This window comes from Acomys russatus, chromosome 7 (genome assembly GCF_903995435.1).
Source record: "Acomys russatus chromosome 7, mAcoRus1.1, whole genome shotgun sequence".
NCBI classification, from domain to species: Eukaryota; Metazoa; Chordata; class Mammalia; order Rodentia; family Muridae; genus Acomys; species Acomys russatus.
In genome coordinates, this window is record NC_067143.1 from 8,015,519 (window position 1) to 8,087,010 (window position 71,492).

Here is a 71,492-nt window from a genome sequence, read left to right on the forward strand (position 1 = left end):
TGACTCATCCGTGATATGTTGCTTTTTTACCACTGCATAGATTGGATCGTGTGGACACAGCATGGTCATGGTAAATGGCCGTTGGTCTTCTACAATGGTATTTAAGGAACTTGGAAGTTAACACGCCATCTTAACCACGTGCAAAAAGCTGGACGGCTTGAGTTAAACATCTCACTTTGCACCCACCAGGGAACTGAAATCATGGGAAAAGCTGGTGGGTAAATTAAAACAACATTACTATTTAGCAGAGCAAAAATCCCATGAGTAGAAATCCATGGAAATCAAAATAGAATTATTTTAACCAGAATACATCAAAGTTGGCTTGGAAAAAGCAAGGCACATAATATATTCATAGGCAAAGCAGACTTAAGAGAGACAAAGCAAGCAAGCATCAGACCCCAGCTGGAATGGAGTAGGTGTGTTGGAGAGATCAGACTAGGAATTTTAAATAATTGCAACTCACATGTGAGGGGAGCACAGCCAGCATGCAGGAGTGGGCAGGCAGTGTGATCAGTGGGATGGAAACTCTAAAAAGCCGAGAGGGAAACAGCCCTGGAAAAGAAACGAGGAGTGCCTTTGAGGGGAGCATTAGTACACAAGACACAGCAAGGAAAGAGTGAGCTTCAGCGTATGTTTACAGACTCTCCAAACTCAAAGCAAAGAAGAAAAACCTGGGAATCAGTGGGCTTAAACAATTAAACACTGTGGGCCTGGAGGGATGTTAACCCACAGCAGAGGGAAGAGGGCGGAATGAGAGAAATGTCTGGAGCGCTAGTGATTGAAAATCTCCCCAGATTAATGTCAGACACCACAGGGGCTGGAGAGATGGCTCAGAGGTTAAGAGCACTGACTGCTCCTCCAGAGGTCCTGAGTTCAATTCCCAGTAAGCACATGATGGCTCACAACCATCTATAATGAGATCTAATGCCCTCTTCTGGCTTGTAGGTATGCATGTAGGCAGAGCATTGTATATGAAATAATAAATAAATCTTTTAAAATATTCATAGTTAAGTTGGGTGCTTATTGATAATCTTCCCCGAGAACTGGCCAGCCTTTCCTTTCTTTTCCTTTCCTTTTTTGTTTCTCTGTTTCCTTCATATTGGCCAATTAATTTCCATGTATACCCTAGAACTTTGATTTTTATCCATGAAATCTAAGAACCCTGTTAAAATCTTCTAGCAGACACTGTCTTGCTTGTTGTTTGTTTTGACAGCAATCGGGCTGACAGGAATCGGTCTCACCTTCCAAGGGTGGAGGCTACAGTGTCCCAGGTGAGAGAGAACGAAGAGGGAGGGGCGTTGCCACGCCTCTGCATTTGCACTGAGCCTGTGATGGGCTTTCTCTGTCTTCACTAACACCAGAAGTCTTCAGTAACGACTTGGACACTGGAAGATTTTTCTAGACTATTAGTCTTCATAATGGAATTAGGTAGAAGCCTCTTAAGAGCATAGGTTGAAGAACGCTACCATATACCAGTCTTGGGAAATAGAACCCCCCCCCCAAATCTGTAGGTCACGTCTTACTGATGCCTTCTGGGTGTTTCTGATACAGACAGCCCAGCACTGGTTTGGGAACCCAATGTTAGGGTTGAAACAGGAAGCCCGTAAACTCTTCAAGGTAGATCTCCAGGTCCTTCAAGACTGTTTGTCTGCCCCAGGACGATTCACACAGCTCCTTCTTGTTATGGATCGATCGAGGTGCCCGGTCTCCGGCCCCGCCCCCCTCCAATCTCCATCTAGAGCTCTACGCCACAGGGTCACAGAGGTAGCAGGTGTTCTAAAGAGAGTGGAACAGTTCTAGGACCGAGAAATAAAGCGAAGACATAAAGCCAAGAGGAGAAGGAAAGGGATCTCAGCGTGTCAAGTTCCTTCCATGGAAACAGCCACTTCCTGCAACTGTAGCCACAGTCAGCTCTAAAACTGCTTTGTGTGGGAGTCTCAGGATTAGTGGTTTCCCTGGAGTCTCCTCTCCTCCCTAGGCCCAGCCCTTTCCCGTATGCATGACAATACTGGCTGGATGCCCTCGCTAAGTATGCACCCTGAGTTTGCATGAGTTTGCTTTTCATAAGGGACCTCAAAAACAACTCCTCAAGATAATTTTTTAAATTAATTTTTATTTTATTATTTATTTGTTTGTTTGTTTTGGGTTTTGTTGTTGTTGTTTTTTGTTTGTTTGTTTTGTTTTTGAGAGACAGGGTTTGTCTGTGTAGCCCTGCCTGTCCTAGACTCACTTTGTAGACCAGGCTGGCCTTGAAACTCACAGCAATCCACCTGCCTCTGCCTCCCGAATACTGGGATTAGGTAATGTTTTTTAATTCAATATAATTTCTTTTCATTTTCCAAAACTTTATAAGTAGATATCAATCAATCATGCATATTAGTGAGTTTCACTGTGATATTTTCATACATGTATATAATGTTTTTAAATTTATCCAACAGCCCAATTACACTCTCTTGTCCTCCTACTCCACTGATGCCCTTCCTAGTGACCCCTCTGCTTTCATGGTTTTGTGGAGGGCAGTGAGTTCCACTGAGGTTGCTTACAGAAGAGAAAAGCCGTAGAGGTTCAGTACCGTGTCTAGGTTACCTGGGCGACACTTGAAACCCAATCTCAGTTCCTAGACCGTGGCATTCTCTACTTCCGTGAGCTGAGTGTCCCGGGGCAAGGCAGCTCCAGGTGTTTGAACCAGCTGGGGCAGAGGCTGCTGGGAGGTGGCTGACCTCCATGTCACGCACTTGCAAAGGGCACTTTGACCTAAGAATGCTTCAGTTCTAGCGTCTGCGGCTTTGAAAGCACTGGCCACCAAAATGGCCCCCGGCTTGCCAAGTTGTCACTTGGTGCATCCTATTCTCTGGGCTGTGGGAAGCAGATGATGGCTGTCTCCCCACCCACCCCCCAACACAATCCCCCCCCCCAATTTCCTCTGTAAGTCCCACATGATACATTGGGGTTAGTAAGGAATGCAGAACTAGTGTGAGGTAGGAATAACTTCTTAAAAGAAGTAGACCTTAAAGGTGGGGGAGGGGAGAGAGAGAGGCCGGAGGTCTGAAGTGGCAGATTGCTTGATCAATGAAGTCAGACATAGATCAGCCAGTCTGGTTTCCTTCACAACCCCAGGAGCCTGTGAGGTGCAGCAAGCACTGCCCAGCACAAGAGACTATTGCAGGACATAATCAAAATCATAGCCCAGGACATAATCAAAATCCAAGCTCCAAAGCCCTGTTCCTGATGAACGCCTATTACTTTTGTACTATAGTGAAGGCTGCTAGTCATAATGCAAAGCATGAGCTGAGGACCACCTGCACTACCCAAGCGTGGGCATGGCTGGGCTGGAACACGGTGGTAGCATTTCCTACTTGCTTTTCTACATGTTGACGATCATGACAGGTCCTGATGAGACGGGTATTCTGAAGGCCTTGGCTGTGGTTTCTCCCTGTGATCTGCCGCACTTTGGCTTTTCCAGCCACAGTCATGACTGGCTGCTCTGAGCAACAGAGACTTACTGGACAGGTAACAAAGGCTCACGCGATCAGCTGATGGCTGCAGCTCAGATTCACACATAGATGGGAGGCTTTTCAGAGGCTGAGAAACTACAGCCAAAGTGTAGAAAACACTAAGGTATCAGAATAGTGGGGGTTGGGGTTGGGGATGGAGGGGGAGGGGAGGATGGGGCCAGAGCTGGTAGACAAACAATGCCCTACTCCAGGAGTTCAGCTAAGGCTGGACATCTGATCTACTCTTGGTTAAGCATGAGATAGCCTCCAGCTATAGCCCACTGGACTCCATCCCCATGGAAATAAAACTCCTTGAAAGGAAACAAACTGAGGATATAGTTTGCTTGGCAGAGTGCTGGTTTTGAATGCATAAGGCCCTGGGTTCAATTGCTAGCACTGCCTATGCCAGGAGTGTGACACAGGCAAGTAATCGCAGCACTTAGGAGCCAGAAGTAGGAAAATCAATAGTTCAATGTCATCTTCACCTACATAGTGAGTTTGAGGCCAACCTAGGCTGTACTATACATTATAACATATATATCCCATCTCATGAAAGGGGGGATGGGGAAGGAGATTCTGCCTAGCATCTTGACGCTTGTTCCCAGCTGAGGAAATGGAGTGTGGGGTGAAGCTGCTCACTGCATGGCAGCCATGATGAAGCAAGGATTGCCGAAGAGGCCAGGACCAGAGGTGCCTTTCAAGGACTGCATCTCCCCCAAAAGAACTACTTTCTCTAAGTAAGCCCCACCCCCTAAGGTTTCTACTACTTCCTCATATTTTATCAAATTATGAACTTGTCAATGGTTTAACATTCACGCTCCTGCCCACTTGCTAAAGGTTCCTGCCTCTGAACACCTTTGCCTTGGCGACCAGACCTTCCACACAGGGGCCTCTGGGGGGCACCCTTCATACCCTGCTTTCCACAGTAAGGTTTTGTTGGCAGAATTCCGTTCCTTGTGGCTATAGGCAGAACTACTTTCTTTCTGGTTGTGTTAGCTGTCGGCCACCTTTTGGTCCAAGAGGCTGCCCTTACTTCCTTGCAGTGTTGGTCTCTTGTAGCTAAGTCCTCAGAGCCAACATGTGGGGAAGATCCGAGTTAAGATGGGATCTAGCCTGATATGATCATATAACCACACGCAAGACTCTGCACATCCTTCTGCAAGACTCTGCACATCCTTCTGCAAGACTCTGCACATCCTTCTGCTTTACAGTGCCTCGCTGATTGGTAGAATGGCACAGGACCTACCCATACTCAAGGAGAAGGGTGTGAAGACCAGGTGGTCGTCAAGGGGGAAGCCTCAAGGCTCTGAATGACACAACTGAGAGACTCTGTTCCCAGAGTTGCCTAACAAACCTCTTTTCCTCCAGGCCATCTGATTTTTCCAGGGGGTGGTTCATCATATGGATTTTTTGACAATATCAGAACCAAACACTGGTTCCCAACTTGTCCGCATGGGCTGACAAGGAGAGTAATGTAGGGTGCTCCACCTCCTAAGGGTGTCTATCTGGGTTAGTGTCTGTGCTGTGCATGCAGTTAAGTCTAGTGGTCTTTTGTGTGACTATTTCCTCCAAATCTGCCAGTAGAAATTCTAGTGCACGGAAATGCTTTACAGATATCTCTTTCTCAAGTATGCTCAAATGCTTCCAAAGCAGGGGCCATTTTTGCTTGCTTTTTTTTTTTTTTTTTTTTAATTACAGGATCATTTGCAAGCTCTGCAGATATAAAAACTGAAGGTGAAGTTTTTTGGAGGAAATTCCTTACACTGGCTTTCTAGGTCAACAGGAAAAGCTGCCATCTTACCTGTGTTTGGCCATACAAACAGAAAACATATTTAAAGAGGGGCAACCTTACGGCTATTCGGATCAGCACAGAGCCTCCCACAGCTATTCTCTTTCACCGTGTGGTGAATGGGAAGGCTGAGTCCTAACCGTGACTGTGGACTTGTTGCCTTAAATTCTTTTTTTTTGGTTTTTTTTTTTTTTTTGGTTTTTTTTTTGGTTTTTTCGAGACAGGGTTTCTCTGTGTAGCCTTGGCCATCCTGGACTCACTTTGTAGACCAGGCTGGCCTCGAACTCACACCGATCCGCCCACCTCTGCCTCCCGAGTGCTAGGATTAAAGGCGTGTGCCACCACACCCGGCTTGCCTTAAATTCTTTGTCTCCTGGCACCTAACAGGCAACTCAAGTGTCCTGTAGTTCCCAACATCTACATGTAAGAAACAGATGTTTCTGAAAGACCCTGGCCAGAGCAGGCTCTTAAGATGCACACTGAACACACCATAGCTTATTCTCTCCTGGAGCTCACTGGGGCGAGTATGTGGTGGTTCCTGCCAAGAGGAAAGTAGAATCCTTCTTGCTGTTTCCTCCCTAGAGCTGGACCATAGAGAAGGTGCTGGACAGTGGCTGCCTCTCCTCTCTGCAGAGCGGGCCTGGGAGGGATGCTGGGCAGGCAGGACTACCTTAGCTCCTCCCACCTTTCATCTCCTCCCTCCGACTCTCATCTTGTTCACTATTCTAGCAATGCTCAGGGCCATGGCAGGACTGGGAGGGCCTGGGAGAATGTGGAAACTTACTAGGGACTCCAAGGACGCCCTTCCCAAGAACCTGCTTGTGAGGTTAATTAAGTTGTCAGTTTCTCCCAACAGTGGGTGCCCTACGCGGCCAAATGAAAATGGGAACTACGTTTTAGAAGAGTTTTAATTTCAACAACTTCTGATTAAAAATACATTTTATAAATAATTTTTCCATAGACTTGATTGAGGAGGGTTGTAAACTCTATAAAAAGATGGATTGCAACAGCAAAGGATTAAAGAAATCACACAAAAAAGATACAGCTATCGCCTCCCTATGTAAAAATACATTATACATCGCACAGCATTTCCTTTGTGCAAAAAGTTTGAACAGGTGCTGTGTCAGGTAAGCCAAACATTTACTGAAAGGGAAGTAAACTTTAATAAGGTTATTTTGCATAATAATGCAGGCACGGGTGAAAAAAAATGAGCACCCTCCCCCCGCCCTAGAAGTTAATGTACCTTAGTTCAATATTTTATTTTATAGTACTGAAGGCTCTGGCCTTGTACAAATATGTGTGTGTGTGTGTGTGTGTGTGTGTGTGTGTGTGTGTGTGTACACGCATGTGTAAGCATGACAAATATCTGCTGCGATATGGAGTAAAACCCCAAAATATTTACAGTATTTCCAAAGACGGTGTTCTCTCAATCTACGTGTGTACAACGTTTCATTCAATAGCTCTTTAGAAAATTAAATTAAACCACTGCCCGTCCATCAGTGGGCATCCTCAGTGGAGACTTCCAGTTTGCGCTGTGGGACAAAGAGTGTTGCAAAGGAGGCTTCGTTAGCACCATTGAGATCCGGGTAGGGTGAGCTGGTAGGCTTGGTTGGGGTTGGGCCGCCTGGAGTTCGGAAGAAACTTTCAGCCACCAGCTGGGAGCCTTTGGGTGTCACGGGAACAGGCTGAGTGGAGAGAAGGAAGGAAATAAGGTATCACATCCACGGTGATCCGCGCTCCCCAGCCCACGCGGGGCCAGCCGGGCTATTATCTGGGATGCTGGGGGACTAGCACATCCCGATGTCAGCAAGGTGAGCCTCAGTGGGTTCGGTTGAACTCTCAATTGTTGTTGCTAAGAGGCAAGACCTCATGACAACCCAGTCATATGGACTCTTTGGGCAATCTTCTCGGGTGCAGAGGGAAGGCTTTGCCTTCAGCCATTCACCCTGCCGTGCTTCCCTCTCCACAGCAGGCACACATGAGCCTCCTAAGATGCAGATAATCACATTAAATGGCAATCCCGGCTCTTGGGAGGCAGAAGCAGGAGGATCAAAAAGTTCAAAGCCATCTTCAAGTTTGAGACCTAACTTTAAACTACAGGCAAACACCCTTACCTGTTGTACCCCTGTCCCAGCAACTGATTGTCCGTTTAGCTGGCTCTGGCCAGGAACTGGTGAGTCATGGTTGGTGGCCCTCCCTTGCCGAGAGCTCAAGTTATCTGGTATGACGCTAGCAGCGTCTACTCGTGGGGACACAGGGACCGCGCCAGCTCCAGTCCCGGGGCTGGCACACATCTGCACACTGGGGGAGAGGAGTCCCATGTGCTGCAGGGTAAAGTTTACAACGGCTGAGCTCGGGTTCTGGGTGGGAACAGGGTGGCTTGAGTTGAGGGCCGGGTTGTTCCCAACAGGGACGGCTGCCATAGACGTTGGGGAGACCATAAGTTTCAAAGGTGTCACATGAAAGGGGGGGAAGTTCACAGCAGTGAGTTCAGGCGATGCCACCGGAATAACACCTGGAAGAGAAAAGGGGTGGGACGAGGTCTTAAGGGCAGGCATCTGCTCTGGGGAGATACCATGTCTGAGGTGAACTGCAGGCCAGCTCGTGTCTGGATGGTGTTCTGGCACCTACTCACCTGCAATTGGGGAGCTGTAGATCCTGTGGTTTGGGGACAGTGTTCCTGAGCTTTCTGTATTAGACAACACAGATTCTGCCCCCAGGGGTGAGCACTGGGTGAGAGGGATTAGGTATCCCGATGGGAACAGGGTCTACAAAATAAGGAGAGAGCATTTATTTCACACACTTACTCTAGACGAAAAACATGGGGTCGGCTACTCCATTTAGTGAACAGTGGCTGAACTATGGCCCACGGCCATGTACAACCTTCTTTTTCTTTTTCTTTGCAAAGACTTCATTGGGACGCAGCTGCACCCTCTGTATAGGGACTGTTTGTACACCAACAGGGACATAGTTTGAGTGGGTGCAACAGAGAGCCTATGTCCTAGGGAACCAGACACATTTGCTAGCTGGCCTTCCAGGTTTTCTGACTTCTGCTTCAGAACTAAGGAATTGCACAAGCAGACTGTTTCCTTGTACTTTTTGTTCTGACGCGAGCCAGCAGGCTCCTCATGTGCAAAACAAAACTGCACCGGAGGCCAAACTGACAAGCGGAAAAAGAGCAGCACTTGGTAACACACTGGACACCCAGGTGCCAATAGGCACAAGCTTCCGCAGCTGATGTACCTCCCACCCTGTCAGATCACAAAGGGTATGTGGGTGGCTGGAATGGCCCCAAAGTCTGCTTTCCCCCCACCTCGGGCTGGGACTGGGGACTCCAAAAGCAGTTCTTAGAAGCCGGGTCGCGCCTTTCATCCTCCTCCTTCAGATGTCTCCTTCCTTGGTTGTCAAAACAACAGCCCACACTTTGATCCCTAGCTCTTGAGTGGCTCTTTTCCTTGGGAACCAGTGAACTCAGAATCCACAGAGCTGAAAGATTTAAACTGTTTCTCAGGTGCCCGGGGACTGTTCAAAGGCATTGGGAGTTGGTGCCTTGCAAGCTGCATGGGCTAGGGAGCTATTAACGGCTGGGTCTGGGCGTTTTGCACAGGCCTGCCAATGTCACTGACACTCTTCCTGTGTGTTGGGACAAGTCACTGTGATTACTGGCTTGGCTTTATCCAATTCTTCCTCAGTAAAGCATGTATTGCCCCTTAAATAACCAAGCCCCAATTTCAATAAGTTACATGTACTACAATTCTCTTAACCTAGAGTAATTCCATTCGTTGACGTTTGCAAAATGAATGAATTTTGTTTTCTTTGTGAGTGTCACCTCTTCCAGCCTCCTGTGCCCCCAGCTCCTGATCATTTACCCCGTTTTTGTTTGTTTGTTTGTTTTCTCCGCCCTTATGACCTAATATCAGCTCATTTGCATGCCGCCTTCTCTCCGTCCCTACAGGTCTTGGGTCTCAGAACATGTTTACTGAGAATTTAGCACATGAATCATTTTCTTTTCCCATTCAGTCCAAACTAAAGAAGAATCTAGAGGCTGCAGAGATGGCTCAGAGGTTAAGGTCACTGGCTGCTCATGTAGAGGACCTGAGTTCAATACCCACCACCACGTGGCGGCTCACTACCATCTATAATGGGATCTGATGCCCTCTTCTGTCTGATGCTCTCTTCTGTAATTCAGTCACACATGCAAATAGAATGCCCCCACACACAAATACACAAAATAAATATTTTTTTTTTAAAGAAGAGTATAATAAACTCAACAGAGATGGGGAGTATAGGACATGTGAAACCTAAAACTTTTAATCTGGGGTAACCAGGGAACACTAGGAAATCGTTGCAAAATCACACACACTGGCACAGAAGGACTACGGCCCTTGTAGACACCGAGTCAAGCCAGGGCCGTGTGACTTCCTCCCAGCATGTACATTAGGTGCAACCGAGAGTACTGCACTAGATAGTGGACAATTTGAATGGTTTCTACAAGGCCATCCTCAGGGAGGGTTCCACAGACTCAAGCTGCCTTAACCAGCCCAACGGCAGATGATGCCATTCTGCCAATATCGTATCCTAAAGGGAATCACAAAGCACTCACGTAATAATTTCACTTAACCCCACAAAAACTGGGGTGAACACACAGAAGCAGCTGCCAGCAAAGGCAGGTGCTGGGTTAGACTTTGTCTGGGGCAATTTTTTTTCTAACCTAGTAGATGGCAGGGCAGGATGGGGGCAGGGGCCGGTTTAAGGGATACATTCATGACCGATAAAGAAAAACCAGATGAGGAGAAGTAAAATAGTTAACAGCAGGGGCAAAACAAACGACTAAGTTCTGTTTCCGTGTTTAGTTGTATCTGTTGGTGCTGCTGCCTTTCACGCGCTGTTGTCCTGAGACTCAAGTGAGAGTTCTGTGTAAGACTCTCAAGTCTGAGACACCCAAACTGTGGGTCGGTGTCCCATAAATATTCATTCTTTCCTGATCTAATATTACCTAAGGGGGAAAAAAAAATCACCCAGAGGGCCAACCTCTTTAGAAGCCAATGCAGCCAACTGTACCTTCAAGTTGACAAGATCAGGTTGGCTTTCCCACTTAGAGAAAAATGGGACTGTGGTAAATCTGAGGTAGAAAGTAAAAAGTGGGGGACGTGGTGGGCAAATTCTCTTCCAGCCGACGGGTGCCAGGAACATGACATCAAGCAAACGTTGAGGAATGACTCAGAAGGCATGAGTTAACGGGAGGCCTGCGTCTCTCTCCACTTGCGGTGACAACTGCTTATAAACTATTTATGACTCTCATGACAGCTGTTTTGTGTTCCAGTATGGGAACGTAAAAATGGACTTAGGGACGATGGCCACCTGTCCTGTGACGCTTTCAAAAGAGAGCATGTAAGCTTCTCCTCTGAAGATTTAAAAACGTCCCTGACGTCATCCCCGTGTGAGGATTAGCTGTCTAAGACCTCATTTGGATACAGGGTGTTAAAGGACAGTTCTCCGCCTTCGGAGAGACTGACCGCTCTTTGCTCTGGTAAACTTCACGAGCCAACAAATGCTTGTGGAGTCAGCCTCGGGAATTGCTACCATGAAAAGCAAGTGAGCTGTCAGGCCTGGCTTGAGCTTCTGAGACCTCAAAGCCTGGCCCCAGTGACACACTTCCTCCAACAAGGCCACACCTAACTTTAAAGCGCCATCTGAGGCTGTACTCACTGTGGGGACATTCTCAAGTGTTTTCAGGCCCTCTTTAGGTTTCTTTGCAGAACCACTGTCGTCCGAGGCACTCGTCCTCTTCGTGCCTCGTTCTCCAGGCATCTCCTTGCTCTGACTCTTAGCATCCTGTCTTTCTGGTACTGGCTGCAAGCTTCCTGCAAGCCTTGTGGCGTCTGTGGTGGTGGTGGTGGTGGTGTCAGTGGGGGCATCTGTAGGGTCTTTGGATCCAGTAGCACTAAAGGAATGGGCGGGGCAGGTCGCTGGGCTCTGGCCATGGGGTGGCGTCAGCATTTGGGCGTGGGCAGGTTGCAAGTAGATGGCATAGGGTGGGCCCGAAGGGGCCTGAGGTAGGATCACAGGCACTGCAGATGACAATGGGCTAGGGATCAGGGGGACCATTCCCAGGGGCTGGATAAGGGATGGTGCAAGCAGCTCCAGCTCCGTGTTCACTGCAGGGTCCAGAGGGGCCAGTGGTTTGTAGGGCCCGGATCTTGCTAGCTTTACTTTTACTTTCTTCCTGGGTTCACTAAAAGAGAGTTACGGAACATCATGGAACTTATACATTGCTCCTGAGCATTCTATCTGTAGGTGTGTGAACACGCATGAATGTGGAGGCCAGAGGCTGACATGAGATGCCTTCCTCCGTGACTTTCACCTTTTCAGAGCGCCTGGAATTCATCAATTTGCTGGCCAGCCAATGAGTTCCAGGGATCCCTTAGTAGTCATAACTCCACCATGGGATTAAAGATGGCTGCTGCCATACCTGGCCCTTTTAGGTGGGTTATCAGGTACCCAAACTTGGGCCATCATGTTTGATCAGCAGGAACATTCCCCGCAAACCATCTCCCAATCCCTGCATCCCCAAACCATCTCCCGATCCTGCATCCCAAAACCATCTCCCAATCCCTGCATCCCACCAGGTTTTACCCGTCCCAGGTTAACGCCGGCGCTTTTATGAAAATAGCAGCAGGGTTTTGTTTGTTTGTTTTTCCTGACTAAGGATTGATACCGTAAAGACTATCTCTCCAGTTCCCAAAGGCGATGCCTACCCTTGCATAAAGCGATCAGTGAGTTCTAAGACCCACTGAGACGGCACTGCATCCCGTGTCCAGTTCCAGTGCCCGCCTACCTTGACTGCTCTTCCAGTTGCATGTTGCAGATAGCAGCAAGCTGGGCCATCTTGTTTGGGAAGGGTGGAGAGTTTTGAGAACTCTCAGCTGGCAAAATAAAAGGAAGAAGGAGGACGGTCGAAACTAAGGATTGAGTAGTGACAAGGGAGAAAGCTCAGGTGTCAAGAGGAACAGAAAGCAGGCGCCTACCACCCAGCTGCACAGCCTTTAGGCATTAAACCCCACAAATGGCTTTTTATCCTTAATTCATATATATGTTAGATTTATGAGGGGTCAAGCAGGCTAAGAGAAAAAAGGTCAAAGGTAATTCTGAGCCAAACCCTGACTTTTCGGGGAAACATACCTTTGCCGCTCTTGACAGGACTGCTGGGCGCAGAGCTGACCTTTCTCCGGTCACTTTCTATACTCTTGACCAATTTGATAAGGGATGGGTGGCGAGTGAAGTTGGGTTTTCCCCGGGTGGAAAAGAGGTTTTTGGCACAGTTCTCTTTTGCAGACCGTCCCACCTCTAAGAAGGAGGCAGTAAGAGGAGTGACAGGGCTGGAGCCTGCAACGGGAAAGGTCAGTGTGTTGACGCCCAGTTGACCCTGCTTCCTTCTAACAGAGGAAATCAAAACGCCGCTCCAAAACCGAGCCAAGGGCAACACCAGGGTGCCCACTGTAGGCACCGGCTCTAAACGCTCTGCGGTCGACCCTTTATCAATGACTTTAGAGATAGTATTTTGTGCTGCATCTCTGACGCTACACTGCACAGTTAGTTGGTCCTCCATGTCTGATGCTAAGAGTGGCGGAAGCACAAGCCCTTGACATGTAGTGGCACAGAAGCTAAACACACCCTATGAGAAATCATCTCTTGGTTACTTGCGATACCTAATATAATGTCCATGGTTTACAGATCGTTGTCCCACGATATTGTTTAAGGCAACAGTGACCAGAAAAACATTTGTACAGGTTCGGTACAGACCAAAGAATACTTCCATTCCATGGCTAAACTCTTTGATATGAAACCAGTGGATATGGAAAGCAGACTACACCTCATAAGCAGAGAAATGCCAGTGTGCGGCCACTATTGCTTTTCCTCTCATGGTGATGTATAAAATCTTGTTTATTTTCTTATCAGAGGAATGTCGGAGCGGGTGGAAAGTGGTGACCTTCATTCCTGCTCCACTTGGGGGTGGGGTCTCTCTTACGAAATGCACTCCACGACAGATGTGAGAGCACGGCCACAGAAGACACTGGCCAAGGATCCGCTCTTTTGACAATACCATGGGCCTGGCTTATGCAGCTGTCACTATGGTTCCAGACCCTTCCTTTCTGCACCAAAGGACCTCTCCCTGAGAGTGTTTCCAAAAGTCACAGTAGCCACTTTTCCACACGAGCATTCATCTTGAGCTGCTTTTCCAATCCTCTACCCATGGTCTTCCCTTGTGTGGGGCTAAGAAGGGAGGAGGGAGAGAATCCCTCTGGATTAAAAAAAAAAAAAAAAAAAAAAGAATGAAAAAAAAAAAAAAGCATACACACCACTTTTATTCAGGCTGATTTCTGGGCCTGTCCACTTAAATGCTGGTTTCCGGCCTCTTTCTTCCGTAACATGGACTTTCTTGATGAGATCCAGGCTACTCAGAACGTTAGCAATGTCATACAACCTCCTGATTTTTGCTGGGGGGAGGGGTGGGGGAGGGTGGGGGGAAGGTGTGCACAGCATTAGATAGAACAATGAAAGGTCACAGGATTCTGCCTCCTAAAAAACTCAGGTACATTTAAGAGCTATCCTGCCAGCACCAGGCAGAAATTTCTGACTCCTTTCAAGTTATTCTAACAACATTGCTTGAGTTAAAGCAAACAAGCAAACAAACCAAAAAAAAAAAAAAAAAAAAAAAAAGAATTTTAAATATTTCAGGAGTGCCTGCTGGTCCTGAGTTTTGAAGCGGCACTGGCAGAGGTTTCAGGGAGAAGGGACTCAGTGAGATGATCCTGTTTACAGAATGCCATGTTTCTAGATGTCTAGATATCAACCCAGGGATGTCTGGACTTATTTCTACAGACTAATGCAGCTTTCCACAGTATGGTATATCAGGGCAAGGGACCAGGCCACCTACAAATGCTGCCTCTCGGGGCAGCTCTATTTTACTGAGTCCCTCAATAGATCACTTCTGCATCATCCCCCAGGGGTACAAACATGTTGAAGGCCGCTCCTGTCTGCTTGGCTCTTTCCTCCACACCTTTTCCTGTGGAGATTCCTTACAATGTGTGGCCTAACCATGGGAATGGAGTTGGTTAGGAACCAGCCAAATTCGCAGCGGCCGTCCGACTGGAACGCTTTCAAAGCGGCAAGCCATCTGTGCCATGGGGCCATCAGGGGACAATTTAGTGGGAATTACTTATGCTGTCATGTATCAGTATCAGCCGAGAGATGAGATAGGTCTGAGAGCTGGACCTACTTTACAGATGATTGCTCATTTAAGCCCTGGGAACTTCTAACTGTGTAAAATGGGACAGGGTTAGTGTCAGATGTCGCCAGAGTCAGACATGGAAGGAGGCTATACATCTTGCTGAATCCCACTGGCTAGCAGCAGCACCACGTGTGTGTGTGTGTGTGTGTGTGTGTGTGTGTGTGTGTGTGTGTGTGTGTGTGTCTGTGTGCGTGCATGTATGGACGCACATCCAGAGATCTACACCCAACCAAATGGTGAGTGAAGCTCTGCTGTCCATGAATGGTCCCCAAGCCTCCTGGGCAATCGTGCCACTTACTTTTAAACTTGCTTTTATCCAGATCTTCCACGTGGTCCTCCCCAATTAAGATCTTGGCAGCGATTTCCAGGCTTACTATCTGAGGCGTCGACACCAGGAACAGCATCACAAACTTCTGGCTCATCACTCGCAAGGACTTGTCTTTGCGGCTGTTTACGGATGCTTCGGAGAAGGGTGGGGAATTAGAGAATTAACATTCAAGAAGGGAAAGTAACAAGCCTTCAAAATAGCACCGCTGGACCGTACAGCAGCCACTGGCCATGGCGGTGCACGTCTAAACCCCAGCACTAGGGATGTGGAGCCGCAGGAGCTCAAGGCCAGGCTGCTGTCATTTTTGGCTGCCGGGGAGAAGAACCAAGCGGCATCACCTCTCACCTGCCCGGAATTCCACTCCAGGGAGTTCTACGAAACACATGTCTGAATGCCCATTCTGGCCAGGGTTCGACTTGATCACGTGGTCCTCTATGCCACAGCTCTTGATGAAGTCAAACTCTTGTTCGTATTCTTTCCTCTTGATCATCATGATCTGCTCAGCGTACTTGTTCTCTTCCCCGACGCTCTTCAGGGTCCCAAGGGTTCTGGTGAGATTGTGTCGGCCGTGCCAAGTGTACCTGTTTTTGGCAAGGCGGCTCACCATATGCAGGCTCTCTAATACATTCACGATGTCGTAAATCCGCCGACGTTCAACATCTGCAAAGAATGTGTGAACGCGTGTCACCGGGACCAGACTTTTCATTGTGTGCTCGTAATGGGATAAACTCTTTTCCTATTAGTCAGCAGGTGCATCTGAATAATACAGTAATATAATATACACACCGTGGAAGCAAGAAAAACATGGCTTTCTCACAGAAATTTAAAGTACAGTCACCATCTACCAAGGGGCTTAAACTGCATCATTCAGGAAGTGGAATTCTAATGTGTGTGGCGATCACGGTCACCTGCACTTTATCAATGAGGACATGGAAGCTCTGAGGTGCCTCAGTGACAAGACCAAGCCCCTAATAGTCTACCTGCCACGAATCTGAACCCAGTCCTTTATCACCCCCCTAGGACCTACACCTGCCTGCCATAATCGTATTACAGGCACAGCGTGCTGAGACTTGAGAGCTGGAGAGATGGTTCAATGGTTAAGAACACTTGCTTTTCTACCCGAGGACCAGAGTTCAATTCCCGGTACCGACATCGGGTGGCTCACAACCATCTGTAACTCCAGCTACAAGGGAGTCAACATTCTCCCAGATGAAACACTGAAACACACACAAACACGCACCTTAGAAAAGTCCTGAGGTTTCATAAAATTACAGAACCCACGTTGTCATTTCTTAAAAACCTACATTAAAAAGCAGGAAGATACATTTCTTTGGGGGTCTAATGTGCCCCATGTTCTGCCCACCAACAGTGATGGTGAGACTGGCAACTCTGTGCTCTTGTAGATGCAGAGGGTTTCAGTGTTCTGTACCGGGGTGGAGTGTGTGTGTGAATTCTTCTTTCAGAAAGTTACCTTCGCTGTTGGTTTCAGTTTCAACAGCGGACAGAATCTATGCTTTCTGAAAACGTGATTAATAGAGCACCCCCTAGTGGCCTCTTGCTGTTCTTGGTGACTGCGGGATAGGAACCTTGACAGTCCCACCCACCCCCACCCGGCACCTCCCCCCCACCCCCTCACTTCTCCCTGAAGTCCTCACAGGCTCCTCCTTCTCTTCTTTTAAGGCCTGAATTGGATAGCTTCCCAGCCAGGCCTAATCTGAGCCTTTCCTTTATGGCCAGAAAGTACGACTCCCACATACTTGGCCCTTTTGATATTCTAGATACCACCCCCCACCCCTTTTCTTCTGCAACATATATTACCTGACACACAAGGTCAGTTTCTACCACGTCCTTCGCTTGGTAACCATTGTCCACTGAGAAAGGAAATTGGGTATGTGGATCTAGACAGGTTCCTATTACTGAGTCAAGTGGCCCACACGCGCCACCTAGCCAAACAGTGTGTGTGTGTGTAAGAGCAGATGGATCCAACCAGCATAGTCTTAAATCAAGAATTAATGCTCCTGCTTAGAAAAGTAATCGTTTTCCTTATGGCATGATAGATTGCACATTGAAACGCTAAGGTGCACAGGCTTCTTCAAGTTCTAGACTAAGACACCCTCAGGCTGAGGAGACAGCTCCGCTGGGGAAGTTGCCAGCCTGAGTTTGATACCCAGCATCCTGTTAAAAAGCCAACCTCCCTTAATAGCTGTGCTCCAGGTCCCAGTGAGACCTCTGTTCTCAGAAACCAAGGTGGATGGCTCCTGAGCAAAGACACCCAAAACTGACCTCCGGACCCATGTGCACAGGAACACACATGTACACCTATACTTACACATACACACACACATACATGCACAAAAATATATTTTAGTGACTTCAAAGACACCCTATATCTGCCAGACTTCTTCTTGGCTCTAGAATCAGGTCTTCACTGTGGGAAAGAGGGGAGAACACCCGTAACCTCAATCAAAGGCAAAGTAACTCCCAAAACCATGCCGTCCTCAGTCTTGAATGGCCAAGAGTCGGAGTCACAGAAGCCACCCTTCTATGCGACTATGGGACACACCGGCTCCTCAGGAACAGGGTCAAGGTGAAAGTCAGAGTCACAGTTATTTGTGCAACAAGTCATAAAACACTATTTCCTTCCTGTACAGCTTGAGACAAACCTGAGCCCAGAGACACACCCCACCACTGTTTGTTTGCATCTAAGATTGAGTTATTCTTAAACTAACAGGACTTGTGAGACCTCTAATTTCCACGCGGCCTTATTTGAGTGAGCTCAGACCCAAAAGAGTTAAGTCCACAGGGTCGCTCTAATCATTAACCGCCCCAGCAACTGGGACACGTACTGAGCTCTTCGGCCACCTCGTCCAGGCAGATGTCGTTGTTCACAGCAGGGTTGGGGTACTTAGGGTACCGTGCTAAGAATTTGTGGCATAGCAACCCTAAGCTTTTCTCTTTTCGACTCGGCTGGGATTTCTCAAATTCGTCTCCAGATAAGTGTTCCTGCAAAGGAAAAGGTAAATAATGCCTCATTCTGATATAAAGTTTGACAGATTTACTGGGGGCGTCTGTGCTGGATGACTAACTCCTCCACCCCACCACCCCACCACCACCATCACCACACACAGCTTGGACAGCTGCAAAGTTAGCGAGGGCACAAGAATGGTCTTAAAAGGATGCCTGGGATGGAGACCACTCCCAGGGTCCAGAATTCCCAGGTTTGTGCTCCAAGAGTACAAATTCTTTGCATGTTCCTTCCAGTGGGGCTCCTGATTGCTTGACCTTCCATGTCCCCCTCTCACCCTCCCCCCCAAGTCCCGTCCCGCTCCCCCTCCCCCCAAGTCCCTGGGCTGCCACTTACATGCAAACAGTCTCTGGCTTCAGGTAATCCACTTCTGTTGTCGGACAGCCCCCTTTGCTGATCTCGACTTCGGATCTCTGGGCTCACCGCACTGAACAGCATCTTCAGGTTGGCTGTGGGTGTCCAGGGCTCTCCTTGGGAGGCTTCCTTGGGCTTGGTTGGCGTGGTTAAAGGGCCCAAGTCAGGCTGGATCTCAGCCAACACCATGTTGGCCTTCGAGGACTCTTGCAGGGGGCTTTTCATCAGTCCCCTTTTATGTGGCTCAGAAAAGAGGTTTTCCTGTTTAGAAGGAATTAACAATTGAGCTCAATATAAAATATCAGAAAGCTTTTTTGTTTCAAAATTGAGTTGAATTGGTTAAATTAATATTGTTAATTTACATTAATAATATAAATGTACATTAATACTTATATTACATCAATATAAGCAATATTAAGTGAGTATTCCAGTGACTGCTTAACAGTAATTTCCTTTTTTGTTTGCAACAAGGTCTCACTATACATTCCAACCAGTCTGGAACTTACTATATAGCAAAAAAAAATGACCTTGAGTTTATAATCCTCCTGCCTCAGCCTCCTGAGTGCTGAGATTACAGGCATGTATCACTGTACCTTGCTACTACTGCCCGTTCCCACATTGAACTTGGCAGAAACCATGGATCTAAATGTCTTCACCTTGTGAGCCAGGAATTTAAATAAACTAGTGACTTTAACTACTGCAGGCTTTGTTTTCAAATTCCGTTTTGAAACAGGAGAGTTGTAACAATAGCTTACAGCTTACTCCCTTTCCTTACTAAAAGCAGCCGCTTGTAAATTCCCAGAAGCAGCCTCCACTCTGGACACTTCAAGTAAAGGCCTTCAAGACCCAAACCTTTCTCCACCCAGCAGTGCAGCTGTACGCAGTGGATGCTCACTGACACACCACTGGCCAGGAACAGGTCCCAGCAGCCAAGGTGGGGGTGCCCTTATGGCGAGGGCCTCAGGCCTACCAGCAAGACTTGTGACCAGAAAAATCTGCTTTCGACAACATGGACTCCTGAGGCACAGATGCAGAAAAATGGGGCCAAGGAAAGTAAGAATAACCATCGAAGGCCTCAGGGCTAGTTCCTGCTACGGAGACACCCTGGTGAGCTCACAGCAGTTCATGAGGCTGGCGGAGCCTGGGCCCCTTTCATTTTTGGACACCAGGGACTGCGCCGTTCTTAGAGAAGCACTTGGAAGGCAACAACTCAGTGGACAGAGACACCTACTTTTCCTCAGTAACTTTGGAAACGTGAGTTAACAGTCCTGTTACGTGACTGTGAAACTAAGGGCTCTTCAAGAGCTTCTCCAGTGTGTGTTTCCTGCTGAGTCTGCTACTTAGCAAAAGAGGACTGCAGGCAGAGGGCGGTCACATGGGGCTGGCACCTGAATTTCCTCGGTTCAGTACAGTGAGCAGAGAACCAGAGGGGATGACCCAAGGATGGGGTCTCAGTGACAAATGGCAGGGACAGCATTCAACTGACATCTAAACGCTTCCAAAAGACTTGTCATGCACAGCATCCCAAAGGTCCGTAGGTTAAAAGGATGACAATCCAGAACTGTCATTGTACAAAGAAAGCCAATGCCAATTTATGTCCTTCCTGAATTCCATGGTCCATGTAAAGGTGGTGATACAACATATTTTTTTTAAGTATTAGAAACACCCCTCTCCTCCCCCCACCCCAGCATGTACATGAAATTTACACGAAACTTTTGAAACAGAAAGATTACTTTAACCCTGGGCAGTCCTATTCCTCTTCAAAAATTAAAATTTCCTTCTCGATTTCTGTAAAAGCTCAACCAAATTGATACAGCATGCATAACTATCAAACGAAAAACTTAAAGTGTTAACTCGGGATGATATTGCACTTGATACTACAGTGTAGACAGTACCTTTCCGCTCTCCATTTTGTCAATTCCCCATACATTTAGTGTGTCTTTAAAAAGGAAAAATCTTAAGTTCCTCCCCAGATTCCAGTAGTTCAAGTAATCCAATCGATCCTATTAAAGTTTTTAAATATCCTTAAAGGGAAAAAAGAAAGGAAAAAGAGAAATAAGATATGCTAAAAATGCATTCACAGACACCAGAGCCCCCGGAAACAAAGAAACGAAAAATGACAAACCAGGTTTATATTTGCCCCCCCCCCTCCCCAGGAGAGTCAGAGCCTCTAGGCAGACTGCGCCAACAGATAGCAGTAAATCCTCCATCAAACCCATCTCCTGTCACGAGACTCCAAGCAAACAGGCTCTGCAGTGACAGTCCTCTCCCAAATTCAGAGATGGCTGTAGCAAGCACCCACCTGTGCAGAGATCCGGGCTACGGACGCAGCGCACGAGCCCGGGTCTCGACTGAGCACACACCAATCCTGCATCGGGGGAGATGCTGAAGTTTCTCGCCTGACACACACGTGCACAGGCTCAGAAGGAAGGACTTGGGAGGCAGCCTGAGAGCAACCTTCCAATTCAGCCTCTGCGCTCTAAGCGCACGACGGGGCATTTACAGAGAGCTTTGGGATTTGGAACCCCTTTTAGGCTTCTGTCAATAAGCAATGTACTTTGGGAAGGGGGTTATCCCTAGGTGCCAAGATCATCGCGACGCCCGGTGCAAAGTAGGCTGCGCTCCCGGGCAGGTACAGTCCCCAAAAGTGGCCAGCTTCCCGCCGGGTGCACACACTGGCTCCTCCTCCCCGCCAACTGCACCGCCCTGGGGTGCCGCTAGACAGCATCTCATGGTTTCCAGGGCGACGGCTCCCAGCCAATCAGAAACCCCACTGCCGGCCTGCGATTGGCTAGAGGTCCCCGGGGTGGGGCCGGACCTTCCGCCTTCGATTTAAAAATTTGGCGCGGAAAGTTGGATCGTAGCTGGCACCGCCCCCGAGAGCGCGGGGCTGGAGCGCGGGCGAACCCCTCCCCCGCCCTCTGCGCGGGAGCTCGGCTCCTCCCCACGGGCCCCCGTGGGGCGGGAGGCGGGAAACGGCCGCCTCACCCTGTCCCGCCCGGTATCCCATAGCCCCGCCGCGCCAGTCTGCTCCCCACTCACCTGTCAATCCTCCCCGGAGTCTGGCGGTCCGGGGCGGCCCGGGCTCCTAGCTGCGCGTTTCTGGGAGACCGCGCGTGTCAGGGAGACTTGTTCAGCCCCGCCGCACAGAGGTGGGTGCGGGGGAACGGCGCCGGGACAGGGGCTGGGGGCGCCGGCGGGCGGGCCGCGGGAGCGTGGCCGTCCCGGAGCAGTCCAGCCCCCGATTTGAAATTAACCCGCTCCCGGCGCGAGCCTCTCCCGCGGGCGCGGAGCCTCCCCTCCCCCACGCCTGCTCTCCCGGCCCGGGGCCCCGCGCGCCAATCCGCGCCTCTGCACGGCTGTCGCGACGAATCAGGCTGTAGGCACCGCCCTGCGACCCCGCCTCCAGCTAAACTCGGGGAAAAGTCCTCAAAAACTTTTCCAACTCCCCCGCCCCTTTTTGCAAACACCCTTTATCCGAGATCGAAGTTGGGGGATGAAATTTGGCTTGTCCAGGGCTGGCTGGCTGGGGCGCGAGGGCTCCCTGCCATCCCCTGCTTGGGGCCACGTCTAGCGGTGCGCAGCCGCGGGTCTGCTCACCTGCCCTCTGGACCCCAGAGACAGCCTTCCCTCTGACACCCTCTGTGTGACTGTGCTCAGCTTCTGCTTCCAGAAACTAGTGAGGAGGAAGGAGCTTCGTTGTCCGAAGCCGACGGGCGCGGAGATCTCTGAACACGCAGGTGTGGGAAGAGGCGGAGAAACTCGGAAAACTCGCCCAGCCTGTCCCCAGTGTCCCGCGCCTTGTTTCCCTTCTCTTTGCTCTTCCTCGCTTTTCCCCCGCTTTTCTCTGTTTCCCTTGACGAGCCTCCGGTATCGACCTGGTATATCCACAGGTCTAGGGAACCTCAATTAGGAAATCCTCTCGTCCAAAACTCTCGTTATACAGAAGTGGAAACCTAAGCATGGCGCCCCGGCGCTGCCTTTTTGTGCCCTAGTTTTTTGTTTTGTTTTGTTTTGACCCGCCTTTGCCTTAGGTTTCTGATCACTCCCGGGTTGTCTGGACTGCACGTTGCCCAACCCGCTTCCATCTAAGATTGTGGGGTTTGGGCTCTTCCCGCTTTAAATTTTGTGTCTTCAGCCTCCAAAGGGGCCACACTGTCTAATTCCCATCATTGAGCTTGGCCACCAGTGAACTATCCATTGCTGACTCCACGCGACATACTATGAGGCGGGGGATGCTGTAATGCCACCGCGGGATCCAGGAATGCACACTCGGTCTAGGTGATGAGCCAGGGTTTTTCTTCCGGAGGAAGGTATACACAGAGTGTCCTCCAAGATGCGTTTAGGTCTTCATGCTTATGTTCAATCCTTGTAGCTGTCAGAAGTTTTGATGCTCTGGGTCACTCAAGTACCCCGCAAGACCAGGATTGGACCCGAATGCTCAGGTGCAATACTGAAAGGGCTGGCTGTGGCTTCGGATGGAAAATAAAACCCCATCATTGGGACAGGAAAGGATGCTCACAGGGCAGATAAATCTTACTGAGCCCATGTACACCTTTTCAGAACAGAGAAGTTTAAATATATCTCCCGGAAGTAGTGTATGGACTTCTGCCTAAACCTCTGCCTGCCAGGTTACCTCTCAAACCTCTCACCTGTCAGTGCTTAGAACTCCGAAGAATTAAGTGATGTCCGTTTATATCCTAGAACACTGCCTTAGAAAGGTCTCAGGACAGCGAAGTCAGTGACTTATAGGTCAGGTCACAGCTATTTCAAGCCTTCTCTCAACATGGAAGGAAAGGTGAAATAAGGTTAATTTTTGTTTAATGGTGGCTGTCTTGACCGTTGTAATCAGATTCATGGACCAGGATGAAATACGGTGCTGGGAAGAAAGGCTTGAAGTCTTGATGAACCTGTCAGCCATGAGACTTTGAAAAGGAAGAAAGAATCTGGGGATTTAGCTCATGGCAGAGTGATTACTTAACATGCGCAGCAGCACTAAAGTTCATCTGCATCATCATAAAAGTGTAGGGCACCAATTTGAAGTAAAGGGAAGGTGACTGCAGAAAACCTTCATGCTTACTGTGTAGACATAGAGGGAGGGTCAGAGGATAAGCTTGAAGTCATTTTTCTTACTTTTAGTTATTGATTATATAACCCAAGAAGATTTCCCTGCTTTTCTGTCTGGTCATCTGTGTTGCATAAAACAGCCCGTATCTCACTGAGTCGGACCAGTTTCTCCACTCTGCTGCCATCCTCCTAGGTTGCACAACTCAGAGGGTTGTGTAACATAGCCAACAACAAGTAAGGTATTATGAAAAAACGATATCAAAGGCAGGGGGATAAGGTGTCCTCTGAGGTATCCAGATTCAAAGGTAACCTTTCGGATTCCTGAATCATGTCCCTTCCTGTCATCATGAGTGTGAGGGGAGCAGTCGAGCCTTTGCCCCATGACCAGGATAAGATGAGGGACTAGGATATGGTTTTCTTTCTTTCTTTCTTTCTTTCTTTCTTTCTTTCTTTCTTTCTTTCTTGTTTGTTTGTTTTTTGTGTTTTTGTTTTGTTTTGAGACAGGATTTCTCTCTGTGTAACAGCCCTGGCTGTCCTGCACTCGCTTTGTAGACCAGGCTGGCCATGAACTCACAGCGATCCACCTGCCTCTGCCACCCTAGTGCTGGGATTAAAGGCATGTGCCATCAAGCCCCAACTAAAAATGGTTTTCTATGGTGGGTTCTAAGACCTCTGTGTCTCACAGCCCCTGCCTCCCAGGTGTACTTGCCTACTCAGCATGGAGATTGGAATTTAAGCTTTGCCATACAAGGTGGAGTATCCACCTGAGACTAGCTACCGGGAACATTTAATTACAAGAATCACCACAGCTGCTCACAGACCTCAGCCCTCTTCCCTTTCCATTGAACTAGGTGGTTACTTTGTGAGTAAATAGTATCAGACTCAAACAGGAATTGTTTCAAGAGACTGAGCAGGAACACCCTTGTTCCTAGGAGATGGGAGAGCTGTTACTGCCCTGGCCTTGCTGGCTGTGGAGCACCGCTTGGTCTGAGCTTATCCTGGCTAAGGCTGAAATTCTGCGTGTTATATGTGCTGTGACCAGCTCCTCTGCCTGGGCACGTATCTGCAGCTAGAGATTCAGTTGCAGCAGCTGCCATTGCTGCTGTTTACTGAGGAATTAATTACTGCCTCTACATTTTTTAAATGCCTTGAGGAAACAACATAAAATACTTAAGGCCCCTTTACAGAACTGGAGTCTCAATTCTGTCTGAAACTTACAGAACTGAGGTCATGTCTCCATGTGTTTATCAGTAGGTTGGAAGGACAGAGAGTTTCCCAACTCCAGGACACTGCAGAAATATGTGTGCAGGTTCTGGGGAGTAAGGGTGGGGATCGGACACACACACACACACACACAGTCCTGATCAGACCAGAATCCCTGTAACCTCCCTGATGAGCCATAGCTGCTATTGCTTAAAGCATGGAGGGAGGAGCAGCTGTGTGTGGATTCCCTGTGGCCAGATGTCTCACATCCTGTGGAGAGAGAATCCCTACCCCTACAGTTGCCCTTCTACTATGGACTCCTCCCTATGACCCCACTGTGTGCTCCCAGGCAGCAGGGAAAAGGACTTTGTCTTCACTTGGTCTCCCCAGCATCTAGCCAGGAACCGTGCGTGCCCTGAGAAAGGGGCTTCGTGAGCATTGGTTGGTTAAGGTTCTACCTTAGAACGTTATCCCACCAAGTAGAAATGGTACTTTCCCTCCATCTTATGACCTAAAATGTCAAGTCTGATTGTGAACACACACTGAGTGCTCTGCGACATGAGGAAAGTGAGTCTCACAATGACCTCCTGATTAAAAATGGTAGAGGGCACACGGGCGCGCGCATGCGCACAGATGCCCCAGCTAAATTGCTTGCTATTTGCTCACTAAGTTGTATCGGACCTCTTGCTCAGAAGCTGCGGCTTGAGCTTCAGGACGGACTGGCTTCCCTTGGGTCTTACTCATGGCGTCCTCTTTTCTCTTCCAGGCATGCAAACCTGTCTTGTCTGAATGTACAGGTTGTTTTAAGTTCTTCAAAATTGTGGCTTCTGAGTCACCGGAGTCGGCTCTGCTGCAACCCTTCCTGAACTGGTGGCTGACATGGGCATAAATGGGGCTGTTGAACCTGTGCGCAAGTTCTCTCTGGCCTTGGAGCTGGTGGCTGCAGAGGGAGAGCAGGCTCTGCAGATCATGACCCTTCCCAAATGAGGCTCTGGGCTGTCACCGAGGGCTCTAACAGGCCACTCATAAGCCCTGAGCGGGTCTCTTGCTCACTCCCCAGCCCTTCTGAGCTCCCCCTTCCTTAGAAATTTGAAGATCTAATTTGACTATCAGCCCCAAAATGCTCAGGTGTGTTGTGGTAGAGTTTTACTCTTCACTGTGTCACTTTGTCATACAGTAAAGAGAACAGGCTCTACCCTTCCTTTCTGTAGCCAGAACACTCAGGGCTATTCTCTCCATCCTAGCTGAAAATGTTCAGTGAAAGCTCAAAGTGTGTGTCAGTGTGGAAAGTGGTTGGAGTAAATTGATGGTCTCAAGGCCACAGGGATGAAATTGCTTCTGTGTTTGTCCATCTGCTTTTGGAATAGGCTATACTTGGTTCCAAATTCAGCCTTTGTTGTTTTGTTGTTATAGTTTTGTTTTTCAAGACAGGGTTTCTCTCTGTGTAGCATTGGCTCTTCTGGACTGGCTTTGTAGACCAGGCTGGCCTCGAAGTCACAGAGATCCACCTGCCTCTGCCTCCCCAAGTGTTGGAGTTGCAGGCATTTGTCACAATGCCCAGCAACTGCCACCGTTTCAATGTTAGCTGAAGTATATACAGCAACATTGCTAGACTAGGCTAGACCAGGGGCAGAGGGCTTGCCTAGAATGTGTGAGGCTCTATGTGATAATTTTATGGGTAGAGGAAGATGTTTAGCTGGTTCAATTCCCAACAAAGCCAGCTCTGGGGGATCAAATGCTTCTGGCTTTGGAGGACACTAGCATGGACACCCACCCACCTACCCACCCACCCACACTCACACACGCGCGCGCACACACACACATATGTAGGATTAAAAAGCAAAGCTTAAGATCTGGAGTAAAACAGACCTCAGACCCCATATTATTATTACAATTCTGTAGACTTAAATACTTTCTCAACAACCTCTCTCTCTCTCACACATGTACTAAAAGGGAAATTAAAATATATCCCTGGAGGGGCCTCATGAGGAACAGACGAGTTAACAAATGCTAAACGGTGCACTGTTTAGCATATGTTAAGTACTCAAAGAAAGCTTATATAGTGCCATATGTAATCTAAGCCAAAGCAATCCATATGCACGTATATCTGGGTTTGTTTTTATTTTTGCGCATGCTCTCATCACTGTAGTGAGATTCCGAGTAGATGGATCATGTTCATGGAGCTTTGGCCAGTAAATAGTTCCTTCTTCCGGCTCTGCATCCTCCTGTCCCTTCCCCACCTCCCTGCCTTGTCTGTTGTAGGTGTCCATTCGAGGAGGATGTCCGGTGTCGCCCAGAGGCTTTCCTTGTGTGTCTGCAGGACTTGATATCTAAGAGTGCCTGAGAAAGTTGCCCCCAAAGAACACTTTAAAATAACGAGTTCTTCCTAGTGGCTTGTACCTTGCCTGGCTCACGTGTGTGTTTTGGTCAGCATCCTCCTCCTCCCCTGAGTGGCGACTGTCCTTGCTCTCAGAAGCACTCAGAGAGCACTTGCTCTAAGAATTACACTTAAAAGCTGTAATTACAAGTCTGGCCCCTAGAGTACTCGGTGACTACTCAGCAGGCTTAGCATGCAAAGCCTCCCCCCACCGCCCCCCACCTCCACCCTACCCCCAGGAAAGGCCCTGATCGCTCTGAGCCTCAGTGTCCTCCTCCGTGAAAGCGGCTTCTTCTGCAATGTGAGAATCAGGCCGGCACGTGGGGAAAATCGCCATCTTAGCTGCCGTTTGATGATAAGGAAAAATAATCTCCGCGATCTGATCAAGTCCCTTCCTAGCTCATTAGCTCCACAGAAGGAGCTCTAGCGTCCCTGTGATCTTAGAGTCCTCTGAACTGTTGTTGTCTACCTGTGACATGAGGAGGACTGATGGCTTCAACCCCTGGACCTTGTTCAGTTCAGTACCAGTGTCAGGCATCTTTGGAAGCCAGAACCCACTAGACTTTGAAGCCTAACAACTGGGGACGATCCCTGCTTCACAGATGGACACCTTTCGGGTCTGTAGAGGATTGTCTCAGAGTGCTCCTGATGTTTTTGTTTATTTTTGAGATTATAATTTGATTTTCTCCCTCTAAGCCCTCCCATATACCCCTCCCTGCTCTCCTTCAAATTCATTGTCTCTCTTTCTCTTTTTAAATCCATTGTTATTACATGTGTATTTTTATTTATATATTCATATATATAAATTATATATATATATATATATATATATATATATATATATATATATATATATATATATATCCCCCAATAGAACCTGTTGAGTCCATCTAATGTTACTCATATGTTTCAGGGCTGACTATTTGCCAGATGGTGAGTCCGTTGTGCTCTCCCCTGAGTAGGGCCACCTCTTCCTCTGCTATAGTAGCTGTTTGCCTCAAGTGCAATGAGACATCAGCTGGGGGCAGAAGTCTCTAGTGGGAAAAACAGGAAAAAAAAAAAAAGGAAAGGAAAGGATTGGGTCAAGATTCTTGTCTATATATTTCCAAATTCCAGTGTCCTGTGAGTCAGGTCGCTTCTGTGGAATTCCTGGTAACTAAACCACAGAGCTCTGAGAGCTGGGGTAGAACATTGGTCCCCTTGGTGGGCTCTGCTGCTCTCAGGGAGTGGCAGCAGCCACCTTTCAGGCTGTTCTGGCCCCAGGCTCGAGTATGCAGCTGTGTCAACAGGGCCTTTGAGGTACACACACACACACACACACACACACACACACACACACACACACGCCCGGATGACTGGTCAGCAGCTCCTGGGACCGTTGCCGCAAAACTCAGTTACAAGAAATCATAGAAGGCATGTGGGAGGAAGCTTTGCCGGGGGCAGTTGGGAAAGAGGAAGGACAGACAGATGGGAACACAGGAGAAACCTACCCAGATTCTCGGGGGGGGGGGGGGGGAGAACACCAGCTTCCCAAGCTCTGCCTGCAGGTCTACACAGGGATCTGGCTTATTTCATTCTGACCCAGGGAAGTGCTTCTTCTACAGGGCTAAGCGGCAGTATGACAGCACTGAGGTGCGGCAGGATCCGGGAAGAGCTTCTGCGTCATGAAAACATGAGCAGACAGGAGCAAAGGGGGACTTCAGCTGTTACACTTTTTGGTGTTCTACATTTTGAGACGTTCTGTTCCAGTTTCCCTGAGCAGTCTTTTATGCGGCAGGGCCAGCCACAAGGCACCGCTGCACCGTCGCCAGCCGCCTTACTTATTGGTATTCATTTGTCCCAGAGAAGGTGGCAGTTCAATCCCCAGTTTTAAGAAAGAACGGGGGGGGGGGGGGAAAGAAAGAAAGAACGGAAGCACTGGAGGGTAGGGGTGGGGGTGGGTGGGGTTAGAACCTGGGGAGGGAGCAATGAGCCTCCTCTAGGAAGAAAAGAGGGCCAAGTTCAAAACCACATAGTCATCTCTCTTTTTTTTTTTTTTTCCTTCCTTTTCCTTTTTTTAAAGACAGGATCTTGCTGCAGCCACCACCCCCCTCACCACCGCCACCCACCACAGGGAGTGGCTACAGAGTTTCTTATAGACCCAGTAGTCTACTCCTGTGTAGCCCAGGCTAGCCTCAAGCTCAACAGCCATCGTCCTTCCTCAGACTCCTGAATACTGGAATGGTAGGTGTGTCCCACCAGGCTGGGGCTGTCTTTTTTCTTGCTCTGGTTGCCTTCTGGTTACTGAGTCATATCCGTTTGTCTCAGTGTCCCTGTACCCTGTCTTTGCTCTTATCCCTCACCAGCACATGTTTGGACCAGTGCAGCAGCCTGCCTGTTCCTTTTGTCACCAGGCCCTCCATCCTGTCTGCCCACCCTGGCCAGATCCACCATCCTATAACCCTGTGGGGGCCAGGCACACTGCACAGGATGCGGTCCCGGCATGGCCATTCTCTTCCTCATCCTCGTGTTCTCTGAGCTTTTTTTCCAGTTTACCCATCCCTGTCTTTTAAAGTTGTCTTGGCTTTTGCTGTTCTAATTTTTTTCAATTTCCATTGGTTTACTTTGGAATCTTTGCTCACGCAGTACCCTTTCTTAAAATGTTACATTCTCACATCCTTCTTCATTCAGAATCTCCTGGCTAGGCGTTAGAGCAGCAGTTCTCAACCTATGGGTCGAGACCCCGTTGGGGGTTTAAAAAAAAAAAACCCTTTCACAGGCATCACATATCAGATATCCTGCATATACAATATTTACGTTACTATTCATAACGGTAGCAAAATTATAGTTCTGAAGTAGCAATAAATTAGTTGTATGGCTGGGGGAGGGGTGTTCACCACAACATGAAGAACTGTGTTAAAGGGTTGCAATGTTACGAAGGTCAGCTCCAAAGAAGCTTCTTGTAGCTGCCTTGTGGGGGATGACCTTCCTCCAACATCTTACACCATTTAAGCAGCGCGCCTCACATGCTGCCTCACGGACAATTACTTGTCTGGCAGAGTTTACCTGACATGAAGTGTGTGTGTGTGTGTGTGTGTGTGTGTGTGTGTGTGTGTGTGTGTGTGTGTGCCAGTTTGATTACTGGCATACTGCAATGACCATGGCGAGGCCCCTTTTGAAGTGGTTGAAGTCAGGACTGGAGGAAATCAGTAGTGAGGAGCTGTCACCATACCGTGAGTGATTCCTGCGGCTGACAGCATCCTTTCCTCAGTCCTAGTACCAGGTATCACTTCTGTGGCCTTGCAGCACTCTTGATAGCTATGTGGTCTCGTATCTTCATGGCAGGAATACAAAACAACCTTATCGAAGGACTAGTGCAGGGTTTGGGGTTCAAGTTCAGGCCATTTGCCTCCAGAGCCCTGGGTCCCGCTGCAGCTGCCTCTGGTACTCTTCCCATTGCCAGTCCAAGTACCAGACTAGAGAAAAGTTAGGGGAGGAAGACAGTGTTTTGGCTCACGTTTTGGGTGAGGGAGTACTAGTTCAAGACACAGCAGTGGGGTCGGGTGCCGCTAGTCACACGATGTGCACAGTTAGGACCCAGAGAGCCACGAGTGCTTGCTTTTTCCCTCTTCCTCAGCGTGGGGCCTCAGTCCATGGTGGATGTGCTGCCCGCATTCAGAGTTTCCCCCATCACCCTGTGTCTCCTAAGTGATCCCCAGTTTAGTGACATCGACTGTGAAGATTAGATATCTCACTACCTTTCATGGGACTCTTGGTCTCTGCAGAGAAGGGTCTGGCAGGCTGATGGGAATGTGCTCACAGCAGCTTCATAGACCCGGTAATGTGGGGCATTGTAGCAAATGTACAGCATCAAGGACATGCACAGACTAGGAATAACGACTGTGGGATGCCTGCAAAAACTGGACTTGGCTAAGAAAGGAAGTGTGCTGATGGACACGAAGTGGGCTTTATCTGCATGCAAACTGGTGAGCCAGCCTAGCCGGCTTGCGAGTGCTGATGCTCCAGGGTGGCAGGTGCCCTGTGAAAATGAAGCATATTTCTCACTTCCTGTAAAAACGTGGTGTCTTCATTATGCAGTATTCAGATTGCAGGCTTGGGACTTCTACAATTCTCCACCATTGCCATGAGATGGCTACTTGGTTAATAATCCTAATCTGCCTTAGTGCATGTACACACCCCGTGCTTATCACTGCTGTCTTATAATTAACTTTTATATTTAGCCTTAACTTTACAACTCAATCTGCGAAGCAGAGTGACTGCAACCCTGTCTTTATCTAATTTAGCAAGATTTGCCTGCTCTGCAATTAGACTCACATGTTGTATGATCAACGTCCTTTGCTAATTGCATAATTCTTTTTGAGCTTAATCATCACATGGCAGCCTTCATTTTTTTTTTTTTTTTTTTTAAACTGTCTATGTGGTTTGCTGTTGGTTGGGAGCTGCGTGTAGGATTTCGGCTTGAGGCGTCTGCAGTCACACAACGAAAGGTCTTCTAGGGTCAAAGATAAGGGAGGAACTGTCTTCCTGTGTAGGGAAGAAGCTGAACAGAGGATGTCAAAGGGATTCGCCTCTCCAAATGGCTCATCATTAGCAGCTCCCGAAGATACGGAGGGATGAGCACATCTGCAGAGGACAGTGCTCACGCGCTACCCCAGTGTGGGAACTCATGAATAATTCAAATGGGACCCGACAATTAGTGCAGAGCTCCAGTCTGGACAAAATTAGTCTGGGTCTAAAAGAAATCAGGTGACAAACCAGGAAGGGTCCCAGGATACTCTGAAATTGTATCCCTTCAGTAACCGGCTGAGGCTCCGGGCGGCTCATTGCCAGCAGATGTGTCACTGTAAGGCAGGCTGTGTTCTTTCCCCTTCTTTCCTGCCTCCTTGTGAGTTCTTGTTGCTGTTGTGACAGGGGAATGGAAGCTACACTCGGGAGTTGGGGGGGGATCCACAAGGAACGAATCGGAGTATTGTCCTAAGGCGAATCTAGGATTCGGCTTCCCCAGCTTGTTTGTTTATTGTTTAACAATAGGCTCAGAAGAGTTTATCCAAGTTTGCAGAGTTGTTGAGGTATGGTCCCTGCCCATAGTGACCTAGTGGGCAGTCCCGTGGCCCAGGTTTTCTCTGACTCCTGTTACTGAGTGCCTTCGCAGTGTTTTGGGGAGCCCAGGACTGAGCCCAGAGTGGAGAGATGATGGAAGCTCAAAACCTTGATCTTGGCAGAGATACAAGGGCCAAGGAAGAGGGATGCACCAAGATGGAGATTCTGAACTCAGGACTTAAGAATGCCTTGGAGCCTGCTATAGTGCCTGGGTATTATAGGGGCATTACCTCATGGGTGAACATGTACACTAGCCGGGGCATCAGGAAGTTAAAAATGACATAATATCTTAATTAAAATAAAGATTTTTTTTTTTTGCTGTTGTTTTGTCTTTGTTTTTTAATTACATTAACAAACTAGCTGCTGGCACCTGAAGTTCCTGCACCCAGGAGTATGTGTGACACCCTCTGCTGTGAACCTCATTTTTCATTCTTCTCAGAAAGACCTGTGAGCAAGGGAACCATTGAGAACCCCCCGTGTCCAGAAAATGTAGTCGGAAGTGTGCTCTGTGAGAAAGGGTGCAGGGGCCTGGGGAGACAGCTTAGTCAGTAAGGACCCTAATTTGATCCCCAGAACTCTGTAAAAAGCCAGGCTTGGTAACAAGCATGTAAAACCCCAGTGCTGCCTAGTGGAAACGGATAGAGACACAGAGCTTGCTGACCAGCCAACTTAGCTGACTTGCCAAGGTCCAGGCCAATAAGGGACCTTGGCTTAAAAAACAACAACAACAACAAAACAAAGCAAGGTGGACCGGATCTGAGGAGTGATACCCAAGGAACCTCCGGCCCCTGTGCACAGGAGCATCTGCAGTTACATGCACACAAACACATATACAAGTATAAGAAACAAACAATGGGTTTTAGCCTCTGGCCACCTCGTCCAAGCTGGAAAACCTGTGTGCTTGCCACTGTGTACGCACCACGCTTTGACGTCAGCAGTCAGGGCTTGCCTCTGCCAAGGTCCTCGCCACCCTCTGTCAGATAGATAGACACATCTCCAGTATCTCCTGACTCCTGGCACAGTATCCAGGCCAGAGTGGAGAGAGGAATACGTTCTCAGTGGGTTGGATGCTGCTGGCTTGTTCAGTCCTCACCAGGTCCGTAGGGCAAGATGACACGTGGACCACACCAAGAAGCTTTGAGACACATTAATAGCTAGGAGTGGGGATCGTACCTGGAATCCTAACACTTGGGAGACAGAGGCAGGAAGATGGGCAAAAAGTTCAAGGCCAGCCTGTTCTTCAGAGTTACATAGTGAAACTCTTTCATAAAAACAAAAGGGGGGAAAAAAAGAAAAGAAAACAAAAACCTAGTGGAAATGCAACCCAACGTCTACATTTAAGTTAAAAACAGATCAAAGAATTGATAAGACACGAAGAGGTAAGCCTGTTCAAAAAGCCAATGGGAGAGGATGTAGTGGGACATGGCTGAATTCTTCATGCAGCTGTAGAACGGCGTCAGATTCCATAAGAAAGCAGATGCAAGCCCATATAGGGATCTTTCTGTAGCCTTTGTGTGAGGTCAGGTCACACTCCAGCATGATGCTTGTTTTGGGGAAGCTGGTAGCTTTATTTTACAAAGGATTTTCATGGTCATTTTCTTGTTACATCATCCTAATGAAACGGTTCGTGTATGGCCAAGGGCAAGTGGACTTGTCCGAGGTCACCCGGGCAGTAAGTGACAGAGGCCAGCCCGTGTCAGCACTGCCCTGCCACATCATGTTGCCTTTACGCAGACCACAGCTCCTGCTGGCAGAATCTAAAAGCAAAGCCGGCGTGACACTTGTCAAGCACCATTCATGGTGGCACTTGGTGGATACGCTCAGATAGGCACCTCACCATTAGCTTTCCTGACAGTTATGGCTCAAAAACCATTCTTCCTAACTCAGGGGCAGGGTATGTGATGGGCCAGCTCATATCCCAAAGCACAGTGACCCCTTCATTTCAGAACTGACTGCAGACACTGCGCATCACTTTCCCAGGAGAGGTGCATCTCTATGCTCTAGATAATAGAAAGGATCAGAAGTGGGAAGAGGGCAGGGAATCACCTATCTGTTCCTGGGTGCCTGCTAAGCACATGGCTGCAGAGTTTGTCCATTTGTCTGTGTTCCTTATCTTTAACATAGAAACCTCTCCAGGTAGCTGCGTGCTTACCCTGGCCATTTAACTCTGGTACATTCTCACATTGCTTTGTTATAATATTATGTCACAACATGACTTCTCTACCAGTGGCAAACATTCATTCCTCCAGGAAAACCTGTAAGACAGAGAGAGCAGAAATCATTCCCTTATTTTTCATAAGGAACAAGGCTGGCCATCCATTCATCCATCCACCCACCCACCCATCCATCCATCCATCTACCCATCCATCCACCCATCCATCCATCCATCCATCCATCCATCCATCCATCCACCCATCCATCCATCCACCCACCCATCCATCCATCCATCCATCCATCCATCCATCCATCCATCTTGATTTCACTCAGCTAACATTTATTAATGCACTTCTGTGTCCTAGGAACTATGAAATGCAGGGGAAACAGGAGGCCTTGGAAAGATTCTGGGAGAGTATACAAATGCACACAGGATAAGGAGACACCATGGCTACCACTCTTAGAAAGGCAGACCAGGGAGTGGGAAGATGGCATGTCATGGCAGGCTGTAGCCAGTAGGTGGCACTCAGGCTTCCAGGACGTCCGACAATCTATACACTCCAAAGCTTTTGTTTCATGGCCATTACTGTGCTTAAAATCAAATTCTAAGACTTATTGAAAGGCTGCATTCAATTTGATTTTAATTCCATTTATTTGATGTTAATTATTCCATGCTTTTCTTAAAAATGGTCAAATTAAATCTGGTGGTGTTGTGGCTTTCCGGTAAGTGAAAGGCATGGCCAAGGAAATTGGCCTCCTAAATACGTTAGCACCTCCAGTGAATGATATTAGCAAATGCTTGTGAAGAACTAATGCTGTCAGGGAAAGATCTGGAAGGATATGCAAAAAAATGTTAGATATATCCCAGGGTGGAACTCCAGATGGTTTAAATTTATTTATTTTTATACTCATCTACTTTGGAGTCAAGGGAGTGCACTTTACTTTGCCCGTCTGTGTGCATGTATGTCTATGTACCATATGCATGTCCTGTACCCACAGAGGGTAGAAAAGGGCACCAGATTCCCTGGAACTGGAGTTTTACTGTTGTGAGCTGCCTTGTGGGAGCTGGGGGTCGCATTTGGGTCCTCTGAAAAAGCAGCCTGCGCTTTTGAGCACTGAGCCAATGCTCTAGCCTTGCAAGTTAGTAATTTTATAAACAAAAGTGCTAAAATGACTAAATGTGTGGAAAGTCATTTCTTGCTGGGGGCCAGCAGACACTTCAGCACATGACGGCGCTCCAGCCATGGAGCGGGATTGCCTTGGGCTTAGCAGCACTGGGTCTCCTAGAAAGGACTAGGGACCAGGTATGCAGACTCACAGCCTTTAGTCTATTGCTCAATAGTGGGCAGGGCTTGTCCACACTCTTCAGCTATTTGGGGGGGGGGGGTGGCGCGTCTCAATCCCTGGCTGTGCTTTGGGGCCGATTATTTGGGATTTATTTTGTTTTTGCTTATTTGCTTTTTGTTTTTGCTGTTGTTGCTGTTCTCACTGACCCAGGTTTCTCATCTTAAAATTTGGAGTTGCCAGAATTGGGGGAAACAGGGAAGAGAAGAGAAAGCAAAAGACTCAGTTCCCTCTCTGGATTTCAGACAAGCAACGGATGGATGGATGAGTCTGCATGTAACTCAGAACTCCATTTAGTCCCTTTCTTCCGTGTCCTACTCCTCTGCTTCTCCCTGGCAACCTTAGGAGCAGGTGTGGTCCTGCTCACGTGAGGACAGAGCCATTTGACAGTGTTTATGGGCGGGAAAGTGTGCAGGTGACAAGAAAGGGCCGAAAGGCAGGGAGGATTAAGTGTGTCTGCACCTGGTGGGGAGGAGGTTTCCTCATCCACCCAGCCAACCACTTTGGCAACTGAGTGGAAGAAGATGCTCACTGAATCTGCTGAGGGACTGAATGGATGTGGTGTCCAGCAAGGACCCTTTCCTGTGCTGCTCTCAGGCGAGCTGCACCCTTTATACCTCACTACATTCTCCTGTTTAGTCCTGCAGAGACTCGCCATGGTCCCAGATGTCCGAGGAGGAGACACAGTGAGGAGGGGAAGAAAGTTAGCAAGCAAAAACAAAGGGACGTATCCTTACCTTGGATGCAGCTCAGCAGCACAGAGCTTGCCTAGCACATGAGAGGTGTTGTGATTGCCGGCTGTGTTCATGTGCATACGCGCTCATGCATACATGCACACACATGTACACACGTGTGCACAACACATACACATGTGTGCACTCGTGCAAGTTTCCATTTCTGGTAGTGATGGGTGGCATGGTGGTAACAGGCTGGCAGTGGTCTTTGATAGGATGCTTGGGGAGGGTCTCTCTAAGAAGAAGCCCCCACAGCTGACTAAGAGCCACTCCATGAGGCGCCCAGGAAGCCAATTCTAGGTAGAGGAAAAACCAGTTTCTTACCTGAAAATCAAGAGAGGCGATGTACCTCCTAATAAGAGTCAGGTGAAGGAATTTCAAGTTCTCCCAAACTTTTCTCAGTGACCTATCAATTCCAATCCTGTTCAGCTCAGGGCGATTTGATGCCGTAGGTTTCAGGTGGAGCTGCTCAGCAAAGCCTGTGCTTACAGTAGCCCTCACCTGTTTGGGAAGTCAGTACAAACTCCTACTCAACACTTTGATGTTGCTGTAACAGCTGAGCGTGCATCATGTTCTGGAATGCTCCTTCATTTTTTTTCACCAGTCTCAACTGCCAGAGGAGGAGGAGGAGGAGGAGGGGGGCTGGGGGGGGGAGAAGATGCCACAGTTTTATCACAACAAAGAACTGGTGTAATGACTCTTGAGTGAGAAAAGGCTGGGAGAGCTATAAAATCCAGCCTCCTTGTAGATGGTGGGCCCTAACTAAGTTGCACAATGTACTGTGTACCCTGGTCTCCTCCCCTGCAATGGCAGTGCTACCTGTTAGGGCTCTGAGAATTTACTGAAGTGAAAGTGCCCAACACAGGAACCGTTGGGGTGGTAGTCATCGATGTGGAGACAAAATAGGGGAGGGGGGATGTGAGTGGGTGTGGCGTGGGCAGAGAGGAAAGGAGCCAACAATCTAGTAAGTGCACTTGGTGGAGCAGACAGCAGATGCAAAAGTCCCAAGGTGGGCTGGTCCTTACCTGGGGTGTTTCCAGGGAATAGCCAAAGGCTAGCCTGTCAGAAGCATGTCAGAGCAGGAACAGCAGTGGAGACGAGGTAGAACAGAAGGGCTTTGGCTCCCAAGCCAATTCTAGAGACAGGACGCAGGCCCCACTTGAAAAGAGATTGAACTTGGGAGTACTTCCACGCAGGTAGCTGGCAGGACACTGGAGCTTGAGGACCAAGGATGATACCTCCCCAAGTCCAAGTATAAGGCCTTTGACTCTTTTTCCCACAGTGCAGCATGAGGTGCCCAGTGGCTTTGGGAGTCAGGCCTCACTCTGGGTCTCTGATGTGTCGATTGCAATGAAAACAGAATTCGTTCAGTCTTACAAGGCCAACCCCTGCCTTTCAACATGAGGACTCTAGATGTATGCACTCTCACTTGCTGTGGCTTCTGAATCTGTGCGTTTACACACTTGCTAGAGTGCATTTGTAACCCATAAATCAATGTGAATTGTGCTTTCTGGTCAGTTTTAGACATGTGCATAGCAGAGAAAAACTTGAGTCCCTCTTCAGGAGCGTTCCCAGGGGGGAGTGACGCCAGCCAATGGCTTTCTTTGTGCTTCAGTTGTCCCAAACAAGTGCCTTTTGTGTGATGTCTTTAGCGCAATGCTTTTTGGATTTTTTTTTCATACTTGCGCATTCACTATTGAGTTGTTTGAAGCATTCCCTAGCAGGCTGCATGCACTTCGCTGTTCTTAAGTTCAACAAGCTGTGCCGTGCTTCACCGAGGGGTTCGGCGTTTGACAGGTTTTGCTCAGCTCTGCGCTACAATGCCGTTGGTGGAGAATCCATGTTAGTGATTAAGTATATGGAGCAAGGTGTCTGGAACAGAAACACATCACACAGGGTTATGTATTGATTGGCAGGTGAAAATATGACCAGAGGCGGCTTTAGAATATGCCAAGATCCGAACCCTGTGCTTCAGCAGTGGTTCTGAGTCACAGTTGGTGATTTTACAGAAAGCAGGAACCCGGAATTATGAATCTTGACTATACAGGGCCAAAGAAACAAGCTGGGAATGATTGTGTTAGGATGATGTTACTTTTACTCCACCCTTGTCAGCATCAGCTATCAGCATTCAAAAAAGTCCTCATAGTCTTTCGGTAGACAAAGGAGCTCTCTAACCCTGTCAAGTGTTTCTGGACTCCAGATGAGGGTGGATGTGTGTGGTGGTTTGAATAAGAACCCTTAAACTCAGGTATCTAGACACCGGCTTCCAGTTGGTGGTGCCATATGGGGGCGGGGCTTAGGAGATACAGCCTTGCTGTAATAACATGGGGGAGAATTGGAAATTTAACAAGCTCACTCTACTTCCAGCTGGCTCGCTCTCTCTCTCTCTCTCTCTCTCTCTCTCTCTCTCTCTCTCTCTCTCTCTCTGCTTCACGCTTGTGGCTGAAGGTGTGAGCACTCAGTTTCTTGCTCCAGCTGCCATGCCCCTGCCCCACCTTGGCGCATTTGTATACCTCTTGAGCAGTGAGCAAAAACAACCCCTTCCCACTGTAAGTTGCTTTGGTCGTGGTGTTTTGTCAGAGCTAGAACAATTTGCCTTCTTGTTTCCAGATCAAATTTTGACAAATCTTTCGGAGAAGAGGAAAGGACCAGAGTGATATTGCACCACACACACACACACAAAACAAAAACAAAAACAAAAACACAGGATTTGCTTCAAATCAATGGAGATCACGGTATATGTAAGCAGAGGCCAAGCTTCCCCTAAACCCATGTAGGTGACTCCTTCTGAGGGGAAACCTAATCAGCTCTGTCTATGCCATCGTCTCAGAACAGCTAAAGCCAGATCTCAACCAGATGCCTTCCACCAGAAACAGCAGCTGCTCACTGGTTGTGTAGGCTCAGTTTCCTCCTTTGTAGCGATCAGAATGGCAAACTCATTTCCTTGTCTAGTGGGCAAAACAAGTTAGTGTGGGAAGAACAAAGCTTGGCAGAGTGTGCTAGCTTTGTACATCTTCCCAGCATCCATAGAACATCCCTTCTGGATGCTCTTCCTGAACGCAAGTAAGACTTTTACCCAAGAAATGCTTGATGCTCTTCACATGTGGGCAGCCTGGCTTAGCAGGCAAAACTCAGAACGGGAAGTTGGGATTTTTAGTCCTGTTTCCTGTTTGCTGATAACTTGGGCTCTTGGGACCTCATCTTCACCTGTTAAAAATCGAAGCAACTGCGACATCTTCCGCTGCATTCTCACATCTCTTATTTAGCCTTCCCAGGACCGTGCAACGTCCCTATGGGCTGATGTTACCAAGTGCCACCAAGATCTGCGCCCAAGAAATACCAAAGCTCTTCCTACAGGTGCAGCAACGGCTTAAAGGACAAAACCCAGGTTGAGGCTGATTGGACTGGCCCAGAAGTACAGAGAAAGAAACAGCCACTTGGAGGCCAAGGCCATTTGTCTGAGGTCCTGCGGTTTCTGAGAGGGTGATCTTTTGGTCAGATCAGAGCCCTTCCTGTGGTATAGGAGGTGTTTGGTTCGAGTTCTCCACCTCCTGTCTGCCTCAAGTCTGTGATCATCGTGGGGGAAGTGAGTTGGTTGGGGAATCCGACTTACTTAGTAGGCGCAACAGTGTTGCATCTTGACGAGGTGCTGACAGCTCCTGCAGTGCTACAATGGACCCTCCTAAATTGCAACACTGTACTTTAGCACTTTTCTTTCTTTCTTTTTAAGTATTAACCATTAACCTGGGGCCTTAACACATGCTACACAATTGCCCTACCACCGCATGTATCTCCTCTGTTCTCCTCCCCCACCCCCTCTTGTCTTTACTTCTTGTTTTTTGAAGCAAGGCCTTTGCCGAGTTTCTCAGAGTTTCTCCGACTGTTGTTGAATTTACTCTATAGCCCAGGTGGGCCTTGTATTTGCCACCTCTCTTCCTCAGCCTTCTAAGTAGGTGAGGAGACTACAGACAAACACCGCCAGGCTCAGCTACGCTCTGCTGCTTCTGAATGTCACTTGTCCTTCTCACCGAGTACGTGACCGAGTCACTTTGCCATCATGTTTCCTGAGGAGGCGTCTCCAGACTGTGAGTGTGAACCAAATCCAAATCTACCTACTCCTCTTTCTGCCTCTTTCTCCAAAGCCACACCGAATGAGTTCTCCTTGGGAGTGATCTGCTCTTGGCACAGTTGTGTGAGTCTGAGCTTTTTCTTCGCAGCCCTCTGGGCAACTGGCTGGCAAATGTGCTGCACCCTGCACCCTCACAGGCCTGGCTGGACAAGATCTAAGCCCCCTCCTCTGTGCCTCCCATCCCGTGGCCTTACCAGTGCAGTCACAGCTGTCATCTTAAAAGAGTTTAGCTTTCTGTTTTTCCTCAGTCCTGGCTATTTGGCTGTGGAGGCCAAATTCTTTCAGATTATGAAATGAGCTTCATTTATTCATGTCACTATTAAAATGTACTAAAGAGCCTGTAAAAATGGTGTCCCCAGGTCTGAACTGTCACTGGAGCCTGTTTCAGGGCCTTGGCCTGTCTGGGGAGAAAGGATTATGTGAAGAGGTTAATGCTGCCTTTGTGCTGTTTTTTCTGTTTTGTTTAGCAGTGAACCAGACATGGTTAATAGTAGTGTGTGTGTCTCTCTGTGTGTGGGGACACCCACGTCCAAGTGCCGAAATAAATACATGTACCAGTAAACAAAAAAAGGCGGAGAATGCAGTATGATTCCCTGTGAAGATACCTCCTGCAGGGAGCCCTTCCCACGTGCACTGCTCCAGGCTCCTGCTCCTGGTGGAGGCCTGCCACTCTTTGTTTTGTGAAGCAGTTCTCTGCAGGCTTGTTTCTCACCTGACCCCCAGCTTTGTGAGCGACTATACTAGTTAGGTTTTCATTGTCAACCCAACACACACTAGAGTCACCTGTGAGGCACATGCCTCTGTTGAGAAACTGCCTCCATCAGATCGACCTCCGGCGTGTCTGTGAGGCATTTTCCTGATTGCTGATTGCCGTGGAAGGTGGTGTCATCCTGGACAGGTGGACCTGGGCTGACTAACAAAGCAGGCTGGGCATGCGTCCCTGGGCTCACTGCTGCACTGGCTGCTGAGTTCCTGCCCTGGCTTTCCTCAGTGAAGGACTGGGACATAGAAGTGTAAGCCAAATGAACCCTTTCCTCCTCGGTTTGCTCTTTGTCTCTGTGAACCCTCAACTGGCCCCAGCTCTGGGACCTCAAAACAAACACCTTTAAGTGGACGTGGAAGATCCGAACCCACGTCCTCATGCTGGCACAGCATGCAGTTTCCTCACTGAGCCATCTCTCTGAACCCTAATCTCATACCGCAGCTGTGACGAGCGGGAGCATGGGGTGTGTGTCGGTTTCTCTGATGCACTGCTTTCATTTTGTTTCATTGGGTCTTAATGACCAGCCTACCTTTGGCTTTCCTGAGGAACACTTGGCTACTCTCTATTATGGCCACACTGGCTCATTTTCCAAGAGCACACAAGAGTTCACGACTCTCCATACCCTTGCCTGTACTTGCCATTTTCCTGTCAGTGTTCCTCAGAGGCATTCTAGCTGCTGTGGGAGAAGGATGCCTAGGACCACACTGCGGAGACAGTTCTGGTGGGGACTGGGGGGACTCTTTATCCTAGAAAGATTGGCCACTCTGTGCTGCACCTCTTCTTCTTCTTCTTCTTCTTCTTCTTCTTTGTCTTCCTCTTCCTCCTTCCGTTCTTCTGTTTCTCAGCATGTGTGCGCGTGCACACACACACACACACACACACACACACACACACACACACACACACACACACACACACACACACCCTGAGGAGAAGCACAGCAGGTGTCATCGTCAGCTCTTTCACCAAGAAGAAAGAATATGTTCTATTCCCGGGAGTGAGAGGTAGAAGGAGGAAAGCCTCCCTCCCACCCCACCAGCCCTCTTTATCACATTGATTCAGAGTGAAAAAAGTAATTTTAAACTATCAGTGTTTGTTTATGACCCCTATTAATCACACGTTAATGGCTTCCCAATTATTAAATTATAGAGACATGTATTCCCTCACCCAAACAGAATAATTATTTACTAAAATAAATTAACATATAGAAAAGCTTTCATCCTATGGAGGCTGAAATTTAACATAATGAGTTTATCAGGTTTATAAGAAACCCAGACAGGCTTCTTGGGCGTGAAATAAATATAGTGATCACAGTGAGGCTTATCCATGAAGGCCTGAGCCACTTGCTATTTTAATAAACACAGCTCAAGTTGTTTATCTGTTCCATATAATTTATCCAGAGCTCTGCTTCACAATTAGCAGCCTGGGTTGGGATGGGAGAACAATATGTTTTTATAGCTTCCCCCTTTTTGGTCCCCAAAGTTGCTCATTTTGGGTGCTCTTTGTTTTTTTAATAGGCCTGCCAATCAGTGTGCTACAGAGCACAGATCTGATCTACGTTGACAATATACTTGTCACTGGGAAGTGCATTTCTAGGACATCAGCCTTAGCAGGGTAAGGGGAGCCAGTCAAGGGGAAACAATTATGCAAATTTAAAATGTAAACTCTCTGGAGCCCCTGCCACAGCCTAGAAATGAATAAAGGTCTGCTTTCTATCTCTTTCTCTGGGGACAGCAATCTCTTTTGTCACGGATCTTCCAGGGGGAGTTCCTAAGTTAGTCAAGCTTCTACCAAGTGGCCCCTGGACGCACAGTTTGGAAAGAGGACTGGAGGGTAAGTTGTTTGTACACTCTTGTTTTTGTTTGTTTGGTTGGTTTCATTGCAGTCACAAGACTGCTCAACCACCTAAAGTGTCTTGTAGTGGCTTAGGTTTTGCACTGATGTTCTCCAAAGGATATTCATTCATTCAACCTCTAAGAAAGAGGCTGGAAAAAAATAAATGGCTCGGCTGTTAAGAGGGCACCCTACTCTTGGAGGGGATCCTGGTTCAGTTTACAGCACTAACATAGGGTGACTCACAACAGCCTGTAACTCCATCTCTCTTCTGGCCTCTGTGCGTACTATACTTACATGGGTATACCCCCCCCCCCACATGTACACATACTTAAAGACAAAAATGGTTTTTTTTAAATATAAGGAAGATTCTACATGTTTTCTCTTTTCCAAAAGTGTTTGAATGTGTGAGGTTATGGATCTGTTAATTATCTTGAGTTAGTAATTCTGTGATTTATGCATATATTAAAGCATAATATTTACCCCAGAACCATGTCTGATTATTCCTCAGTTAAATGTGAAACTAAAGAAGCCAAACATATATTTTAGGGTACAATGCAAGGATCTTACAGTTTACTTTGTTTCCTTAAATAAGTATATCAGAGTAGGAAAGGAAGGGAGATGTCATGAACACACCACAGCCTTTGTTTGCACGGCAGGCCTCCCTGTTGCTTGAAAGTGCCATCAAAGAGCTTGTTGGGGGAATGATGAGAGAAAGAGCTTGTGGAGGGCTTGCTGTTAGCACAGCCTTATATAATCCTCTGCTCTCACGAGTAGCCCAGACCAGGTGACTCACCAGACACAGAATGAGCGGCTGCCACTTTGAATGGGGTGACATGGGAATATATCTTTTCTTCTTCCTTGTTCTGAAGAAGCAGCTGGCATGCTGAAGGACACTCCAGGGGGCAAATGATGCACAAGCAGCCAGTGGTGACCTCTGACTAGCAGGCTGTGGCAAAGCAGAGGCTCACTGCAACAACCACAGAGACAGACCATGAAGAAGGGTCCCCCTAGTTAGCTTTCAGGTGACAGTGGCCCCTGACAGATTTTCCAGCACAGCCTGTGAGACCCAAGGCTGAGAGAGACTCAGGTAACTTTTCCTGGATTCTTGCTCCAGACACTGTGAGCCAATGAGTGTTTTTTTTGTTTTGTTTTGTTTTTTGTTTTTTTGGTTATTGTTGGTTTTTGTTTTGTTTTTTGAGACAGTGTTTCTTTGTGTACCCTTGGCTGTCTTAGACGCACTTTGTAGACCAGGCTGGCTTCGAACTCAGAGCAGTACACCTTCCTCTGCCTCCTGAGTGCTGGGATTAAAGTCGTGCACCACCACACCCAGTTTAATGAATGTTCTTAATAGCCAGTTCGGGGTACTGAGGCAGAACGCCATAGGCAGCTCAACCAAGACATTCATTTCTCATGTCCTAGAGGCTGTGAAGTGCAAGGTCACTGGTCAGGCATTGAGAAGTGCAAGGATCCAAATCAGGTGTTGCCTTCTGGCTTCCTCAAAGACGGGGAAAAAACATGAGCCCAAGTTTCTTTCTCTTCTCAGGACACCAGTTCTATCATTGAGGCTCTATCTAGGATCAAACAGGCCCTACCTCCACATGGCATCACATAGGAAGTAGGACCTCCACGTGTGACTTTGGGGAGAACACAGTACAGTGTCCATAAAGTCTGTTTGTGTGGCAATAGATAACAAGAGGGATGGGGAAGGAGAGAAGATTGTGAGTAAATGCATAAAGAGGGATGACGTCATCACTTGATAAGGTGCTGCTGATTGTTAATGAAAAGTGAGATAACTGAAGAGTTGGGGTGGCTAAGGAGGGAGGGAGGGAAGGAGGGAGGGAGGGAGGGAGGGAGTGAGGAGACCACATGACGTTTTACTGAGATCAGCATTTTTGTCCCAGGTGGAAGATTCTTGGTGATAGCAAATCCATATCTCTGTTACTCTGTCCCAAATTTAGAAGTTGGCTGCTGGGATACCAACTGCACCCCTATGGCTATATATCTTTGGTTGGGGTTCTTACTGCTGGGCTGTTGAGCATCTGTTTCACAGTTAGGGATCCTACCCAAGTCCTTGCTATGCTGGTGTCCCCACTGCATCATGCCACATCCTTCACCCACATGGCAAGCCCTTTCTTTGACTGAAACTGGCTGTCAGATGCCATCTAAGCCTCTTCATCTCCAGGCTAAATGTGCTCACCTCCCTAGCATCCTACCCCACTCTGGGGGTTTCCTCTCCTCTCTCCACTGGCCTCAATTATCACCATTGTAGAGGATCCGCAGAGGATGGCTCCTGTAGCCACTGCTACACATTGTCCTGTGGTAATACTGTTAGTCCCTTGCATACAACACGCCTTTCCACTTTCCCACCTTTCATTCTGCTTTCCTGCCTTTGCCTACCATCCACTCATGCTGACTGACACTAGGTCCAGTCCTCTCCAGACACCATCTTCTTCTGTCCTTTATCTGATGGGTCAGACCCTACTGTGGGCCTAGGTACACATGGACCCATTCTCTCTTCTCTACTTTCCCAAACAAACTGGGTCAGCAAGCCCACCAGGGTTTTCTTCTCAGGGTATCTTTCCTTCTGCCACGTTCCAGCACCATGCTTTCATCAGATCCTCCCTAGACTATAATAATCCTCATCCCAGGAGATTGGCACCGTCACCACAAGACCATGTCTAGAAGTAGCTAGACAGGGAACCATCCTCTGGAGACCCCGGTACAAAGGTGATAATTGAGGCCAGTGGAGAGAGGAGAGGACGTTCCCAGTGCAGGATGGGCTGCTGGGGAGGCGGGCATGTTTAGCTTGGAGATGAAGATACTTTGCTGGCATCTTGTGGCTATTTCCAGCCAACAGAGGGGCTTGCTGTGGGAGTGAACAATATGGTGTGATGCCCTAGGGACATTAGCAACACAGGAGCAAGCAGAAAAGATGGAGAAGGTCTAAGTAAGGAGAGGAAGGGGGTGTTACACGTGGAATAATGCCAGGCTTCAGGAGCATAGTGGCAGGTAACTCAGGCCTGGTCCTTCCTCATGGAACACATAGAGAGCTAGAGCATTCATGCCTTCACAGTGGGCTTGTGCTTATGTGGCACCTGCGGTGTTACCTCAGCTGGTTAGGTTAGATCCACGACAGGTGGAGATGCGTTCTTCCCAGGTGAACTGCAGGGGAGGGCTTGGCAATTGCTTTGATAATTAACAGCTGTAAATGAAAGGACTGTCTAGGAAATAACACCCTCTCTCACACTATCCACCTTAGGAATTAGAGCTTCTGGGCTAGGGCCTTATCTATGAATCTAACTCATGACCAGAGTGAGGCCAGAGCTGGGGAAGCCATCCTAGGGCCTGCCTCTTGTTGCCTGTAGCTAATCCATTTCATGAATCTGCATCACCCTAGGGAGCCTGGTCTTTGGGTGTGGGACATCTTGCCTATGCTGAGCAGGGAGTTGAGGTCACGTAGGCTGCACTGGAGAAGTCTGTGGCCAGGCAGCTACCTGAAAGTTCTGGAGAAAGGCTCCAGGCTAGAGATAAGTAGAGTGACCATGGTGAAGGCAGAGCCAACTGCTGGTGGGGATGGGGGTGGAGGGGGTGTCACACGTGCTCAATAGGACGTGTTTGTAACAAAGCAGAGTTAAGAATGTCCTGAGCTAGCTGGGTGTAGTATATGCCTGTAATCGCACTACTTGGTAGGACTAAGAGTCCAAGGTCAACTTTGGCAATACAGAGAGTTCAAGGACAGCCTGAGTTACATGAGACCCTGTCTCAAGAAAGAAAAGAAGAAAAAGAAAAACACAAAAATGTGCTGATTTTAGTGTTTTGTTTTGTTTTTTTTTTTTAATCAGCTTGTTAATATCCTTTGTTTAATGATCTCTAAATAGCATTTGCTCTTCATCTTGAGCAGGGCCAATAATTCCAACTGCAAAGACTTGTGAGGTTTACATGTGGGGCGTGTCTGGCATGGGTGGCTGATATGTGGTAGCTGCTTGTTGCTGCTAGAGTTGAGTTGAGGTCAGGTGTAAGGAACCACCAGATGGCAAACCGGAGTGATCCTCAGAGGCCATGGCAGCTCAGGCTGAGGCAACACAGACGATACAAAGAGCAGCTATAGGAGTGGCTGTGGGACAAAGTTCGTGTCAAAGAGGTGTGGGATCACTAGAGCTTCTGGGCTGGCGCCTTATCTATGAATCTAACTCATGACCAGAAGCGGCAGAGTGAATTCAGCGCTGGGGAAGCCATCCCAGGGCCTTGCCTCTGTGCTTTTCGGATGGTGTACCTTCTCTCATGAGAGTCTGTTTTATTCTTCATGAGGTGTGAGTAGAGTCCCTCGGCCTTGGCCTGGAGTTTTTCTGGATTCTCCGCAGCTGTCTTTATGCGCTAACTTCTAGTTGGTTGGGTTGGCAGAAATTGGGTCACTGGGCCAGGATGGTTTCCAGAGCAAAGAAGAAACTCCAGATGACTCTAAGTAACCCACAGAAGGTGGCTGCTGGTATGTGAGGCAGAGAGAAGGCAGCTCCATGCAGACTGACCCTTGGCTTGAGGGGCTCACAGCGTGACAACCCTTAGGCCCACTAGCATCCAGCACTTCCTCTCTCTGGTCCAGGTGGAGCGAAGACAGGCTCATCTATTTTATTGTTTCAAGAATGCTTATCTGACAACTTGAGTACCCGGGGGTGACCAGAGTGTCCCAGGGTGCCCACAGCAACTTCTGTTTCCACATCTCTGGCCTTGCTGCCCAATGGACAGTGTGGTGATTTTTTCCTAAATCAGCCATGTGAGGCATATGCAGGTTAAATAACTTTGCCAGGAGCTTATAGCTTAGAAATGGCGGGGCTGAGCTTTAAAAATATGGTCTTTGAACTCTACAGTGCCACATTCTGTTCAAGATGTGTCAGCTTCCATTGCTGTGTAATAAAATGCCCCCACAGATCAGGGGCATAAGACAATTCACTTATCAGACTCACAGACTTCATGGGCCACAGATAGGGCACAGGAGGAATGACCTATGTCCAATCTCCAGTGTCCAGAGTCTCTACAGTGTCCCTGACACCTGACAGTTGATTTACTCCCATATCCTACATCTGAGGCTGGCTTAGGACTGGGAGCCTAGGTTCCTCATTTGTATCTCCTCCCCACCTGTGAGTGAGGGGACCCCCAGAGGAAAGCAGGTGGAAGGAGTTCTGTCCCCTACTAACTATCACTCAGCTCCAGAAGATAGAAAACATCAGCTCCAGGCGGCTCTACTTGTCACATGCTCACCCAGAGCCAAAATGAGGAAAACAGACTCCACGTTTGGATAGAAGACTGGCCAAGCTTTGAAGGAAGATCTGTGGCCAGAGCTATTGCTATGGCTGGCTACTTCTGGGAACTCTGATACCCCATATGAAGGAACCTGGTGGTTGGAGGGTGAGCTCATAACGCCACTCTGCTGCTAATCTGACTTAGCACTCAGCCCATGGAAACCCATGCAGCCTTTGTTGAATCAGATGAATAAATGTAGAATACTCCAGTCTCACTGATCTGAGGGGTCTTACTGTTTTCTCTTTTACCCTCACAGATAGAGCATCCCATCTTGTGTAAAAGGTGGTTTGATTCTCAGCTTTGCCAAACTGGGATGGCATTCTACCACCAACATCTGCTTCTTACGTGGCATGAGCCTGTGGAAACATGCTAGAAAGGCTCTCAGAAGTGTCTTAGAACCTCCATGACATCCAGACATTCTTAGGACAGTCTTGTCCTCTTTCTGTTTTGTCTAGCTATGCTCAATTCTTGGCTTTTAAATTTTTTCTGGAACTTTTCAAGGGCTCTTCATGGAGATTTGGGGGATCCTGAAATTTGATGATGATGATGATGACGATGATGACGACGGCGACAACGACGACGACACTTGAGACAAGGCTTACTATGTAGCGCTGGCTGGCTTCAAACTCATAGAGATATCCCTGCCTCTGCCTTACAAGTGCTAGGATTAGTGGTGGCACGTGCCTTTAATCCCAACATTTGGGAGGCAGAGGCAGGTGGATCTCTGTGAGTTCCAGGCCAGCCTGGTCTACAGAGCGAGTTCCAGGACAGCCAGAGCTATTGCACAGAGAAACCCTCTTTTAAAACAAACAAGCAAGCAAACAAACAAACCAAAGACCTGTACCACCATACTGTCCTAGCACTGTATGCCTGAGGGTTAATTACAGAATAACTTTAGGCTCCAAACATATAGGGAAACATGGACAGTCTTTTGCTTACATATGTATTTTCTGTTTCCTTCTCTCTCTTTTCACCTTCCTCCCCATCCCCTTCACTCATAGTTCTGACCTTCTTGGTAGCTGAGCACTCCCAGCTGGTCCTCAGTCATGAGAGCAATTACTTGCTCAGGTTGCTGCCTCGGGAGGAGGGAGGATCCTGAACCAACACCTATTCATCATCTCTCTGAGCATCACTTCACATCACTCACATGTAGCGTGTAGGGGCAGCTCTATCTCCCTCTCTCTGAGTGCTGCTGGGAAGAGAGAATGCAATCCTAGATAGGAGATGGTTTCTGCAACTTCTAGCAGCTGTGTGGTGTTCTGAGATGTCAGGAAACTGGAGGGTGAAGATGGGCAGCCAGGTAACCTTCACCTTGATACTTCACCTAACTGACCTTGCAAGTGAAGAGGAGGAGGCACAGGGACAGGAGAGAGTGTCAGAGAGAAAGGAGAGGAAAGGAAGGAGAGAAAGAGAAAGTATATCAGGTGGTCTCTGCACTGAGGGTGACAGATGGCAGCCAGCATCAGGACCAGATTCCAGCACAGGTGGTGAAGGCAGTTGCTGGATGGATGGGGGAGTTCCCCAACCTTCTCATGTCTGAGGAAATATTCTTGACTGTCTGGCAGAATTCTGAAGACAGAGGTTGAAAATGTAATATTCTAGAGGCCAGGCAGGGAAGATCCATTGAAGGCAGGCCCAGTGAAGACGGTGAATACCTGCCGCTTTCGGCAACACTTACATGTCGAAATCCACATGATGGTTCAGACCAAAAAGATGATGCTCATTACAAGGAAATTGAAAAGAATTGAATGAAAGGAAAACCACACAAACACTACAGAACAGAACAAAAACACTCCTCTCCCAGGAAGTTTTCTCTGTCTGTATGTATACAGGTAGAAAGTATTTGACAAAATAAATGTGAGCTGTGCTTTGGAAGCCGGTAGCTGGCTGGCTGTGCTTCTCTGTTTAGCCACATAGAACACATCAGTAAACATCCCAGCTTGGCAGGGATGTGAGGAGCAGTTGCTTGCTGGATAGCTGCACCATGATGCGTCTTGCCTGGTCCTGTTTAATGACACTTGGATGGTTTCCTTGCCTCAGTTAGAGTCAGCAGCATGGTAAACATCCCCGCAGCTTGATCTCTCTGTGCGTCTGTTTTTATTTCTTCAGAGTCTATGCACAAAAACATAAGGAATTCTTTTTAAAAAAAAACTTCTGGAAAAACTTTAAAATGTTCTCAAGATATTCAACATCTATAACTGCAGCCAGGTTTAAAGATAAATAGCAAATCACCCATGTGGTGTTTGCAAACCGTCACATGCTGAGAAGGTGCTGCTGACACCACCCCATCTCTCCACCGATTGATACTATGAGGAGGTGCTGTTATTCCTGTTGTATCAATGGGCAGCGGGTGGGGGCGAGTGCGTGTATTCTGTTGCTCTTCTCATTGCTGGGACCAAATACCAGACAGGAGGCAGCTTAGGGAAGGATTTACTTCCACTCACAGCTCAAGGATATCCAAGCCCATCATGGCGGAGAAGACGCCTGTAGGAGCTGAAGGCAGCTGGTCGTACTGCCTCTGCAGTTGATGGAAGCTGGTACTTGGTTCACGTTCTTCTTTTTATTCAGTCCTGGAACTGCAGCCTGTGGGATGGTGTTGGCTGTACTCAGGCATGTGTTTCCATGGTGATCCTAAACACAGCCAATGGACCAAGAAGACTAACCACCAAAGATGGGGAACCGGACTTGCTGAAACTCATGCAGTCAGGCATCACCGACCTGGGACTCCAGGCTGTCTCATGAGGGTTCAGGACACCTTCTTCTCTGTAAACTGCCTTGCCTCCCCTGAGCATCCTGGGAAACTGGTATTCTAGCACACACCTGATTTGTCTTCTTTTCCTCCCAAGCTAAACGTTCCTGTTCCCTTTTGGCTGTTGCTTCCACAGGCTAAAGATGCTTTGAATGACTGAGGATTGGTTTTGATTAATTAGTTTTTTTGTTGCCAAGGAATTAATTTGGTTCTCCACCCCCTCCTCCTGCTCAAAAAAAAAAAAAAAAAAAAAAAAAAAAAAAAAGCACACAACAAAGTGATTTTAGCAGTGGGGATAATTAGAGAAAATACGGCATTCACTTGAGTGGAATACAAATATTTTAGAGTTTTTATTGTTCTTCGGACCACCAGTGCATGGAAAAAAAGGGGGGGGAGAGGCCCAGCAACCCCCAGGAGAGCAGATACCAAGCTGGCCACTCATGGAAGTCTGAAAGGGATAGTACTAGGGAGGCTCTTCAAAGGCAGAGGCAGGCAGACCCCTTTTTGATACCTTGCTCACAGGGCTGTCTTCTCCAAGCCTCGGTGCAGGTTTACACTTGTGGCTTTGGAGGGAGGCTGCGCCAGGTGAAAGGCAGACACGCTGGGGCTGAGACTGACCTGCAGCTTAGGCAGGCCTGCAGGGCTGGGCTCTTGGACTCCTCAATTCGCCTGCCTATATCCAGTGCTCGTCCTCGACTTTTGATCCCCCCCTCCTTTATTCTGTTGGGATATCTCTTAGTAGTTCCCTGAGAGAAGATTCAAGCAGATAACTGGCTTACTTTATTTTGAAACCCAGCAGGCCTTCGTTCTACTCTGGTCAATTCAAACCACAATCATCTGAGTCCAGAATTCTGGGTTGAGAACTAGAATCTTGACATCATCTTTGCAGATGCTCCCGCTCTCGCATGCTGATCAGTGTGGCCCTTGGCCCAGGCTTGGTCTGTAAGCTGTACACCATCCATCTGCTGTGGGGAGCACAGAAGCAGAAACATTCGACATGTTTATGGTCATTTGATTGAGTCCTTTTTTTTCTCTATTGAGGCTGATAATAAAGCCGTGGGCTTTTAATTTATGCATCTTCTCTGAATTTATTTTTGCTAGTAATTCTTTGGTGTTGGTCTTTAGTCTGTACTCTGTTTTGTAGCACTCTATGGCAGATCAAAGGCAAAGTCCGGTCCTTGACCATGTCTTAGGGTAGTGCTTGAGAGACACTGTACCAACATACAACTTTGCTCCCTCCCTCTCTCTCTCTCTCTCTCTCTCTCTCTCTCTCTCTCTCTCTCTCTCTCTCTCTCTCTCTCTCTCTCCCTGTCTGAGCTTGGTGCTTTTAAGTTGTTTCCTGGGTTTTATTTTTTCGTTTGGTTGGTTGGTTGTTGGTTTTTTGAGACAGGGTTTCTCTGTGTAGCCTTGACCGTCCTGGATTCACTTTGTAGATCAGGCTGGCCTCAAACTCACAACAATCTGCCTGCCTCTGCCTTCCGAGTGCTGGGATTAAAGGCGTGCACCACCACACCCAGCCCTTTCCTGGGTTTTCTTTCAACCCTTTTAGGGGTTGGTTTTGAATACAAGGGCTTCAAAGTCTTGATGGGATCTTTTGTGATCCCAGTGATGGGTCTGTGTGGTTCCTTCATTCAAGTGGTTCACTCATTCAGTCACTGTTTGTCTGACTCTCAACTGTTTTTTGTTTGTTTGTTTGGTTGGTTGGTTTTTGGTTTTTCGAGACAGGGGTTCTCTGTGTAGCCCTGTCTGTCCTGGACTTGCTTTGTAGACCAGGCTGGCCTCGAATTTACAGGGATCTGCCTGCCTCTGCCTTCCAAGTGCTGGGATTAAAGGCGTGCGCCACCACACCCGGCCTCTCAACTGTTTTTAAACGTCTGGTCTCTACTTCAGAAATTCTTTCTAGCCACTGGTCCTTCTCACTCCTTGTGGAATTTTATGCTGTATCATCATATTTTTAGTTATTTACTTTCTTCTTAGATTTCTCCAACTTTATCCACCGGCTCTTTGTTTATGTTCTATTTTTAATTTCAACATCTCTCTCACATCCTTTTTCATAGTGTTCTGTTCCTTTGGTCATGCAATTGTTGTTTTATTGTTTGTTTAATTGATTCATTGACTGAGTGAGACAGGAGCTCACTGTGTAGACAAGGCTGGCACTGAGCTCACAGAAGTCAGCCTCTGCCTCCTAGTACTCAGATTAAAAAAAAAAAGTGTGTGTGTGTGTGGCTGCAATGTTATTCTTTTTAAGGGAAAGTTACTAGATGTGCTTTCCCCTTCCCCACCCCCCCCAACACGTTGCCTCCTTTATTGTATCTGTTTCCTTCACCTTCCTTCTTTCTGTTGATTGAGTGCCACATTGACTCCTTTCAGAGCATTTCCATGTTGTCCTCCCATATCTAACAATGTGTTACATTCAGATGGGTGATTTGTGTGTCACCATGGCTTGTCTTGTGGCAGGCCTTGGTTGTGGGCAGCTGGTGAGGAGGCTGGTACTGGGGAAAACCTGGCTTTCACTATGAATTGTTCGGAATTGTTCAATTTCTTCAGAAAAGAATTTCCCTTGGGGAAGGGTAGTGACGGGTGGCGTAGTGGAGGTGTTTACCTGCTACATTCTGCATGTCCAGTGAGAAAGACAGGCCAGGGCTCCTGTGTTGCCTTTGTCTGATCTTCCTCATGGCTACTTTGATCAAATCTTAAAAATTTCCAAGGTTCCAGGGCTGGACAGGGAAACATTTATTAAAATCTCACATCTGTTAACATCCTCTTTCTAATTCTCTTTGCCTGAGAAGGAAAAAGAGATCAGCATCTGTGGCCAGTTGACTGTCTGTCTGTCTATGTATCTATGTATCTATCTATATTTTAAACAGGGTCTCACTTGTGGCCCTAGCTAGTTTGGAACTCACTGTGTAGACAGGCTCTCCTCGATCCACAGAGATTTGGCTGCCTCTGCCTCTCAGGAGTGCTAGGATTAAAAGTATCAGCTCAATTAACTACTTTTAAGCACTGACACTTTCATAGTCAATTTGGGAAACAGTGACTATTTATTTATCTATTAGTTTCAGCCAAAATAGATCTTCAACACACAATGTGTAATTGGATAGGGATCCCAAATCTTTATCCAACTCACTGATAAAGAGTCAGGAAAAGATGGGATTGAGCAGGATCAAGGGGAGAGCTGGTGGCATGTTCCTAAGATGTCTCCTTGAACTAATGAAGGCAGACATGGTGTCTGCCTTGTGCAGTGGTAACCTGGTATTCACACTGAACTCTGGGAAGGTCAGCATATGTTGGATGCGATGCTCTTCCCATAGGGTGATGGGGTGACCTTGTGAGTTTTGTGCCCCAGAGCTGCACTGCCTGTCTTGAGTGCCTCTTCCCTTATTGCTCGTTATTAGGTTTTAAAAAGCCATGCAACATGTTCTGGTGTGTCTGGAGAGGAATGCTAAGCATGTAGGAGGTGTGGCATTATCCTTTCTGAAAACAGCATCCCCTCTTTGGGCCTCTCTTCTGTTCTCGCAGTTCTGACATGGATATTGGAGATGTCCTCTCTCCTTTGGTGGACTTAACCAGGTACTTTCATTTACATAGTCTGTGACCGTCTTACCTAGGGTTCAGTGTCTCCTGAACCTGCACAATGATTTCTGCTTTGAAGACCATTGCTTTGGCAGTGAAAATAGACAAGGAAGGAGATAGCAGCATTTGCTTTCTTTTCACTCTGTGAACATGACCCTGACCAGACTGCTAGCTTCCTCTGGGTCTCCACGTTGAGTTTCATCAAGGGAGACAATAAGACAACACTCGGTAGGAACCTCAAACCTTACCCCAGAATCTATTTATTTTATTTAAGTCCATATTCAACTACCTGGCAAGAAAGCTCTTGTGCTTACTTCATAGTATGAGTCCTGCTAATCGCCAAACCCCAGAAGTAACCCTACCTGAGGCATGACCCATCAAGCAAGAGCCAGAGCCCCCCAGTGTCATAAGGGAGGGTCCTGTGGGAGCCGGGTGAGGTCAAAGAGATGCCCTATGACTTGGAAGGTCTCATCAGCAGTAACCCTCGACCCCATTGCTTTGTTTGTTATGTTCTTTACTCCAGCTAGACTGGTTTTTCAGTTCTGCAGAGGTACGTAACCCAAGGCTCTGCATTTGGGTTTTTGACACTTGATAACCCACTCTTTGCCTAAATATCCACATTAGTAACTTTTTTTACTCTCACATGAGTGGGTGATTTGCATAGGAGTGTCCATGCTAGACAAACTGTCTCCCCTCCCCTGGTGCATTAATCTATCCTCTTTATGTCATATATCGTTACTAAAAAATATTCTTGCTTGCTTGCTATGCCCTCCTCTCTCAAGTATAAACTCCAGGGTCTTCACTCGGTGCTCAGGCCAGAGCCAGGCTTACAGTATATAATGCTTTCATTGAAGAAGCCGATGAGGACAGCTTTACCAATCTGCCTCCCTTCCTCATGGTCAGTCATCTCTGAGTACCACAGGCACATCCTGGGAATCTCCTGCCTACACTCTAGAGAAAGCTCGGCAAATTTTGGCATTGTCTGTTCTGTTTTTATAAATAAAGTTGTATCAGATCACTCCTTCTTACATATGAAAGCTGAGTGGTTCTGCCAAAGCCCACGTGGCCTGCAAAGCCAGGGCATCTCATTTCTGACTTTTTACAAAACAAGTCTGTGGACCATCACTCAGAGGAAAGATACCTGGACTCTCTTTCCTTCTGTGTGAGTTGGCATGGAGACGGCAAGCTGCCTCACTGCTCCTTGTGAAGAACTGTCTCTTTGGTCTCAGTATTAGGTGTGGGGCTGAATCTGTTCACAGAAGCACTGGCCTTTGCAGTCTGCTTCATTCCACTTTGACCTGAATTACCCAGAGAACAGAGAACAGTGTGTTTTCTCTAATTAGTAATTATCTGGGTGACTCACGGCATGAGCCACTCACTCTGCCTGCCTGTCCTTTTATCCAGAGGAAGAGGTTAGCGAAATACCTTGGTGGCACGGAAACTAGACTTTTAAGTGTGAGATTGTATTATTTTTATTATTTCCCTTTGCTTAGATCTCTGTAAGAATCATGATGTTTCCAAGGCAACACATGGCTTGGGGGAAGTGGGAGAATATTCCCGGTGTAGAGGATAACAATCCAGCCAGCACACGATGCCATCCACACACAGATGTTGGCATTCAGAGGGACCCAGCTGTCTTGATTAGGATTCGGAGGGCTTGAGTTTCAAAGCACGGTGGTCACGTTCCCTTTCAGTAAATCTGAAAAGCCTTCTTCATGTGCGGAGAAAGAACAGGCTGACAACAGAGCACAGGCCGTGGCTCCCAGTTTATCCATGTGTGGGGTGACTGCCCGTGCAGCTCATGGTCTCGCTCAGGTGATGCACACACTTTGGAGTCTTATTTCTGCTCTGCATGCCTACCAGGGACACATGTTCCTCTATTTCTCATCCTGAGCATTACAAAGTCGTTCCAACTGCCAGACTGTTTTCTCAAGAAGATACTCATTTCTCTAAAAATCTTTTAAATGTCATTATGAAGACCTTAGTGTAGAAAGTCATATAGTTACTTAAAAATATCAATCACCTCAGTGAGTTAACCTTTATTCGTATTTAAAAATCCTCGAAGACTTTGGTCCATGGACTGAAATTAAACACACACACACACACACACACACACACACACACACACACACACACACATCTGTATAAATACATATATATTCATACTGGATGCATAAAGTACAACGTACACACTATTTTATAAACTGCTTTCTTAGTGATTTAATAGGATGTCATGAGGGTTTCCTCACTCTTCTGGAGTGAGATAGTGCAGCAGGTTACATATGCTCTGGGCCCAGTGATTCTGTGCCAGATGTGACTCTGTCAGCGAGCAGCTCTGTGACCTGCAGTTATACAGCTTCTCCGCCACCTTAGAATCCCCCACTGTGTCAGTGATGAAGTCCATGATGTTAGGTTATTCTGACAGTGAAGTATGTTAGAGACACAATAGACCTTAGTGCGGTGCTCAGCACATGGATCTGTAAGTAGATGTCCCCTGTTGGTGACTTTGCCGGTTGTCGCTTCAGTTGATGACACCACAGTCTTACTGGCCGTGCATTGTGCTGCTGTACTGTTAAGCCCTCTTCTCTGCTTTCCCTTTGGTGTTGTGGCTTTGATGTGCTGCAGCTCTGTCCTGTGTTTTGGGGAAAGACAGACCTAGAGCTATTCGCTGCATCAGGGCAGATGGCAAGAGGAAGCCAGTGGTCTCAGGGGAGAGGATTGTGGGAGTGTGGGAAGGGAGAGGAGACTGACTCTGTAGCTGTGGTGCTTAGCAGACAAGAGGGGATTCTGGGACCTTGTGGGAGCTGTATCGGACCTGGTCTTGGATCTCCTCCTCTGAGTATCACAAGCAACCCCTTAACATCTATAAAGGTAGGGATTGGGGAGTTAGCTCAGTGGTAGGGCACTTGCCTAGCAAGAGCAAGGCCTTGGGATTGGTCCTCAGCTCTGGGGGAGAAAAATCTATAAAGTTTACAGCTCGGATCTATGAGATGAGGATTCTCTGGGTGTCTACCTCCTTGGGTCCTCACAAGGGATGAATTAGGTCATTTGTCTTAATAAATATTAGATATTATTAGAAATTGGTAGCTAGCATTTTACACACACACACACACACACACACACACACACACACACACACAGCTATACATGTTCACAGCTTACTCTTGCAACAGACAGGGCCTATTCTAGCCTCAGACTTGCTATACAGCTCAGATTGGCCCACTAGCACTTCTGCCTGTGATTGCTGAGCGCCTGGATTATAGGCACACTCCGTCATTGTAAGTCCCACACAGCCTTTGGAACCCTGCTTTTCCATCCTTCCTTTCCCAGCTGTAGTCATAGTGGGCTCTACTTACTATGGAAGTAGGGGGAGGGAAAGGGTGTGCGCTTCCTCCTGTTTCTTTCTGGTCACCACCGCCATTGTCCCAGCCACCCATCACCCCATTCATCCGTCACCCCAGCCCTCTGACACTCCAGCTACCTGTCACTCAAGCCATGCTGCTTTACCTTGGCAGGGACGGCTCATTTAGTAGGGCCGGTGGCTCTGGTTTTCTATCCCCTCCACACTCGCACAGCATTCTCATCACGCCACCGGAGCTGCGAGCATCCATCCTCACCTGTGGCTCCGTTCTGTTCCTGGGCTCCTTGCTCCTCTAGCTGTGGTTGATGCTGCTTCCTGCCTACCTGTCTCCATGCAGCTTCAGCACCCTCTTTGCCTTGCAGTCCTCTGATTCCTGGTGAAACACTATTCACATCAAACAACCCCGTAACATTCCTGATGAGGTTTCCATTTCCTGGCTGGACTTTCTTTGGTACCCTGTCCAAACTTCACTCACTTCAAACGAGCCAGTTGAGAAAGGAACATTAATTTTATGAGCGAACTTGGCTCCAAAGGAAGGATGGGGGCGCTCTGCCTGTCCCCTGGCTCTGGACTGACTCACTGCTGCACTTGACCTAACCTGGCACACCCCAGGCCCAGAAGATGCACTGGAATCTTGGCGCCTAGTGGCTGTGTTTGGGGCCTGTGGCTGCCACCAAGGGCACAGGCAGAGCTAAAGCCACAAGTGATTGATTGCGTTTTTGGAAACAGAATAGTCAGTCCTGAAGGAATGAAAGGAGAAGAGTGAGGGAAGGGTGCAAGCCTGGTGGAGGAAGACACTGTGGAGACCGTGGAAGTAAAAATGGAGGAGCTTGTGTGCAGATGTCATTAACAGAATGAAGGTAGAATGTTGGTTGCCAGCGCTGACAGGATGGAGCAAGGGGAGACAGGAGTGACAGAGACTATTAGCCTGGGTACTAAGGGATGCTTTCAGCCTCTCCCTTACCTGCTGATAATAAAAGGGCAGGCACAATAGGTAGGTCAACACCACTTTGCTGCTCCACTGGTTTCGAAAAAGACTCACTGACTCCCTGCTGGGGTATTTCCAGAAGCCTGTTTGAGACCACTCACCATGACCTCCTCATTCAGGCTGAGGACCCGCCCCACCCCCCAGCCCCCTGCCTTCTGTCTGCCTCTTCCCTCTTTTCTCTTGTCCTTTTCTCCCCTCTTTCCTTATTCCTTTTCTTTCTCTTTCTCCCCTTCTACACCCCCCCCCCCCATACGGTTTATGCATGAGGCACATCTGGCCTCTGATGAGACACTCTTTTGCAATCTACCCTTAAGTAGTGGTCCAAGCAGACCTGGCCAGCCATGCTTCAAGAGCAGCCCTTGCAGCTCAGCGGTTAGGAGCACTGTCTACTCTTCTATAGGTCCTGAGTTCAATTCCCAGCAACCACATGATGGCTCACAACCATCTATACTGTGTTCTGATGCCCTTTTCTGGCCTGCAGGTATACATGCAGTTAAAGTACTCATATACATTAAAAATAAATAAATAAAGCTTTAAAACAACAACAACAACAACCACTGTCTGTCTGAGGGGCTGGAGAGATGGCCCAGAGGTTAAGAACGCTGGCTACTCTTCTGAAGGCCCTGAGTTCAATTCCCAGCAACTACATGGTAGCTCACGACCATCTATACTGAGATCTGGTGCCCTCTTCTGGCCTGCAGGTACACATGCAGGGGAAATACTGTATACATAATAAATAAATAAAACTTAAAAAAAAAAAAAAAAAAAAAAAGCAGCCCTTGTCCTCTGACCTTCAGTGGGAGTGGGTCCCAGTTGGCTTTATTGACTCAAGGAGCAGGTGAGGCTGCCAGCCTGGGAGAAGGTAGGGGCTCTGGTGAGAGGAGCTTGAAAGTCACCATCAGGCTGCCTTGTATGGGCATCTGTGAGTCCAAGAAGAGGAGTTCCTGCCCTTGACTCAAAATTTGAATATCCTGGTTGAAAAGAAAATATCTCCATCTACGGCCTCCAACAGGATTCTTTTTTTCTCTCTCTTTTCTTTTTTTTATTAATTTATTCAGATTATAATTCAATTGTTATCCCATCACTTATATCCTCCCATTCCTTCCTCCCTCCCGCTATCACCCTGTTCCCCTCCCCCTAGGTCTATGACCGAGGGGGACCTCCTCCCCCACTGTATGGTCATAGGCTATCAAGTCTCATCTTGGTAGCCTGCTTATTCTTGTTTGAGTGCCATCAGGTCTCCCCACGAAGAGGAGGTGGTTAATCATGGGGCACCAGAGTTCATGTCAGAGTCAGTCCCCGCTCTCCACATAACTGTGGAGAATGTCCTGTCCATTGGCTAGATCAGTGTAGGGGTTCAATGTTTACTACTTGATTGTCCTTGGACAGTGCAATAGTTTGAGCAGAACCCCCTGGGCCCCGATCCACCCATCATGATGTTCTTCTTGTAGGTTTCTAGGACCCTCGGGGTCCTTCGATTTCCCCATCTCCTATATTTGTCTTACCTAGAGTGCCAGTGTGACGTCCTCACATGTATCCCAATCTCCTCCACCAGGATCTTTGAACTAGACAACTGTGTCATCATGCCGGTGTTACAAGGAAACCCTTCTGGTAGCCAGGCCCTCACTTGTCCCTTGCATCAACAGCAGAGTCATCAGGGCACCTTCAACAGCCTGAAGTGACAAATATTAACATGCTACTGGAAGTTCCTAAACCCCAGCCGCCGTTCCCACGTCACAATCGGGCCCTTCCATTAAACTCTTCTGGATCCCATCTGGGATGCCACACTATACCCCGGTGTGGGTGTGCAGTCTCAGTTTCTGTCTTTCCTTGGCTGTGATACCTTGGGGGATACCAGGCGTGAAGTCGCAGGCATCTCTTAATTGGAGTCTTCTGGTGTTTGTCCTTAGACCGTGGGTTATGGATCTGGGGAGGAAGACTCCCCAGGCCCTTTAGCACCACTGTGAGATGCAAGCAGACACCATTAGTCCGGTTCATCAGTGCTTCTGCATGCAGAGCTCAGGGCCCAGCTCCAAGGAACCTCCTAATATTGCGGGTCACCATCAGAAAGAGCACTATGAAGGGGGCGGACAGCATGTGTATTGGGAAACAGCCTGGAAGCGCTGACAAACTGGAACTGTGCTTTCTTCTCTGATGCTCTCATGAGCTTACATGCAGACTTGTCCTGTCCTCTCTGCCTGCTTGTGTGGCAATGCCTCTGCCTGACTGTGTTGAGTCACTTGGTGGTTCTCAGTATGACTTCTAGGGTTGGATACTAGATTTGATGAAGTTAATTTTAGGTTTCTATTTACTCTGAGTCTTTTCCTTATCTGTGAGTTTAGGACGATGGGATGGTACCTACTAAGGATCAATTAATTCTTTCTCTACCACTTGGGGAAAGAATTTTACATAGAAAATACCTCACATGCACCATCCACCTTCAGCAAGATGGTTATTGTTAAAAGAAATTTAGGCCAGGCGTGGTGGCACACGCCTTTAATCCCAGGACTTGGGAGGCAGAGGCTGGTGGATCGCTGTGAGTTCGAGGCCAGCCTGGACTACAAAGTGAGTCTAGGACAGCCAAGACTACACAGAGAAACCCTGTCTCGAAAAACAAAACAAAAAACAAACAAACAAAAAAGAACTTTAAAGGGCAAAAAGTGTAACTGTCCCCATGGTCATGTGGCTCTGCTGTCTACCATGTTGTGCATGTGGAAGGAGCCCAGATGTTTGTGGGAATTTTGATCCAGGGGCCCTCAGAAAATCAAAAGTTCCCACGAATACTTAACATATTGCATTCTTGCCTGTGCTGGCTGGGCTGTTAGACAAAATAAAAAACAAACCAAGAAAATCTCCATACAAGAAGCTACAACTCCTTTGGGAAAAGATGGCCATGGCAGTCTGTTCCCATGGGTTGGATGCTCAGAAAACTGAGCAGACGCTGCCATTGCAGGGTGCGTACTGTTTGTGTTTGATGGGGCACTGACTTCAGGGGCAGGCAGCTGAGTTTCACACAAGGAGGGTCCATGCTGGCACAGTGAAGGCTGGACATGACCAGTCAGTGGACATCTACCTCAGGGAAGTACCAGACTGAGGCTGCCGATTATCGCATTTTCAAGATTTTTGCAAACCAGCTATTAAACACCAAAATTATTTGAAAAAAAAAATCAATTTATATGAACACAAACTTAAAGGAAAGGTTAATGGGCCAGGAAGGTGGCTGAGTACATAAAGTGCTTGCTGTGTAAGCCCCGGGACTTGAGTTCATATCCCCAGGTCCCGTGGTGCACACCTGGAGTCCCAGCACTGGAGAGACGGAGGAGAAATGCTGAAGCTGTCTGGCCAGCCAGGCTAGCCAACCCAAGAGCTTCAGGTTCAATGAGAGACCTTGTCTACAAGAAAAAGGTGGAGGCCAGTTGAGGAAGATAACTGACTTTGGCTGCTGGCTTCCACATATATGTACACACATACATGTTCACTTTCACACACACACACACACACACACACACACAGGCACACATGCACACACACAAAGATAAAAGTGACTGCATAATTAACTGTACCCAGACTGAATATAGATAGTCAACTAAGGAGTAAAAATTATTATGTAATGCTATGTTCTTTCCTCCTTCAGGTTTAGTGGATGCTGTATTAGAAGTTTGGAGTTGGCCGTGGGGGGAATATTTACACCACCAATAGAAGGTTTTAAGTGACACATAGGTATTCAATGCAGAGCAATGAACAGAATCACTGGGATTGTGTTGTTGTGGTTGTTGTTATGATAAAACCCTTTGTGGCTGTGCATTAACTTTTGGACACTCAGACAACAAATGAACATAGATTCTGAGGTATAATGCAACAAGACTCACTTCTCAGTTCTGGAGTCCAGAAGCACAAAACTGAGGAGAATTCATTCACTGGCATCTGCTTACAGCGACTGTCCTGGTTTTCTTGAACTTGTAGTCCTACCTCCTCCATCTTGGCCTGTGCATCATACCCTCTTTGTGGGTCTTTCTAGTCTGTGTGTTTATCTTATTGGGACACTTGGGATGGCCTAGAAGACTTCTCAGAAAATCAGGATAAATGTCATTTGAAAAGTCTCGACTTACTTCTGTCTACAAAGACCCTTTCCCCAGGCAGGGTGTCATCTCAGGGATTAATAGAAAATGTTAGCATGGCACAAACGTCGTGATTAATAACATACTCAAATTTGTCTTAAAATGAATGCGTAGGGGTTTGACAGGCACACAGGGAAGAGAAGATTGTACATGGGAGAGTTCTTCCCATGGGTTTCTTTGAGGCTCATAATATGTTTCCTTGTGTGCTTGCCCCTTGGCTCCAGACCCCTCGCTTGGATAAATGCATGCGTTTACATACACATACCGTGCTATTGTTTGAGCTGCGTTTGGGGCTTGTGCCACTCTATCGCCCACCATTCCGAAACCAAATGGGAACCACCAAAGAGAAAGCACTTTTTACCCCATTGTACAGATCCTGGACAAGTTTGGCTTCTCAGACAAAAGCGCATTGTGTGTAACTGACACAAAGATGGCTGCCCCACTCAAAAGCACGCCCCCCCCCCCACTTCCCACTTTGACTCATGGCCCCTCCTTCAGAGAGCTCATTTGAAAACTAGTATTGTCTTAGCTCAGAGGCTGGCAAACATTCCAAGGAAGGAGGCAAAAAGTAAATATTTAGGACTTGTCAGTTGACGTCTCTGCAGCTGCGAAACCCTGGTCTCCTGTAGCACAGGGCAGCTGTGAACAAAGCTAAAGGAGACACACGGCTGGGTTCCAGTCAAACTTTTATGGACACCGAATTTTAAATTTCACCAAATTTTCACATCGTAAAATCTTATTTTGCCTGCTGTTTGCTGTTAAGACCCCCCCCCCCCCCCCAAGGCTCTCAGAAAGTACCTCACAGGCGACTAGTCCATGATTTCTGCCATCATCTCTAGTTACCGTCCAGTGCCCTTCCAAGGCAATATCCCACAGCCCTTGAGCCCCTGTGGCTGCAGGGATGCTGCCCTGTGCCCTCAGACCCAATCATTTTGCCTCTCCACGCAGCCCATTCTGATTGCTCGAGTTCTTCTCCACACAGGGTGGCACCTGTCCACAGCCACGGGAGTCTGCAGGACAGGGGGGCAGAATACCAACATATCAGGGTAATTTCATGCTCTACTTGTCTTGGGCTGATATTAACGAAAATTAAATTTTGTGCTAATCAGCCTCAGCGTTCGGTGCACACGACGCACAGGCACAGGTTTGTCAGTTTTAGGAAATGGTGCTTAAATTGCATTGACACAATTTGTGTGGTGCTCAAATGACAGGGACATGCTTTTACCAACAATTAAACTCTCAGGCTGACAGATGTCACCCGGAGCAGACATGGCTGAGGGTGAGAGGAGGTTTTTCTTAGCAAGTCCAGGCAGAAGGACACAACTCAAGGAGCACAGTTAATCTCATTTTCGTGCTTTCGTTTGGATGGTTTTCTATACAGGTTTAATGGAGGCAAATGTTTGGGGGTTTTAATGCTTTCTTTTGGTTCTGCGTTACCACCCCCCCACCCCCAGCTGTGGCAGGTAACTTTGTAAAAACAAGCAAGGAAGGATGTTTTCTTCTCTCCTGGGTAAAGAAGGGGGTGCTTTGGGACATGGAAACTGAGTGCTCTGGCATATCTGAGAAGAGTGGTTGCCTGGATGTTAGGGTATGGGTAGCACTTAACCACAGAGGAAGGTTCTGGATAACTGAGACTTGCTTGATTCCAAGTGTGTCCTCACGACTAGTGAGTAACTAGCAGAGGTGACATGTGGACGGTCCCACGGAGGCCATGTCTGCAGCAAGTAAGTAAGAACTGCCAAGGACTCTGGTTCCAAATGGCGTGCTTTCTCTCTCCACCATCTTCCTGCTTCTGCCTCACTCACATGGATGCACCCTGGAGTGGGAAGGCCTTGGGGTCAGACATTGCACAGATGAGCTACCGAGGGTAGTGTCAGTGAGGGGGCATCAGGCACACCACTCTTCCTTCTTGAGAGTCTGTGACCTGGTGACCAAACTGTCACCCAAGGGGAGGTTGACATATGGGAGTGGGGTTCTTAGGATGTAGGGCTTTCAGTGCTCAAACTGAAACAACCTCAGGCCAAGTGGGACATTTCATCACCTGCCTTTAAGGCCTGTGGAGACTAGGCAGGCAGTCCTTGTCCACCACCTAGTAAATTTTTAGTGGTCCCCCAAGGAGTCTGTGGTGCTTGTTTTTTCATTTTTGGGAAACCTACCTCTGGAAAGTTCTTGGACCACCCTCAAATGTCAAATTTGTCCCTTCTTTTCCATAGAGGCTGAAGACTCCATATTTGGGCTGATGGGCCCAGAGTGGGCACAAGTTTGTTACCTCTTCCCCCTGACCTCATAGCAGTTGATGATTAATGATCCTTGGAGCTCTCTACATGGTCCATTCTCCAGACACTGCATTCTAGCCAGACATGGCTGATAGGTCTACATGGTCATTAGAAGTAAGGCCTATGTTCCTTCCCTAGAGCTGGTCCATGACTGGAGAAGCAGATGCCACTGAAGGGATAGCTACAGGCAGAACCCAGGGTACCAAAGGTGATGCTTAACCAGTGACACACCTCACCCACCAGACAAAGGAAGGCCCGAGGGCTGCAGAACGAAGGAGTTATAGACATGGCTAAAACCATCAGTTCAGGATGCCCATTCCCCATCTGGAACCTAGCAGGCAAATGAAGACCAGTGCATGCTACGGCAAGAAATGCAACCTGTGTGTTTTCAACATCAGAAAGGCAGAACCCTAACCTCTGTCAGCTCAGTGAGGTTTTGAGCATAGAATATTGCCACTCTCCTTCTGCGGTATTTGTCCCCCAGGCAGGCAGAATCTGTTTTCAACTGTCACTTGTCCTGTTGTCATCTGCTGGGCTGTTCCTCAACTAGTCTCTGGGTCCACTCCACAAATATCTGCTTTTAGCCTACCTAGGGCTAGGGCAAAGTCCTGTTTCCAGAGCTGTCTTTTTAGGTAAGGTGGCTGGGAACAGGCAAAGTAGCTGTGCATACTGGCTGGTTTTATGTCTGCTTGGCACAAGCTGGAGTCATCTGAAAGGAGGTAATAGCAGCAGAGACAACGCCTCCATAGATCTGCCTGTAGGGAATTTTCTTAATTAGTGGTTGCAGGGGAACAGCCCAGTCCACTGTGGGTGGTGCCATGCCAGGGATGGTGGTCCTGGATTTTATAAGAAAGCATGGGGGGGGGCAAGCCAGTCAGCAGCACCCCTCATGGCCTCTACATCAGCTCCGGCCTCCAGGTTCCTGCTCTGTTTGAGTTCCTGTCCCAACATTCTTTGTTGATGAACAGTGCTGTGGAAGAGTAAGCAAATACACCCTTTCCTCCCCAACATGCTTTTGATCATGGTGTTTCATTGTAGCAGCAGAAACTCTAGCTAAGACACTGTGCATAGTCAAGCCAGCTGTGGGTGCTGTTGGAATTTAAGTCTTTACCTGGTGACATAGCTGAGCAACCAGCCATGAATCAGCTCGGCACATCCCACAGGCTATTAAAAGACCAAAATGGGCATGGCATGATGCCTACTGATACCTAGAACACTTCTTTCACCTACTAAGAATGTTGTCATACCATCTAACTGATGGGGCCATGGCTGGAATAGATGTGACCCTCCAGGACTGCTCTGTGGGGCGTGACAGCAGCGCATCCCAGCATGGTGTCCAGCCCCCAGCGTCCTGGCTATGACCCTTCTCTTTCTTTCCTGGTCAGGAAGACACAGCAGAAGACTTGTGCTAAACAGGAAATGCCTGGAATTTGTCTGCAGAGCTGTTCTCACACCCAGCCCTTGTAATAGCGAAGACGGGCGGTCTGGGTACTGAGACTGTGTTAGCTCACTCTGTCCCCAAGGCAGACCTGTGAGGCAAGGATTCTTGCTGTGCCTACTGCACATCATACTGGAAAGGGAGTTGAGTCAAGGAGAGAACATATAGGGATTTTCCTGGACTTAACACTGGCTGTGAGCAGAAGCCTCCCTGATGCACTTGTTTACTCACACACACACACACACACACACACACACACACACACACACACACTTAAAATTAATAGAAATTTCTATACCCCAGAAGATGGTAAATCAGAATTCTTAATCTACAGTCACTCTAGCAGATATTTGTTGACTGGACCCAGAGACCAGATGAGGAACAGCCCAGTAGATAACAATGGGACAAGTGATAATTGAAAATAGACTCTGCCTGCCTGCCTTCCTGGGTGCCCCCAAGCAGATTAAATGGGACAAATACCACAGAGGAGAGTGACAGTATTCCAGACTCAGGACCTCACTGAGTTGATGGAGGCTCGGTTCTGCCTTTCTGTTGTTAAAAACATACAGGTCTCATTTCTTGCCATAGCATCTGCTGGTCTTCATTTGCCTGTTAGGCCCCAGAGGGGGAATTCAGCCATCTTTTCACTTGCCCAGGCTTTGCCCAGACATCACTCTGAAGTCATCTCCTTCTGTGATGCCCAGCTCACCTGGCCAGAGCTGGGTGCATGTGGACCAGGTCTCCTGCTCAGGGACCTTCCACATCTGAGATTTCTGCCATGCTTGCCCCACCTCTGCTCACCACAGCATGAGGCATCTGGTTTGCTTGGGGGGAGAGGTGAAGAGTGGTTTAGACTGGTCCCAGGTTCTTTCAGGTCTGCCATTGACAGCATGAACTCTATGCAGACAGCTGCAGGGTCTGACACTCCCCGCTCCTGGCCTAGAGGGGAGAACCTTGCAAGATTTTGTGCCTTTAGCTTGGGGACGTGGCTTTCTGTTTCTTCTTTGCTCTGCTGTCATCCCTGGAACCTCTGGCTTAAGCTGCTCTGACGTGGCCTCAGGAAACACTGGAGAAAAGGACACTAGTTGTGCTGGCCAGTTTTATGTCAACTTGACACCAGCTGCAGCCATTTTGGAAAAGAACTTCAGTTGAGAAATGTCCTACTAGATTGGCCTGTGGTGTATTTTCTTGGCTGATGACCGATGCAGGAAGATGCAACTCCCCGTGGGCAGTGCTACCCCTTGGCTGGTGGTCCTGGGTGCTATGAGAGAGTGGGATGAGCAAGCCATGGGGAGCAAGCCAGTCAGTAGCACTCCTCTCTGACCTCTGCCTCAGTTCCTTCCCCCAGTTTCCTGCTTTGCTTGAGTTCCTGTTCTGACTCTTCTTAGTGGTGGACTGTGATGTGGAACTGTAAGACGAAATAAACCCTCTCTCTCCAAGTTGCTTTTTGTTTTGTTTTGTTTTGTTTTGTTTATTTAAACCACACCATTAGAAACCCTAACTAAGATACCAGTTAATGTTATCCCTGTACTCACTTGTCTGGTGTCTCCCCCCTACCCTCCCCCCACCCCAGATAACTGGCCTGGCAGGGAGTCCTTTTGTATAAACAGCCTTCACGTCTTAAGAAAACTCTCAAGCACCTGGTGGCTTGGGGATGCTTCTGAGTAATGACTCCTGCTCTTTATGATATGCCATAAACAGGCTAACTCATATATTTCAAGGAGAGAAACCTACAGCCTTGACTTGCCCATTGCAACTAGGACATACCCTGTCTTAGTTGCTTTTTTGTTTTGTTTTGTTTTGTTTTAATTGCCGTGATAATACACCACAATCGTTTCAGAGGCTGATGGTGGAATGAAGGCGGGGTGGCAGGAACAGCTGAGAGCTCACTTCTCAAAACCCCAGGCAGGAAGCAGAGAGTACACTGGGGATGGCAGGAGGCGTTTGAAGCTTCAAAGCTTGACCCCAGTGACACACCTCCTCCAGCAAAGCCTCACCTCCTAATCCATCCCAAATAGTTCTACCAGCTGGGAACCAAGTATCCAAATATCTCAGCCTTTGTGGGCGGGGGCATTCTCACTCAAACTGCCATGTAGACCTATTGGCGAAATCTGACACAGGACCAGGTATAGAGCAGGAAGCTGATGTCCACATCCGGTCTCTGGCTGTAGGGCTACAGGGCAGGTGTTTCAAACCCCCGAGAGAAGAATCAGAGTCTCTCTTGCACAGCAACACTTATGGGTGACTCTCTTAGTGGAGCAGACTTTATGGAGAAGGATTCTGGGGAAGGGGGGCAGTGCTCACTGGGAAGAAACAATGGGCAGCTCTGGGTAGCAGGGGTTCAGGGTGGTGGTGGTGAAGAAAGGGCAGCGCTCCTGCCAGGTTCCTGTAGAACATCTCCAAATCCTTCTAAAGCGCAGCAAGTCCCCGTAATGGTTAATCTTGATAGTCAACATGAGGAGGTCTGCGGGCAACTAGGAGATACACTTCTGGGCAGGTCCGTAGGGATATTTCTAGGGAAGAGTGACTGAGGGAAAGGCCCTTCTTTGGAGTAAGCACCACCTTCCAGCAGGTGTCCGGGTGTGAAGGGGTCTGAAAGAAAAGCAGTGCCATCCTCCTGCCCCCCCCCCCCACTGCCTTCTTGTACTGGTGGGTGTGCCTATGGCTGCAGCTTTGTTGATATTGGACTCTGGCTTCTTTAGTGTCGTCCCATCCCTATATCCCAAAAGCTGGATTTGAGCACCTGATTTTCCTGTTTGGATGGAGCCTTAGATCACAGGGACACCTGATCTGTTAGCATCCCAGTGCAGACAACATGGCAGGGTAGAGTCGTCTCTGGGCCATCTACAGAGCCCACTTTGAGCTACCTCTATGACCTCAGTTCCACACCAGGCATAGTAAACAGCAAAGTAGTTCTCCAGGCTCTGAACCAACAGGGGGAGGCGGAGAGCAGGCATGAGCCAGGCCAGCTTGGGCAGTGCCAGCAGTGCCTATGAAACCAAACAGAGTTCAGCATTGTGTGTCTCTCCAGTTCCTCTGGACCACCACCATGGCTCGGCAGCCTGTGACTCCTGCAGGCTCACATTCTTGACACTACTGTCCTCATAGCAGGGTGTGGTCTCAGGGAAAAAAAACCACCACCACCAACAAAATCCAGGCTGACAGGAAAAGACTTTCCTGGAAAGTCTTCCATGGGGTCATAGAACAAAAGGCCTTTGTTGGGTGAGTACTTCACCACTTTAAGAAGAAGAACAGGGAGAGAGAGTGTGTGTGTGATGATAGCATGGAGACTATAGAGTCCCCGGTTTTATGGATTTTTTTTTTTCCTGTCTATCTTCTTAAAGGAGAAAGTGAAGAAATAGATCTCAGAGTGCTTAAATGCCTTGCTCAAGATGATATAACGGAGGAGGGGCAGAGCTTGGCTCTAGACTCTTGTCTCTCTGGACTTAGACTCTGGAGCCATTTCAGGAAGGAGGCAGGAAGGAAGGTCTGGCTTTAGCCTATTACTTGGAGGCGTTCAGAGGGTAACAGAGAAGGCAACGGCATGCCTGATACAGCTTCGTATTTCCTGACCACTACAGATTCCGTACTGCGCTGACATATTTGTCCAGCTGGGTGGGTGAGGAGTGCAGCGAAGTACCTGGCCCTGGGCTACCTTTCTTTCTTTCTTTCTTTTTTTGAGACAGCATTTCTCTGTGTAGCCTTGGCTGTCCTGGACTCCCTTTGTAGACCAGGCTGGCCTCGAACTCACAGAGATCCGCCTGCCTCTGCCTCCCCAAGTGCTGGGATTAAAGGCGTCCGCCACCACGCCCGGCTCTGCCTACCCTTTCTCAGCACCCCATTTCTTCCTATGCCCCAGGAGACCCTACTCTTAGTAGCTCTTATACCCTTCATCCCACCCATTAGTTCCCTCTTCTGTCAATTTACAAAACCATCCATCTATCAGGTGAAGAAGAGGGTTGTGGCAAAGGACAGCCCCCAGAAAAGGCTAAAAAAGAAACTCAAATGAATGACCCAGTTCTCACAGAAGTCACCGCCTACCCTGGGAGGGAGTTGTCACCGTGGAAGGTCACACCAACAGCAGGCCAATGCTGTTGGAAATATACAGAGAGACATGCCCTCTAACCCTCCTCTCTTGATTCATTTCTCCCACCTGCACTTATCACGTCTCCACACAGGGTCTTCTCCTTAAATGAGTCTGTGAGTTGCCCGCCTGGTAGTTTTTGTCTTATAAAGACAGGGTCTCATGTAGCCCAGGCTGGCATGCAGTTGGCAACTAAGAATGACATTGAGCTACTGATGGTTTTGTCTCTGTCTTCTTAGTACTGGATTCATACCCAACTTAAATGGTGCTGGAGACAGAACCCAGAGCCTCATGCACACCAGGCAGGCACTGTGCCAACTGTGGTGCATCCCTGGACACTCACCTGTGACTTGTTAGTGCAACAGGAATTTTATGTAACATTATAGAAGGAGCTGTCATGGTTCTCTGCTGAGACGCTTGTGTGCAGAAGGCTTTGTCAGCTGGTATCAGCTATTTCAGGAGGTTCTGGAAACTTCAGAAGGTGGGGCCTTACCGAGAGGTAGCAGAGCCTTAGGGGAATGTCCTTGGGGGCCATATCCAACCTGGGCCCCTCCCTCTCTTTTTCTGTTTGCTTCCGGGCTTCGGTGAGTCGCTCAGTTCTATTTCACCACAATTTCC

The 71,492-nt window shown here is 48.0% G+C and overlaps 1 protein-coding gene across 1 annotated transcript; it reads right to left on the reverse strand.

Annotated features, from left to right (window-relative positions):
* Nucleotides 1-6,601: 6,601 nt before the first annotated feature.
* On the reverse strand, nt 6,602-21,292 carry E2f8 (E2F transcription factor 8). The gene is made up of 13 exons (XM_051149702.1): nt 21,101-21,292; nt 20,585-20,681; nt 18,265-18,569; nt 17,750-17,906; nt 15,249-15,563; nt 14,874-15,035; nt 13,644-13,781; nt 12,466-12,669; nt 12,122-12,209; nt 10,993-11,518; nt 7,919-8,051; nt 7,398-7,798; nt 6,602-6,968 (listed from the first exon to the last, which is right to left on the reverse strand). Exons 1-13 carry the CDS (start codon nt 21,290-21,292, stop codon nt 6,780-6,782), a joined length of 2,907 nt encoding a protein of 968 aa, XP_051005659.1. The 3' UTR covers nt 6,602-6,779.
* Nucleotides 21,293-71,492: the final 50,200 nt, after the last annotated feature.

Bases quoted from the DNA above. Each gene is read 5' to 3' on its own strand.
- E2f8 (XM_051149702.1), bottom strand. From the start codon at position 21,292: ATGGGATACCGGGCGGGACAGGGTGAGGCGGCCGTTTCCCGCCTCCCG. The intron at 8,052-10,992 runs GTGAGTACAGCC...CTTATTTTGTAG, and splicing joins CACTTGAGAATGTCCCCACA to ACCCTGTTCCCATCGGGATA. The intron at 7,799-7,918 runs GTGAGTAGGTGC...TTTCTCTTCCAG, and splicing joins CTACAGCTCCCCAATTGCAG to GTGTTATTCCGGTGGCATCG.